The following is a 72,089-nucleotide window of genomic DNA, read 5'->3' as shown; positions in this document are numbered from 1 at the left end:
CCAGTCCCCAGGGCCCATTGTGGCACCATGGACACCCCCTTTGTCCCCAGGGCCCATTGTGACATCCCAGGACCCCACCTTCTCCCCAGGGTCCCTTCTGACAGGGTGGGGACCCCCCCTTTCTCCCCAGGGCTCATTGTGACGTCCCAGGACCCCTCGTTGTCCCCAGTGCCCATTGTGACATCCTGGGGACCCCCCTTGTCCCCAGGGCCCATTGTGAAATCCGGGGAACCCCCTGGTCTCCAGGGCCCATAGTGGTACCGTGGGGACTCGTCCTGTCACTTGGGTCCATTGTGACACCATGGGGACCCCGCCTTTGTCCCCAGTACCCATTGTGACATCCTGGGGACCCCTTTGTCCCCGGGGCCCATTGTGACATCCTGGGGACCCCCCTTTGTCCCCAAGGCCCATTGTGACACCGTGGGGACCCCACTTCTTTCCAGGACCCATTGTGGCATTCTGGGGACTTCCTTTGTCCCCAGGGCCCATTGTGACATCCTGGAGACCCCCTTTATCCCCAGAGCTCGTTGTCGCACCATGGGGACCCCCTTTGTCACTGGGGCCCATTGTGACATCCCAGGACCCCGCATTGTCCCCAGGGCCCATTGTGACACCGTGGGGACCCCGCCTTTTCCCCAGGGCCCATTGTGACGTCTCAGGACCCCCTTTGTCCCCAGGGCCCACTGTGGCACCATGGGGACCCCCTTTGTCCTCTGGGCCCATTGTGACATTCCAGGACCCCACTTTGTCCCCAGGGCCCATTGTGACAATTAAGGTACCCCCTTTGTCCCCAGGGCCCATTTTGACATCCCAGGACCCCACTTTGTCCCCAGTGCTCATTGTGAAATTCTGGGGACCCCCCTTGTCCTCAGGGCTCATTGTGACAGCCGAGGACCTTACTTTGTCCCCAGGGCCCATTGTGACATCCCAGGACCCCCCACTGTCTCCAGTGCCCATTGTGACATCATGGGGACCACCCTTTTTCCCCAGGGCTCATTGTGACGTCCCAGGACCCCTCGTTGTCCCCAGGCCCCATCGTGACATCCTGGGGACCCCCCTTGTCTCCAGGGCCCATAGTGGCACTGTGGGGACTCATCACTTGGGCCCATTGTGACATCCTGGAGACCCCCCTTTATCCCCAGGGCCCATTGTGACACCGTGGAGACCCCATTTGTCACTGGGGCCCATTGTGACATCCCAGGACACCCCATTGTCCCCAGGGCCCACTGAGACATCCCGGCGACCACCCTTTGTCCCCAGGGCCCATTATGCACATTCAGGGGACACCCCTTTGTCCCCAAGGCCCATTGTGACATCCTGGGGAGACCCCATTGTCCCCAAGGCCCATTGTGGCACCATGGGGACCCCCTTTGTCCCCAGTGCCCATTGTGACATCTTAGGACCCCACATTGTCCCCAGGGCCCATTGTGACATCCTGGGGACCACCTGTGTCCCCAGGGCCCATTGTGACATCCTGGGGACCCCCTTGTCCCCAGGGCCCATTGTGGCACCATGTGGACCCCATTTTTCCCGAGGGCCCATTATAACGTCCCAGGACCCCCCATTGTCCCCTGGGCCCATTGTGACATCCTGGGGTCCCCCTTTTGTCCCCTGGGCCCATTGTGACACTGTGGGGATCTCCTTTGTCCCCAGGGACCATTGTGACACTGTGGGGACCCCCTTTGTCCCCAGGGCCCATTGTGACATCCTGGGGAATCCCTTTGTCTCCAGGGCCCATTGTGACGTCCCAGGACCCTGCTTTGTCCCCGGGGCCCATTGTGACATCCTGGGGAACCGCTTTGTCCCCAGGACCCATTGAACATCCCAGGACCCCCCCTTGTCCCCAGGGCTCATTGTGATTTCCCAGGATCCCCATTGTCCCCAGAGCCCATTGTGATGTCCTGGGAACCCCCTTTGACCCCAGGGTCCATTGTGACACCATGGGGACCCCCTCTTGTCCCCAGGGACCATCGTGGCACCGTGGGGACCCCCTTGTCACTGGGGTCCCATTGTGACACTATGGGGACCCCCCTTTGTTCCCAGGGCCCATTGTAACATCCTGGGGACCCCCTTGCCTCCAGGGCCCCTTGTGACATCAAAGGATCACCCTTTGTCCCCAGGACCCATTGTGACATCCCAGGACCCCACTTACTCCCCAGGGCCCATTGTGGCACCATGAGGACCCCCTTTGTCACTGGTGCCCATTGTGACATCCCAGGACCCCCCATTGTCTGCAGAGCCCATTGTGACACTATAGGGACCCCCCTTGTCACTGAGGACCCATTGTGACACCATGGGCACCTCCCCTTGTCGTCAGAGCCCATCGTGACATCCCAAAACCCCCAATTGTCTCCAGGGCCCATTGTGACATCCTGGGGACCTCCCTTTCTCCCCAGGGCCCATTGTGACGTTCCAGGAACCCCCATTGTCCTCAGGGCCCATTGTGACATTCAGGGGACCCCCTTTGTCTTCAGGGCCCATTGTGACACCATGGAGACCCCATTTGTCACTCGGGCCCATTGTGACATCCTAGGACCCCCCATTGTCCCCAAGGCCCATTGCGACATCCTGGGGACCCCCCTTTGTCCTCAGGGCCCATTGTGACATTCAGGGCACCCCTCTTTGTCCCCAGGGCCCATTCTGATACCATGGGGACCACTTTGTCCCCAGGGCCCACTGTGACATCCTGGGGACGCCCTTTGTCCCCAGGGCCCATTTTGACACCATGTGCACCCCCCTTTGTGCCCAGGGCCGATTGTGACATCCTGGGGACCCTCTTTGTCCCCAGGGCCCATTGTGACATCCTGGGGACACCCCATTGTCTCCAGGGCCCATTGTGAACATCCTGGGGACCCCCTTGTCCCCAGGGCCCATCGTGGCACCGTGGGGACCCCCCGTTGTCCCCAGGGCCTATAGTGACACCGTGGGTACCCCCTTTATCCCATGAGCCCATTGTGACATCCTGGGGACCCCCCTTGTCCCCAGGGCTTATTGTGACATCCTGGGGACCGCCTTTGACCCCAGGGCCCATTGTGACATCCCAGGACCCCAAGTTGTCCCCAGGGCCCATTGTGACATCCCAGGACCCCAAGTTGTCCCCAGGGACCATTGTGACACCGTGGGGACCCCCTTTGTCCTCAGGGCCCGTTGTGAACATCCTGGGGACCCCCTTGTCCACACGACCCATCGTGGCACCGTGGGGACCCCCCGTTGTCCCCAGGGCCTATAGTGACACCGTGGGTACCCCCTTTATCCCATGAGCCCATTGTGACATCCTGGGGACCCCCTTGTCCCCAGGGCCCATTGTGACACCATGGGGATCGCCTTTGTCCCTGTGGCCCATTGTGACATCCCAGGACCCCGCGTTGTCCCCAGGGCCCATTCTGACATCCTGGGGACCTCCCTTGTCTCCAGGGCTTATTGTGACATCCTGGGGACCCCTTTGTCCCAGGGGCACATTGTGGCACCATGGGGACCCCCTTTATCCCCAGGGCCACTTGTGACATCCTGGGGACCCCCCTTGTCCCCAGTGCCCATTATGACATTCTGGGGACCCCCTTTGTCCCAGGGGCACATTGTGGCACCACGGGGACCCCCTTTGTCACCGGGGCCCATTGTGACATCCCAGGACCCCAAGTTGTCCCCAGGGCCCATTGTGACACCATGGGTACCCCCTTTGTCCCATGGGCCCATTGTGACATCCTGGGGACCCCCTTGTCGCCAGGGCCCATCATGGCACCGTGGGGACCCCCCTTTGTCCCCAGTTCCCATTGTGACATCCTGGGGACCCCCCTTGTCCCCATGGCTTATTGTGACACCCTGGGACCGCCTTTGTCCCCAGGGCCCATTGTGATGTCCCAGGACCCCCCATTGTCCCCAGGGACCATTGTGACATCCTGGGGACCCCCTTTGTCCCAAGACCCCATTGTGACATCCTGGGGACCCCGCCTTGTCCCCAAAGCCCATTGTGACATCCTGGGGACCCTCTTTGTCCCCAGGGCCCATTGTGGCACCATGGGGACACCCTTTGTCACTGGGGCCAGTTGTGACATCCCAGGACCCCACTTTGTCCCCAGGGCTTATTGTGATACCATGGGGAACCCCCTTGTCCCCAGGGCCCATTGTGACATTCAGGGGGACTCCTCTTTGTCCCCAGGGCCTATTGTGTCATCCTGGGGATCTCCCCTTGTCTCTAGGGCCCATTGTGAGACTGTGGAAGACCCCCTTTGTCCCCAAGTCCCATTGTGACGTCCCAGGACGCCTCGTTGTCCCCAGGACCCATTGTGACTCCATGGGAACCCCCCCTTGTCCCCAGGGCCCATTGTGATATCCTGGGACCCCCCTTTGTCCCCAGTGCTCATTGTGAAATCCTGGGGACCCACTTTGTCCCCAGGGCCCATTGTGGCACCATGGGGAGCGCCTTTGTCACTGGGGACCATTGTGACATTCCAGGATTTTACTTTGTCCCCGGGGCCCATTGTGACATCCTGGGGATCCCCCTTTGTCGCCAGGGCCCACTGTGACACCGTGGGCACCCTCTTTGTCCCATGGGCCCATTGTGACCTTCAAGGGACACCCCATTGTCCCCAGGGCCCATTGTGACATCCTGGGTACCTCCTTTGTCCCCAAGACCCATTGTGACATCCTAGTACCCCCCGCAGTCCCCAGGGCCCATTGTGACATCCTGGGGATCCCTTTGGCCCCAGGGCCCATTGTGACAGGGCGGGGATCCCCCTTGTCCCCAGGGCCCATTGTGAAACCGTGGGGACCCTCTTGTCCCCAGGGCCCATTGTGGCACCGTGGAGACCCCCCCTTTGTCTCCAGTGCCCATTGTGACATCCTGGGGACCCCCTTTGTCCCCAGTGCTCATTGTGACAGGGTGGGACCCCCCTTGTACCCAGGGCCCGTTGTGACATCCTGGGGACCCCCTTTATCCCCAGGGCCCATTGTGACATCCTGGGGACCCCCTTTGTCCCTAGGGTTCATTGTGACATCCCAGGACCCCCATTGTCCCCAGGGCCCATTGTGAACAACCTGGGGACCCCCCTTTTTCCCCGGGCCCATTGTGGCGTCCCAGGATGCTTCGTTGTCCCCTGGGCCCATTGTGACATCCCGGGGACCCCTTTTGTCCCCAGGGTCCATTGTGACATCATGGGGCCTCCCTTTGTCCCCAGGGCCCATTGTGACATCGCAGGAGCCCCCATTGTCCCAAGGGCACATTGTTACATCCTGGGGACCCCCTTGTCCCCAGGGCCCATCGTGGCACCGTGGGGACCCCCCCTTTGTCTCCAGTGCCCATTGTGACATCCTTGGGACCCCCCTTGTCCCCAGGACTCGTTGTGACATCTTGGGGACCCCTATGTCACCAGAGCCCATTGTGATATCCTGGGGAGCCCCCTTTGTCCCCAGGGCCCATTGTGCACATCCTGTGGACCCCTCTTTGTCCCCAGGGCCCATTGTGATATCCTGGGGAGCCCTCTTTTTCCCCAGGGCCTACTGTGACATCCTGGGGACCCCCTTTGTCCCCCGGGCCCATTGTGACATCCTGAAGACCCCCTTTGTCCCCAGGGCCTATTGTGACATGCCAGGACCCCCCCTTTTCTCCAGGGCCCATTGTGACGTCCCAGGACCCCCTATTGTCCCCAGAGCCCATTGTGACATCCCAGGACCCCCCATTGTCCCCAGGCCCCATTATACACATCCTGGGGTCCCCCTTTGTCCCCAGGGCCCATTGTGACACCATGGGGACCCCCTTTATCCCCAGGGCCATTGTGACACCATGGGGACCCCCTTTGTCCCCAGGGCCCATTGTGACACCATGGGGTCCCCCTTTATCCCCAGGGCCATTGTGACACCATGGGGACCCCCTTTATCCCCAGGGCCATTGTGATACCATGGGGACCCCCTTTGTCCCCAGGACCCATTGTGACGTCCCAGGATGCCCCATTGTCCCCTGGGCCCATTGTGAAATCATGGGGACCCCCTTTGTCCCCAGGGCCTATTGTGACATCCCAGGACCCCCCATTGTCCCCAGGGCCCATTGTGACACCGTGGAGACCCTCCTTGTCCTCAGGGCCCATTATGACATTCAGGGGGCTCCTCTTTGTCCCCAGGGCCTATTGTGACATCCTGGGGACCCCCCTTTACTCCAGGGCCCATTGTGACGTCCCAGGACCCCCTATTGTTCCCAGGGCCCATTGTGACATTCTGGGGACCCCAAATGTCCCCAGGGCCCATTGTGACATTCTGGGGACCCCTCTTTGTCCCCAGGGCCCATTGTGGCACCATGGGGACCCCCTTTGTCCCCAGGGCCCATTGTGACATCCCAGAACCCCAATTTGTCCTCAGGGCCCATTGTGACATCCTGGGGACCCCCTTGTCCCCAGGGCCCATCGTGGCACCGAGGGGACCCCCCCCACCTAGTCCCCAGGGCCCATTGTGGCACCATGGACACCCCCTTTGTCCCCAGGGCCCATTGTGACATCCCAGGACCCCACCTTCTCCCCAGGGTCCCTTCTGACAGGGTGGGGACCCCCCTTTCTCCCCAGGGCTCATTGTGACGTCCCAGGACCCCTCGTTGTCCCCAGTGCCCATTGTGACATCCTGGGGACCCCACTTCTTTCCAGGACCCATTGTGGCATTCTGGGGACTTCCTTTGTCCCCAGGGCCCATTGTGACATCCTGGAGACCCCCTTTATCCCCAGAGCTCGTTGTCGCACCATGGGGACCCCCTTTGTCACTGGGGCCCATTGTGACATCCCAGGACCCCCCATTGTCCCCAGGGCCCACTGAGACATCCCGGCGACCACCCTTTGTCCCCAGGGCCCATTATGCACATTCAGGGGACACCCCTTTGTCCCCAAGGCCCATTGTGACATCCTGGGGAGACCCCATTGTCCCCAAGGCCCATTGTGGCACCATGGGGACCCCCTTTGTCCCCAGTGCCCATTGTGACATCTTAGGACCCCACTTTGTCCCCAGGGCCCATTGTGACATCCTGGGGACCACCTGTGTCCCCAGGGCCCATTGTGACATCCTGGGGACCCCCTTGTCCCCAGTGTCCATTGTGGCATCCTGGGACCCCCGTTGTCCCCAGGGCCCATTGTGGCACCATGTGGACCCCCTTTTTCCCGAGGGCCCATTATAACGTCCCAGGACCCCCCATTGTCCCCTGGGCCCATAGTGACATCCTGGGGTCCCCCTTTTGTCCCCTGGGTCCATTGTGACACTGTGGGGATCTCCTTTGTCCCCAGGGACCATTGTGACACTGTGGGGACCCCCTTTGTCTCCAGGGCCCATTGTGACATCCTGGGGAATCCCTTTGTCTCCAGGGCCCATTGTGACGTCCCAGGACCCTGCTTTGTCCCCGGGGCCCATTGTGACATCCTGGGGAACCGCTTTGTCCCCAGGACCCATTGTGACGTCCCAGGACCCCCCCTTGTCCCCAGGGCTCATTGTGATGTCCCAGGATCCCCATTGTCCCCAGAGCCCATTGTGATGTCCTGGGAACCCCCTTTGACCCCAGGGTCCATTGTGACACCATGGGGACCCCCTCTTGTCCCCAGGGACCATCGTGGCACCGTGGGGACCCCCTTGTCACTGGGGACCCATTGTGACACTATGGGGACCCCCCTTTGTGCCCAGGGCCCATTGTAACATCCTGGGGACCCCCTTGCCTCCAGGGCCCCTTGTGACATCAAAGGATCACCCTTTGTCCCCAGGACCCATTGTGACATCCCAGGACCCCACTTACTCCCCAGGGCCCATTGTGGCACCATGAGGACCCCCTTTGTCACTGGTGCCCATTGTGACATCCCAGGACCCCCCATTGTCTGCAGAGCCCATTGTGACACTATAGGGACCCCCCTTGTCACTGAGGACCCATTGTGACACCATGGGCACCTCCCCTTGTCGTCAGAGCCCATCGTGACATCCCAAAACCCCCAATTGTCTCCAGGGCCCATTGTGACATCCTGGGGACCTCCCTTTCTCCCCAGGGCCCATTGTGACGTTCCAGGAACCCCCATTGTCCTCAGGGCCCATTGTGACATTCAGGGGACCCCCTTTGTCTTCAGGGCCCATTGTGACACCATAGAGACCCCATTTGTCACTCGGGCCCATTGTGACATCCTAGGACCCCCCATTGTCCCCAAGGCCCATTGCGACATCCTGGGGACCCCCCTTTGTCCTCAGGGCCCATTGTGACATTCAGGGCACCCCTCTTTGTCCCCAGGGCCCATTCTGATACCATGGGGACCACTTTGTCCCCAGGGCCCACTGTGACATCCTGGGGACGCCCTTTGTCCCCAGGGCCCATTTTGACACCATGTGCACCCCCCTTTGTGCCCAGGGCCGATTGTGACATCCTGGGGACCCTCTTTGTCCCCAGGGCCCATTGTGACATCCTGGGGACACCCCATTGTCTCCAGGGCCCATTGTGAACATCCTGGGGACCCCCTTGTCCCCAGGGCCCATCGTGGCACCGTGGGGACCCCCCGTTGTCCCCAGGGCCTATAGTGACACCGTGGGTACCCCCTTTGTCCCCAGTGCCCATTGTGACATCCTGGGGACCCCCCTTGTCCCCAGGGCTTATTGTGACATCCTGGGGACCGCCTTTGTCCCCAGGGCCCATTGTGACATCCCAGGACCCCAAGTTGTCCCCAGGGACCATTGTGACACCGTGGGGACCCCCTTTGTCCTCAGGGCCCGTTGTGAACATCCTGGGGACCCCCTTGTCCACACGACCCATCGTGGCACTGTGGGGACCCCCCGTTGTCCCCAGGGCCTATAGTGACACCGTGGGTCCCCCCTTTATCCCATGAGCCCATTGTGACATCCTGGGGACCCCCTTGTCCCCAGGGCCCATTGTGACACCATGGGGATCGCCTTTGTCCCCGTGGCCCATTGTGACATCCCAGGACCCCGCGTTGTCCCCAGTGCCCATTCTGACATCCTGGGGACCCCCCTTGTCCCCAGGGCTTATTGTGACATCCTGGGGACCCCTTTGTCCCAGGGGCACATTGTGGCACCATGGGGACCCCCTTTATCCCCAGGGCCACTTGTGACATCCGGGGGACCCCCCTTGTCCCCAGGGCCGATTGTGAAATCCGGGGAACCCCCTGGTCTCCAGGGCCCATAGTGGTACCGTGGGGACTCGTCCTGTCACTTGGGTCCATTGTGACACCATGGGGACCCCGCCTTTGTCCCCAGTACCCATTGTGACATCCTGGGGACCCCTTTGTCCCCGGGGCCCATTGTGACATCCTGGGGACCCCCCTTTGTCCCCAAGGCCCATTGTGACACCGTGGGGACCCCACTTCTTTCCAGGACCCATTGTGGCATTCTGGGGACTTCCTTTGTCCCCAGGGCCCATTGTGACATCCTGGAGACCCCCTTTATCCCCAGAGCTCGTTGTTGCACCATGGGGACCCCCTTTGTCACTGGGGCCCATTGTGACATCCCAGGACCCCCCATTGTCCCCAGGGCCCATTGTGACACCGTGGGGACCCCGCCTTTTCCCCAGGGCCCATTGTGACGTCTCAGGACCCCCTTTATCCCCAGGGCCCACTGTGGCACCATGGGGACCCCCTTTGTCCTCTGGGCCCATTGTGACTTTCCAGGACCCCACTTTGTCCCCAGGGCCCATTGTGACAATTAAGGGACCCCCTTTGTCCCCAGGGCCCATTTTGACATCCCAGGACCCCACTTTGTCCCCAGTGCTCATTGTGAAATTCTGGGGACCCCCCTTGTCCTCAGGGCTCATTGTGACAGCCGAGGACCTTACTTTGTCCCCAGGGCCCATTGTGACATCCCAGGACCCCCCACTGTCTCCAGTGCCCAGTGTTCAGTGTTCATTGGTTACTGGCCTTTTGCATTTGTTAGTATTTGGTTTATTATTTGTGAACGTTTTCTTGCAATAGTTGAGCCTTGCAGTAGCCAGCAGGCTCTGATTTAGGAGAAACATGGATGATCATTTTTTGCCCTGGTGCTCCATGCTCCCACGTTAGTGTGGGTTTCCTTTTGTGTGTGTGAGAGGTCTCCTGGTCAGAAGGCCCTGAGAGGCCCCGTGTTGGTCCATCTGGTCCTTGAGGGGTGTTGCATGTGGCCTGGACACAGTAGTTTGGAAGCTGCCAGGTCCCAGACAAGGGGTCTGCAGCCCCTCTGCAGCTTTGGCAATTTCAGCATGCGTCTGGGTCCCGTGTTGTTGCCTGACCCCCGTCCAGGCACTGCAGGTCATTTCACAACGTGAAATGGAAACGCTTTTCCTTTCTGCTCGATTCCAGCCGTCCCTGTAGGCAGCGGCTCCTTGACTGCTTCACCTGAGTGTGTCCGTGAGCCTCGGGGCGATCCCACAGGTACGACCTGGGAACAAATGAGCGTTTCCATGTTAATTTTCCGTTCCTGTGAAATTTAGCTTGCTGCTTTCTTGGCTGACGCTCGGTCACGCAGAGGGGAAGTGGGTCCAGCTCAGTGCTGTGCCCCAGAGGGCTCTGCCTTGCAAAGCTCTTTGCCAACTGCTCCGTCTCTGCGCCGCTCGCAGTGCCGGCTGCCGAGGCAGCAGCAGGTTGGGGCTGAGTTTAGAGCTGGGTGAGCTCCAGGGAGTCCTTTCTCCTGACAGCTCCAGGCCTGCTTAGTGGCCACTGAGTTTGGGTTTGGGTTAGGGTTAGGCTTAGGTTTTGGAGTTTGGGTTAGGGTTAGGCTTAGGAGTTTGGGTTAGGCTTAGTCTTAAGCTTAGGAGTTTGGTTTAGGCTTAGACTTAGGGTTAGGAGTTTGAGTTAGGATTTAGGGTTAGTCTTAAGGCTAGGAGTTTGGGTTAGGGTTAGGAGTTTCCGTTAGGGTTAGGCTTAGTGTTAGGAGTTTGGCTTAGGCGTCTGGGTTGGGCTTAGGCGTCTGGGTTGGGCTTAGGCTTAGAGTTAGGAGTTTGGGTTAGGGTTAAGGGATTGGGATAAGGGTTAAGAGATTGGGTTAGGGTTAAGGGATTGGGTTAGGATTGGGTTTAGGGTTAGGAATTAGGCTTAGGTTTAGGATTAGGATTAGCGTTATGGTCTGGGTTAGGAGTTGGGGTTAGGAGTTGGGGTTAGGAATCTTAACCCTCGACAGGGACAAAGGGGGTCCCCAGGATGTCACAATGGGCCCTGGGGACAACATGGGGCCCTGGGAATTCACAATGGGCCCTGGGGACAAAGTAAGGTCCTGGAATGTCACATTGGGACCCAGTAACAAAGGGGGTCCCCATGGTGCGAAAATGGGCCCTGGGGACAAAGGGGGTCCCTAGGATGTCACAATGGGCTCTGGGGACAATGGAGGGTCCTGGGATGTCACAATGGGCCCTGGGGACAAGGGGGTCCCCCGAATATCACAATGGGCCCTGGGGACAAAGGGGGTCCCCACGGTGTCCCAATGATCCCTGGGGACAATGGGGGGTCCTAGGAAGTCACAATGCGCCCAGGGGAGAAAGCGGGGTCCTCTGGATGTCACAATGGGCCCTGGGGACAAGGGGGAGTCATGGGACGTCCAATGGGCCCTGGGGACAAAGGGGGTCCCCAGGATGTCACAATGGGCTCTGGGGACAAGGCGGGGTCCCCATGGTGTCACAAAACACCGTCCTCAGGGATACGGGTCAGTGCCAGGGGTGGGTTATGCTTGGCCTCCATGACCTCGAGGGTCTTTTCCAACCAAAATGAGTTTTTAGGGTTTATCCCAAATGATGGGAACCCCCGCTTCCAGCTCTGCTCTTCACCAAACACCTTTTAGAGGATGAAGAGGAAGGAGACGCAACACCTCAGCATACGGAGGGTCTTCCCCAAAGGGGTGGTCTGGGGTATCCAAAACACAAGGGGTGCTGTGGGCATCCGAAGCACAAGGGGTGGTCTGGGGTATCCAAAACACAAGGGGTGGTGTGGGCATCTGAAGCACAAGGGGTGGTCTGGGGTATCCAAAGCTCTCCTGGAGCGACTGCTGCTTCTTCTTGCTTTCCATCAGCTTCTTGATGTCTTCCCGCGTGGGGACACGCTCGTCATCTTCATCATCTTCATCATCTTCGTCATCTTCGTCATCTTCGTCATCTTCGTCATCTTCGCCATCAGATTCAGAGGATTCTGGAGGAGCGAACAGAGAGAAATGGGCTGGGGAGGGTCCAGCACCGGCCCTGGCTCTTCCTGCCCAGCATCCCAGGCCCATCCCCAGCTGCTCCAGCTTCATCCAAAAGAGGTGGCGAGCTCCAAAAACTCAGTGGCTCCTCCAAGAGCGTCCAATGGGAAGAGGCCCCAGGCAGAGAAGTCGTGGGCTCAAAGGAAAGCACCACGTTGCGAGGATCTCCAGAGGATCCCTGGCCTGCTCCAGAAGATCCCCATCATCAACAAGATGAGGTCGTCCATGTTGTTTTCAAAGGCGAGGAGGAGCTCAAGGGCCCTCAGCATCGGGGCTCACGTGCGGTTATGAGAGGGCAAGGAGGGAAGGAAGGAGGGAAGGAAGTAAGGAAGGAAGGAAGGAAGGAAGGAAGGAGGGAAGGAAGGAAGGAAGGAAGGAAGGAAGGAAGGAAGGAAGGAAGGAAGGAAGGAAGGAAGGAAGGAACCGGGGGTTCCCATCATTTGGGATAAACCCTAAAAACTCATTAATCACTTTGGTTGGAAAAAAGCACCCACCTCCATAGGACCCCATAGGGACCCATAGAGACCATAGAGGCCCATAGGGAGCCACAGAGCCCCATGGAACCCCATAGAGACCCATAGGGACCGTAAAGCCTGTAGAGACCCATAGGGACCCATAGAGACCCATAGAGCTCCATAGGACCCCATAGGGACCCATAGAGACCATAGAGGCCCATAGGGAGCCGCAGAGCCCCATGGAACCCCATAGGGACCCATAGAGACCCAAAGGGACCCATAGGGACCCATAGAGACCATAGAGACCCATAGGGACCCATAGGGACCGTAGAGCCTGTAGAGACCCATAGGGACCCATAGAGCTCCATAGGACCCCATAGGGACCCATAGAGACCATAGAGGCCCATAGGGAGCCACAGAGCCCCATGGAACCCCATAGGGACCCATAGAGACCCAAAGGGACCCATAGAGACCATAGAGACCCATAGGGACCCATAGGGACCGTAGAGCCTGTAGAGACCCATAGGGACCCATAGAGCTCCATAGGACCCCAGAGGGACCCATAGAGACCATAGAGGCCCATAGGGAGCCACAGAGCCCCATGGAACCCCATAGAGACCCATAGGGACCGTAGAGCCTGTAGAGACCCATAGGGACCCATAGAGCTCCGTAGGACCCCATAGGGACCCATAGAGACCATAGAGGCCCATAGGGAGCCACAGAGCCCCATGGAACCCCATAGAGACCCATAGGGACCGTAGAGCCTGTAGAGACCCATAGGGACCCATAGAGCTCCGTAGGACCCCATAGGGACCCATAGAGACCATAGAGGCCCATAGGGAGCCACAGAGCCCCATGGAACCCCATAGAGACCCATAGGGACCCATAGAGACCCAAAGGGACCCATAGAGAGGGAGGGTTTTAGGACCCTGGGGGTTCCATAGAGACCCATAGAGCATCAAGGAGCCCCATAGGGACCCATAGAGCCTGTAGAGACCCATAGAGACCCATAGGGACCCGTAGAGACCCATAGAGACCCATAGGGACCCATAGAGACCCAAGGAGCCCCATAGAGACCCATTAAGACCCATAGGGACCCATAGGGACCCATAGGGACCCATAGAGCCCCATAGAGGCCCATAGGAAACCACAGAGCCCCATGGAACCCCATAGGGACCTAGAGAGCTCCATAGGGACCCATAGGGACCCATAGAGCTCCATAGGGACCCATAGAGCCCCATAGGGACCCATAGAGAGGGAGGGTTTTAGGACCCCGGGGGTTCCTGCTGGGCTCAACTATGGCAAGAAAACCTTAACGAATAATTAACCGAATATTAATGAATGCAAAAGGCCAGGAACCAATGAGGAGTGAGCACTGAGCCCTGGGACAGCGGGGACAGGGACAGCGGGAATGCGACCCTGGGACCCATTGACCCCATTGACTCCCATTGACCCCATTGACCCCATTGACTGACCCCATTGACCCCCATTGATCCCCATTGACCGATTGACCCCCATTGACCCATTGACCCCATTGACCCCATTGACCCATTGATCCCCATTGCCCCCCATTGATCCCTATTGACCCATTGACCCCATTGACCCATTGATCCCCATTGACCCCATTGACCCATTGACCCCATTGACTCCCATTGACCCATTGATCCCCATTGACCCCATTGACCCCCATTGACCCCATTGACTCCCATTGACCCCACTGACCCCATTGACCCATTGATCCCCATTGACCCCCATTGAGTCATTGACTTCATTGACCCCCCATTGACCCCCATTGCCCCCCATTGATCACCATTGATCCCCATTGCCCCCCATTGCCCCCCATTGATCCCCATTGCCCCCATTGCCCCCATTGACCCATTGACCCCCATTGACCCCCATTGACCCCGTTGACCCATTGATCCCCATTGCCCCCCATTGACTCCCATTGCCCCCATTGACCGCATTGACTCCCATTGCCCCCATTGACCCCATTGCCCCCCATTGTCCCATTGCCCCCCACTGCCCCCATTGCCCCCCATTGCCCCCCATTGCCCCCCATTGCCCCCCATTGCCCCCATTGCCCCCCATTGCCCCCATTGTACCCACTGCCCCCATTGTCCCCCATTGTCCCCCATTGCCCCCCACTGACCCCATTGCCCCCCACTGACCCCATTGCCCCCCATTGACCCCATTGCCCCCCATTGCCCCCATTGTCCCATTTCAGGTAAAAGAGGACATAAACAAGAGAGAAAAAACAAAACACAACACATTTGGGTACTCCTGGGTCCTTTGGGGCACTCCTGGGTCCCTCCTGAACTCCTGGGTCCTTTGGGGCACTCCTGGGTCCCTCCTGAACTCCTGGGTCCTTTGGGGCACTCCTGGGTCCCTTGGGGTACTCCTGGGTCCCTCCTGAACTCCCCATAGACCCCCATAATTTCCCCCTTAGGGACCCAGGAGTGCCCCATAGTGACCCATAAGTGACTCATGGAGCCCCCTAAGTGTGTTCGGGTCCCTTCGGGTCCCTTCGGGTGAGTGCGGGCCCCACTCGGGTCCCTTCGGGTCCCTTCGGGTGTGTTCGGGTCCCACTCGGGTCCCTTCGGGTGCGTTCGGGTCCCTTCGGGTGCGTTCGGGTCCCTTTGGGTGCCTTCGGGTGCCTTCGGGTCCCCTCGGGTACGTTCGGGCCCCACTCGGGTCCCTTCGGGTGCGTTCGGGTCCCTTCGGGTGCGTTCGGGTCCCTTCGGGTGCGTTCGGGTCCCTTCGGGTCCCCTCGGGTCCCTTCGGCTCCCTTCGTGTATCTTCGGCTCCCTTCGTGTATCTTCGGCTCCTCTCGGAGCCGCCTCCGCGCACGCCACGCACAGTGGGCGTGGCCACGCACCCCCCCCGCTTCCCATTGGCCGCCGCCTGAGGAAGGGGGCGTGGCCTCGCTCGCAGCCACCGCCGCGGCGGGAAACGATCGTGAGGCGGGAAAAGGGGAAGAAAGGGGGCGGGGGGAGGAAGAGGAGGGGCCGGGGGGGGAGCGGAACACGGGTTTTGGGGTAAAAAGGGGGGGATTTGGGAGTTTGGCGCCTTTTGGGGCACTTTCGGGTGGGTTCGGGTCCCTTCGGGGAGACTTCGGGTCCCTTCGGGGAGACTTCGGGTCCCTTCGGGGAGACTTCGGGCCCCTTCGGGTGGGTTCGGGCCCCTTCGGGGAGACTTCGGGTCCCTTCGGGTGCGTTCGGGTCCCTTCGGGTGCGTTCGGCTCCACTCGGACCCCTTCGGGTGCGTTCGGGTCCCTTCGGGTGCGTTCGGCTCCCTTCGGGTGCGTTCGGCTCCCTTCGGGTGCGTTCGGGTCCCTTCGGGTGGGTTCGGGTCCCTTCGGGTGGGTTCGGGTCCCTTCGGGTTTGTTCGGCTCCACTCGGGCCCCTTCGGGTGGGTTCGGGTCCCTTCGGGTGCGTTCGGCTCCACTCGGACCCCTTCGGGAAGACTTCGGGTCCCTTCGGGTGCGTTCGGCCCCTTCGGGTGCGTTCGGGTGCGTTCGGCTCCACTCGGACCCCTTCGGGAAGACTTCGGGTCCCTTCGGGTGCGTTCGGCCCCGGCCGGGACTCGGGCGCCGCTCGGCTCCGCTCGGGCGCCGCTCGGCTCCGCTCGGGCGCCGTTCGGCTCCGCTCGGGCGCCGTTCGGTTCCGCTCGGGCCCATTCGGCTCCGCTCGGGCCCATTCGGCTGCGCTCGGCTCTTTCCGTCTCCGCTCGTTTTCCCGCGCTTTCCCTCAGAGCGCGAAGCGAAGCGCGGGGACCCCCGGGGCCGCTTTTTTCGCGCTTTTCCCGAGGTGACAACAGCGGGGGCTTTGGGGACACAGCTCGGGGAGCCTCAGCGGGAGGGTTTTGGGTTGAAAAAGCGCTATTTTGGGTCAATTTTGAGGTGGTTTGTGGCCCTCCCGGCGGGGCAAGATGGCGGCTGCGGACATCGAGGGGCTGCTGGGTGAGTAATGAGGGGGAATTAGGGGTGATTAGCGCGAATTAGGGGGTAATTAGGGGGCAGCGGGGATACGGGGGGGTGGGGGGGGTGTTAATTAGCGCTGCTGAGGGTGTTAATTGTTAATGAATGCAGAGGAGGAGCCGTTGCAGCAGCTGCACCCCGGGCTGGCCCCGCTGAGGGGGATTGGGGGGGTGGGAGCGGAGCTGGAGAGGGAGGTGAGACAGGTAAGGGGGCATTGGGGACAATGGGGACAGAGAGAGAGAGTGTGTGCGGATCAGCAGTGATCACCCCAAACCTGCCCCGCAGACACGGCACCCAAAATCCTGCACCCCAAAATACTCTTCCCAAACCTGCACCCCAGATCCTGACCCCAAGCCCTGCACCAAAACCCTGCCCCTCAATCCTGCATCCCCAAATCCTCCACCCCCGATCCTGTCTTCCCAAACCCTGCACCCCAGATCCTGCACCCCCAAATTCGGCCCTACCAAACTCTGCACCCCTAAACCCTACAACTGAAACCTTGCACCCCCTAATCCTGCCCTCCCTACCTTCCTGAACCCCGAAACCTGCACCCCAAACCCTGCATTCCCAAATCTTTCCGTCCTATATCCTCCACCCCTAAACCTGCCCCCAAACCCTGTACCCCAAAGAATTCCCTCCCAAACCCTGCACCTCCAAATCCTGCACCTCAAAGGCCTGGCAACCCAAGCCCTTCAACCCCATCCCTGCAACACCAAATCCTGTACCCCAAACCCAGCACCCCAGAATCCTGCACCCCAAATCCTGCCTACCAAACCTTTCACTGCAAACCCCTGCACCCCAAGATTGTGCTGCCCTAAACACTGAACCCCCAAATCCTGCAGCCCCGGATCCTTGCCTCCCAAGACTCTGCACCCCCAAATCCTGCACCCAAATCTCTCACCCCCACCACCCTGCACTCCCAACCCCTGCACCCCAAAACTCCACACCTCCAAATCCTGAACCCTGAAACCCCGCACCCCCAAATCCTGTGCCCCAGTCCTGTGCACCCCACACTCTGCAACCTTAAATTTCCCCCCAAGCCCCTGCACCCCAAACGCTGCACTCTTAGACCTGACTTCTAAACCCCAAGGGCCCATTGTGACATCCCAGAACCTCCTATTGTCCCCAGGGCCCATTGTGACATCCTGGGGACCCCCATTGTCCCCAGGGCCCATTGTGACATTCAGGGGACTCCTCTTTGTCCCCAGGGCCCATTGTGACATCCTGGGGACCGCCCCTTGTCACTGGGGCCCATTGTGACGTCCCAGGACCCCCCGTTGTCCCCAGGGTTCATTGTGACGTCTTAGGACCCCCCATTGTCCCCAGGGCCCATTGTGACATCCACTGCACCCCCCTGTCCCCAGGGCCCATTGTGACATTCAGGGGACCCCTCTTTGTCCCCAGGGCCCATTGTGACATCCTGGGGACCCCCCCTTGTCCCCAGGGCCCATTGTGACGTCCCAGGACCCCCCATTGTCCCCAGGACCCATTGTGACATTCAGGGGACCCCCTTTGTCACTGGGGCCCATTGTGAAATCCCAGGACCCCACATTGTCCCCAGGGCCCATTGTGACATCCTGGGGACCCCCCCTTTGTCCCCAGTGCCCATTGTGACATCCTGCGGACCCCCCTTTGTCCCCAGGGCCCATTTTGACATTCAGGGGACCCACCATTGTCCTCAGGGCCCATTGTGCGGTCCCAGGACCCCCCATTGTCCCCAGGGCCCATTGTGACATCCTCGGCACCCCCTTGTCCCCAGGGTCCATTGTGACACTATGGGGACCCCCCCTTGTGCCCAGGGCCCATTGTGACACTGTGGGTACCACCCTTGTCTGCAGGGCTCATTGTGACATCCCAGGACCCCCCATTGTCCCCAGGGCCCATTGTGACATTCAGGGGACCCCCCTTGTCCCCAGGGCCCATTCTGATACCGTGGGGACCCCCTTTGTCCCCAGGGCCCATTGTGACATCCTGGGGACCCCCCTTGTCCTCAGGGTCCATTGTGACAGCCCAGGACCCCCCATTGTCCCCAGAGCCCATTGTGACATCCTCGGCACCCCCTTGTCCCCAGGGCCCATTGTGACATCCTGGGGACCCCCCCTTCTTCCCAGGGCCCATTGTGACGTCCCAGGACCCCCCATTGTCCCCAGGGCCCATTCTGACATCCTGGGGATCCCTCCTTGTCCCCAGGGCCCATTGTGACGTCCCAGGACCCCCCATTGTCCCCAGGACCTATTGTGACATTCAGGGGACCCCCTTTGTCACTGGGGCCCATTGTGACACCATGGAGACCCCCGCTTGTCCTCAGGGTCCATTGTGACATCCTGGGCACCCCCCATTTTCCCCAGGACCCATTGTGACATCCTGGCCACCCCCTTGCTCCCAGGGCCCGTTGTGGCACCATGGGGACACCCCCTTTGTCCCCAGGGCCCATTGTGACATCCCAGGACCCCCCTTTGACCCCAGGGCCCATTGTGGCACCATGGCAACCCCTTTTGTCCCCAGGGCCCATTGTGACATTCTTGGACCCCACTTTGTCCCCAGGGCCTATTGTGACACCATGGGGACCCCTCCTTGTCACTGGGGACCCATTGTGACACCATGGGGACCCCCCCTTGTCCTCAGGACTCATTCTCACATCCTGGACACCCCCAATTGTCCCCAGGGCCCATTGTAACATCCACTGCACCCCCTTGTCCCCAGGGCCCATTGTGACATTCAGGGGACCCCTCTTTGTCCCCAGGGCCCATTGTGACATCCTGGGGACCCCCCCTTGTCACTGGGGCCCATTGTGACGTCCCAGGATCCCTCCTTGTCCCCAGGGCCCATTGTGACGTCTTAGGACTCCCCATTGTCCCCAGGGCCCATTGCAACATTCAGGGCACCCCCTTGTCCCCAGGGCCCATTGTGACATTCCGGGGACGCCTCTTTGTCCCCAGGGCACATTGTGACATCCTGGGGACCCCCCCTTGTCACTGGGGCCCATTGTGACGTCCCAGGATCCCCCATTGTCCCCAGGGTCCATTGTGACATTCAGGGGACTCCTCTTTGTCCCCAGGGCCCATTGTGACATTCCGGGGACGCCTCTTTGTCCCCAGGGCCCATTGTGACATCCTGGGGATCCCTCCTTGTCCCCAGGGCCCATTGTGACGTCCCAGGACCCCCCATTTTCCCCAGGACCCATTGTGACATTCAGAGGGCCCCTTTGTCACTGGGGCCCATTGTGACATCCCAGGACCCCACATTGTCCCCAGGACCCATTGTGACACTATGGGGTCCCCCCCTTGTTCCCAGGGCCCATTGTGACACCGTGGGTACCACCCTTGTCCGCAGGGCTCATTGAGACATCCCAGGACCCCCCTTTGTCCCCAGGGCCCATTGTGACATCCAGGGGACCCCCTTTGTCCCCAGGGCCCATTGTGACATCGAAGGACCCCCCTGGTCCCCAGGGCCCATTATGACATCCTGGGGATACCCCCTTATTACTGGGGCCCATTGTGACGTCCCAGGACCCCCCATTGTCCCCAGGGCCCATTGTGACATCCTGGGGATCCCTGTTTGGCCCCAGGGCCCATTGTGACATCCCAGGACCCCCCCTTGTCCCCAGGGCCCATTGCGACATTCAGGGGACGCCTCTTTGTACCCAGGGCACATTGTGACATCCTGGGGACCCCCCCTTGTCCCCAGGGCCCATTGTGACATCCTGGGGATCCCTCCTTGTCCCCAGGGCCCATTGTGACGTCCCAGGACCCCCCATTGTCTTCAGGACCCATTGTGACATTCAGGGCACCCCCTTTGTCACTGGGGCCCATTGTGACATCCCAGGACCCCACATTGTCCTCAGGGCCCATTGTGACATCCTGGGGACCCCACTTGTCCCCAGGACCCATTGTGACACTATGGGCACCCCGCCTTGTTCCCAGGGCCCATTGTGACACCGTGGGTGCCACCCTTGTCCCCAGAGCCCATTGTGACATCCAGGGGACCCCCTTTGTCCCCAGGGCCCATTGTGACATCGCAGGACCCCCCCTGGTCCCCAGGGCCCATTGTGACATCCTGGGGACCCCTTTTGTCCCCACGGCCCATTGTGGCACCATGGGGACCCCCTTTGTCACTGGGGCCCATTGTGACATCCCAGGACCCCACTTTGTCCCCAGGGCTTATTGTGACACCATGGGGACCTCCCTTGTCCCCAGGGCCCATTGTGACATCCCATGACCCCCCTTTGTCCCCAGTGCTATTGTGAAATCCTGGGGACCCCCTTTGTGCCCAGGGCCCATTGTGGCACCATGGGGAACCCCTTTGTCACTGGGGGCCATTGTGACATCCCAGGATTCCACTTTGTCCCCAGGGCTCGTTCTGACACCTTGGGGACTCCCATTGTCCCCAGGGCCCATTGTGACATCCTGGGGATCCCCCTTTGTCCCCAGGGCCCATTGTGACACCATGGGGACGCCCCCTTTGTCCCCAGTACCCATTGTGACATCCTGCTACCCCCCTTTGTCCCCAGGGCCCATTTTGACATTCAGGGGACCCACCATTGTCCCCAGGGCCCATTGTGACATCCTGGGCAACCCCAATGTCCCCAGGGCCCAATGTGACATCTGGGGGACCACCTTGTCCCCAGGACCCATCGTGGCACCGTGGGTGCCCTCCTTGTCACTTGGGCCCATTGTGACACCATGGGGACTCCCCCTTTGTCCCCAGTGCCCATTGTGACATCCTGCGGACCCCCCCTTTGTCCCCAGGGCCCATTTTGACATTCAGGACACCCACCATTGTCCCCAGGGCCCATTGTGACCTTCAAGGGACCCCCATTGTTCCTAGGGCCCATTGTGACGTCCTGGGGACCCCCTCTGTTCCCAGGGCTCATTGTGACTTTCAGGGGACCTCCCCCTTGTCCCCAGGGCTGATTGTGACGTCCTAGGGCCCCTCTGTGTCCCCAGGGCCCATTGTGACACTTTAGAGACCCCTCTTTGTACCCAGGGCCCATTGTGACATCCTGGGGACCCCCCCTTGTCCCCAGGGCCCATTGTGACATCCTCGGCACCCCCTTGTCCCCAGGGCCCATTGTGACATTCAGGGGACCCCTCTTTGTCGCCAGGGCCCATTGTGACATCCTGGGGACCCCCTCTTGTCCCCAGGGCCCATTGTGACGTCCCAGGACCCCCCATTGTCCCCAGGGCCCATTGTGACATCCTGGGGATCCCTCCTTGTCCCCAGGGCCCATTGTGACGTCCCAGGACCCCAGATTGTCCCCAGGGCCCATTGTGACATCCTGGGGACCCCCTTTGTCACTGGGGCCCATTGTGACGTCCCAGGACCCCACATTGTCCCCAGGGCCCATTGTGACAATCTGGGGACCCCCTTTGTCTCCAGGGCCCATTGTGACGTCCTAGTACCCCCCATTGTCCCCAGGGTTCATTCTTACATCCTGGGGACCCCCTTGTCCCCAGGACCCATCGTGACACCATGGGGACCCTCCTTGTCACTGGGGACCCATTCCGACACCCTGGGGAACCCCCTTGTCCTCAGGGCCCATTGTGACATCCTGGGCATCCCCCTTTTTCCCCCTGGACCATTGTAACACCGTGGGGACCCGCTTTGTCCCCAGGGCCCATTGTGACACTGTGGGACCCCCCCTTTGTTCCCAGGGCCTATTATTCCGTCCCGGGACCCCCATTGTCCCCAGGGCCCATTGTGACACTTGGGGACCCCCCTTGTCACTGGGGACCCATTGTGACACCATGGGGACCACCCCTTGTCCTCAGGGCCTATTGTGAGCATCCTGGGGAACCTCCATTGTCCCCAGAGCCCACTGTGAGTCCTGGGGACCCCCTTGTCCCCAGGTCCCATTGTGACATCCTGGGGATCCCTCCTTGTCCCCAGGGCCCATTGTGACGTCCCAGGACCCCAGATTGTCCCCAGGGCCCATTGTGACATCCTGGGGACCCCCTTTGTCACTGGGGCCCATTGTGACGTCCCAGGACCCCCCATTGTCCCCAGGGCCCATTGTGGCATCCTGGGGACCTCCTTGTCCCCAGGACCCATCGTGGCACCGTGGGGACCTCCCTTGTCACTGGGGACCCTTTGTGACACCATGGGGACCTCCCATTGTTCTCAGGGCCCATTGAGACATCCTGGGGACCCCCTTTGTCACTGGGGACCCATTGTGACATCCCAGGAACCCCATTGTCCCAAGGGCCCATTGTGACATCCTGGGGACCCCTCTTTGTCTCCAGGACATATTGTGACACCGTGGGGACCACATTAGTCCCCAGGGCCCATTGTGACATCCTAGGAATCCCCTCTTGTCCCCAGGGCCCATTGTGACATCCCAGGACCCCCCTTTGTCCCCAGGGCTCATTGTGACATTCTAGGACCCCACTTTGTCCCCAGGGCCTATTGTGACACCATGGGGAACCCTCCTTGTCACTGGGGACCCATTGTGACACCATGGGGACCCCCCCTTTGTCCCCAGTGCCCATTGTGACATCCTGCCCACCCCCCTTTGTCCCCAGGGTCCATTGTGACATCCTGGGCAACCCCATTGTCCCCAGGGCCCATTGTGACATCTAGGGGGACGCCCTTGTCCCCAGGACCCATCGTGGCACCGTGGGGACCCCCATTGTCCCCAGGGCCCATTGTGACATCCCAGGAACCCCATTGTGCCAAGAGCAGATTGTAACATCCTGGGGACCCCCCTTTTTCTCCAGGACGCATTGTGACATAGTGGGGACCTCATTAGTCCCCAGGGCCCATTGTGGCACCATGGGGACCCCCCCATGTCCTCAGGGTCCATTGTGACATCCTGGGCACCCCCCATTGTCCCCAGGACCCATTGTGACATCCTGGCCACCCCCTTGCTCCCAGGGCCCATTTTAGCACCATGGGGACCGCCTTTGACCCCAGGGCCCCTTGTGGCACCATGGCAACCACTTTTGTTCCCAGGGCCCATTGTGACATTCAGGGGACCCCATTGTCCCAAGGGCCTATTGTGACACCATGGGGACCCCTCCTTGTCACTGGGGACCCATTGTGACACCATGGGGACCCCCCCATGTCCTCAGGACTCATTTTCACATCCTGGGCACCCCCCATTGTCCCCAGGGCCCATTGTGACATCCCAGAACCTCCTATTGTCCCCAAGGCCCATTGTGACATCCTGGGGACCCCCATAGTCCCCAGTGCCCATTGTGACATTCCAGGACCCCCCATTGTCCCCAGGGCCCATTGTGACATCCTCGGCACGCCCTTGTCCCCAGGGCCCATTGTGACATTCAGGGGACCCCTCTTTGTCCTCAGGGCCCATTGTGACATCCTGGGGACCCCCCCTTGTCACTGGGGCCCATTGTGACATCCTGGGGATCCCTCCTTGTCCCCAGGGCCCATTGTGACATCCTGGGGACACTCCTTGTCCCCAGAGCCCATTGTGACATCCAGGGGACCCCCTTTCTCCCCAGGGCCCATTGTGACATCGCAGGACCCCCCTGGTCCCCAGGGCCCATTGTGACATCCTGGGGATCCCCCTTTGTCCCCAGGGTCCATTGTGACATCCTGGGCAACCCCATTGTCCCCAGGGCCCATTGTGACATCTGGGGGACCCCCTTGTCCCCAGGACCCATCGTGGCACCGTGGGGACCCTCCTTGTCACTTGGGCCCATTGTGACACCATGGGGACCTCCCCTTTGTCCCCAGTGCCCATTGTGACATCCTGCGGACCCCCCCTTGTCCCCAGGGCCCATTGTGACATCCTCGGCACCCCCTTGTCCCCAGGGCCCATTGTGACATTCAGGGGACCCCTCTTTGTCGCCAGGGCCCATTGTGACATCCTGGGGACCCCCTCTTGTCCCCAGGGCCCATTGTGACGTCCCAGGACCCCCCATTGTCCCCAGGGCCCATTGTGACATCCTGGGGATCCCTCCTTGTCCCCAGGGCCCATTGTGACGTCCCAGGACCCCAGATTGTCCCCAGGGCCCATTGTGACATCCTGGGGACCCCCTTTGTCACTGGGGCCCATTGTGACGTCCCAGGACCCCACATTGTCCCCAGGGCCCATTGTGACAATCTGGGGACCCCCTTTGTCTCCAGGGCCCATTGTGACGTCCCAGGACCCCCCATTGTCCCCAGGGTTCATTCTTACATCCTGGGGACCCCCTTGTCCCCAGGACCCATCGTGACACCATGGGGACCCTCCTTGTCACTGGGGACCCATTCCGACACCCTGGGGAGCCCCCCTTGTCCTCAGGGCCCATTGTGACATCCTGGGCATCCCCCTTTTTCCCCCTGGACCATTGTAACACCGTGGGGACCCGCTTTGTCCCCAGGGCCCATTGTGACACTGTGGGACCCCCCCTTTGTTCCCAGGGCCTATTATTCCGTCCCGGGACCCCCATTGTCCCCAGGGCCCATTGTGACACTTGGGGACCCCCCTTGTCACTGGGGACCCATTGTGACACCATGGGGACCACCCCTTGTCCTCAGGGCCTATTGTGAGCATCCTGGGGAACCTCCATTGTCCCCAGAGCCCACTGTGAGTCCTGGGGACCCCCTTGTCCCCAGGTCCCATTGTGACATCCTGGGGATCCCTCCTTGTCCCCAGGGCCCATTGTGACGTCCCAGGACCCCAGATTGTCCCCAGGGCCCATTGTGACATCCTGGGGACCCCCTTTGTCACTGGGGCCCATTGTGACGTCCCAGGACCCCCCATTGTCCCCAGGGCCCATTGTGGCATCCTGGGGACCTCCTTGTCCCCAGGACCCATCGTGGCACCGTGGGGACCTCCCTTGTCACTGGGGACCCTTTGTGACACCATGGGGACCTCCCATTGTTCTCAGGGCCCATTGAGACATCCTGGGGACCCCCTTTGTCACTGGGGACCCATTGTGACATCCCAGGAACCCCATTGTCCCAAGGGCCCATTGTGACATCCTGGGGACCCCTCTTTGTCTCCAGGACATATTGTGACACCGTGGGGACCACATTAGTCCCCAGGGCCCATTGTGACATCCTAGGAATCCCCTCTTGTCCCCAGGGCCCATTGTGACATCCCAGGACCCCCCTTTGTCCCCAGGGCTCATTGTGACATTCTAGGACCCCACTTTGTCCCCAGGGCCTATTGTGACACCATGGGGAACCCTCCTTGTCACTGGGGACCCATTGTGACACCATGGGGACCCCCCCTTTGTCCCCAGTGCCCATTGTGACATCCTGCCCACCCCCCTTTGTCCCCAGGGTCCATTGTGACATCCTGGGCAACCCCATTGTCCCCAGGGCCCATTGTGACATCTAGGGGGACGCCCTTGTCCCCAGGACCCATCGTGGCACCGTGGGGACCCCCATTGTCCCCAGGGCCCATTGTGACATCCCAGGAACCCCATTGTGCCAAGAGCAGATTGTAACATCCTGGGGACCCATCTTTTTCTCCAGGACGCATTGTGACATAGTGGGGACCTCATTAGTCCCCAGGGCCCATTGTGGCACCATGGGGACCCCCCCATGTCCTCAGGGTCCATTGTGACATCCTGGGCACCCCCCATTGTCCCCAGGACCCATTGTGACATCCTGGCCACCCCCTTGCTCCCAGGGCCCATTTTAGCACCATGGGGACCGCCTTTGACCCCAGGGCCCCTTGTGGCACCATGGCAACCACTTTTGTTCCCAGGGCCCATTGTGACATTCAGGGGACCCCATTGTCCCAAGGGCCTATTGTGACACCATGGGGACCCCTCCTTGTCACTGGGGACCCATTGTGACACCATGGGGACCCCCCCATGTCCTCAGGACTCATTTTCACATCCTGGGCACCCCCCATTGTCCCCAGGGCCCATTGTGACATCCCAGAACCTCCTATTGTCCCCAAGGCCCATTGTGACATCCTGGGGACCCCCATAGTCCCCAGTGCCCATTGTGACATTCCAGGACCCCCCATTGTCCCCAGGGCCCATTGTGACATCCTCGGCACGCCCTTGTCCCCAGGGCCCATTGTGACATTCAGGGGACCCCTCTTTGTCCTCAGGGCCCATTGTGACATCCTGGGGACCCCCCCTTGTCACTGGGGCCCATTGTGACGTCCCAGGACCCCCCATTGTCCCCAGGGCCCATTGTGACATCCTGGGGATCCCTCCTTGTCCCCAGAGCCCATTGTGACATCCAGGGGACCCCCTTTCTCCCCAGGGCCCATTGTGACATCGCAGGACCCCCCTGGTCCCCAGGGCCCATTGTGACATCCTGGGGATCCCCCTTTGTCCCCAGGGTCCATTGTGACATCCTGGGCAACCCCATTGTCCCCAGGGCCCATTGTGACATCTGGGGGACCCCCTTGTCCCCAGGACCCATCGTGGCACCGTGGGGACCCTCCTTGTCACTTGGGCCCATTGTGACACCATGGGGACCTCCCCTTTGTCCCCAGTGCCCATTGTGACATCCTGCGGACCCCCCTTTGTCCCCAGGGCCCATTTTGACATTCAGGGGACCCACCATTGTTCCCAGGGCCCATTGTGACCTTCAAGGGACCCCCATTGTTCCCAGGGCCCATTGTGACGTCCTGGGGAGCCCCCTCTACTCCCAAGGCTCATTGTGACTTTCAGGGGATCCCCCCATGTACCCAGGGCTGATTGTGATGTTGTAGGGCCCCTCTGTGTCCCCAGGGCCCATTGTGACATCCTGGGGAACCCTCCTTGTCCCCAGGGCCCATTGTGACGTCCCAGGACCCCCCATTGTCCCCAGGGCCTATTGTGACATCCTCTGCACCCCCTTGTCCCCAGGGCCCATTGTGACATTCAGGGGACACCTCTTTGTCCCCAGGGCCCATTGTGACATCCTGGGGACCCCCTCTTGTCCCCAGGGCCCATTGTGACGTCCCAGGACCCCCCATTGTCCCCAGGGCCCATTGTGACATCCTGGGGATCCCTCCTTGTCCCCAGGGCCCATTGTGACGTCCCAAGACCCCCCCATTGTCCCCAGGGCCCATTGTGACATTCAGGGCACCCCCTTTGTCACTGGGGCCCATTGTGACATCCCAGGACCCCACATTGTCCCCAGGGCCCATTGTGACATCCTGGGGACCCCTCTTTGTCCTAAGGACCCATTGTGACGTCCCAGGACCCTGCATTGTCCCCAGAGCCCATTGTGACATCCTGGAGACCCCCTTTGTCCCCAGGACCCATTGTGACGTCCCAGGACCCCCCATTGTCCCCAGGGTTCATTCTTACATCCTGGGGACCCCCTTGTCCCCAGGACGCATCGTGACACCATGGGGACCCTCCTTGTCACTGGGGACCCATTGTGACACCATGGAGACCCCTCCTTGCCTCAGGGCCCATTGTGACATCCTGGGCATCCCCCTTTGTCACCCGGGACCATTGTAACACCGTGGGGACCCCCTTTGTCCCTAGGGCCTATTGTTACGTCCCAGGACCCCCCCTTGTTCCCAGGGCCCATTGTGACACCTTGGGGACCCCCTTGTCACTGGGGACCCATTGTGACACCATGGGGACCACCCCTTGTCCTCAGGGCCTATTGTGAACATCCTGGGGAACCTCCATTGTCCCCAGAGCCCATTGTGAGTTCCTGGGGACCCCCTTGTCCCCAGGTCCCATTGTGACGTCCCAGGACCCCCCATTGTCCCCAGGACCCATTGTGACATTCAGGGGACCCCCTTTGTCACTGGGGCCCATTGTGACATCCCAGGACCCCACATTGTCCCCAGGACACATTGTGACATGCTGGGGACGCTCTTTGTCCCCAGGGCCCATTGTGACATCCTGGGGACCCTCCTTGTCCCCAGAGCCCACTCTGACTTCCAGGGGACCCCCTTTGTCCCCATGGCCCATTGTGGCAACATAGGGACCCCCTTTGTCACTGGGGCCCATTGTGACATCCCAGGACACCCCCTTGTCCCCAGGCCCCATTGTGACATCCTGGGGACCCCCTTTGTCCCAGGACTCCATTGTGACATCCTGGGGACCCCCCCTTGTCCCCAGGGCCCATTGTGACGTCCCAGGACCCCCCATTGTCCCCCGGGGCCATTGTGACATCCTAGGGATCCCTCCTTGTCCCCAGGGCCCATTGTGACATTCAGGGGACCCCTCTTTGTCCCTAGGGCCCATTGTGACATCCTGGGGATCCCTCCTTGTCCCCAGGACCCATTTTGACGTCCCAGGATCCCCATTGTCCCCAGGACCTATTGTGACATTCAGGGGACCCCCTTTGTCACTGGGGCCCATTGTGACACCATGGAGACCCCCGCTTGTCCCCAGGGCCCATTGTGACATCCCAGGACCCCCCTTTGTCCCCAGGGCCCATTGTAGCACCATGGGGACCCCCTTTGACCCCAGGACCCATTGTGGCACCATGGCAACCCCTTTTGTCCCCAGGGCCCATTGTGACATTCTTGGACCCCACTTTGTCCCCAGGACCTATTGTGACACCATGGGGACCCCTCCTTGTCACTGGGGACCCATTGTGACACCATGGGGACCCCCCCTTGTCCTCAGGACTCATTCTCACATCCTGGACACCCCCCATTGTCCCCAGGGCCCATTGTGACATCCACTGCACCCCATTGTCCCCAGGGCCCATTGTGACATTCAGGGGACCCCTCTTTGTCCCCAGGGCCCATTGTGACATGCTGGGGACGCTCTTTGTCCCCAGGGCCCATTGTGACATCCTGGGGACCCTCCTTGTCCCCAGAGCCCATTGTGACATCCAGGGGACCCCCTTTGTCCCCAGGGCCCATTGTGGCACCATGAGGACCCTCTTTGTCACTGGGCCCCATTGTGACATCCCAGGACCCCCCTTTGTCCCCAGGGCCCATTGTGACATCCCAGGACCCCACTTTGTCCCCAGGGCTTATTGTGACACCATGGGGATCTCCCTTGTCCCCAGGGCCCATTGTGACATCCCATGACCCCCCTTTGTCCCCAGTGCTATTGTGAAATCCTGGGGACCCCTTATGTCCCCAGGGCCCATTATGACACCATGGGGAACCCCTTTGTCACTGGGGGCCATTGTGACATTCCAGGACTCCACTTTGTCCCCAGGGCTCGTTCTGACACCTTGGGGACTCCCATTGTCCCCAGGGCCCATTGTGACATTCCAGGACCCCCCATCGGCCCAAGGCCCATTGTGACATCCACTGCACCCCCTTGTCCCCTGGGCCCATTGTGACATTCCGGGGACGCCTCTTTGTCCCCAGGGCCCATTGTGACATCCTGGGGACCCCCACTTGTCACTGGGGCCCATTGTGACATCCCAGGACCCCCCATTGTCCCCAGGGCCCATTGTGACATTCAGGGCACCCCCTTGTCCCCAGGGCCCATTGTGACATTCCGGGGACGCCTCTTTGTACCCAGGGTACACTGTGACATCCTGGGGACCCCCCCTTGTCACTGGGGCCCATTGTGACGTCCCAGGACCCCCCATTGTCGCCAGGGCCCATTGTGACATCCTGGGGATCCCTTCTTGTCCCCAGGGCCCATTGTGACGTCCCAGGACCCCCCATTGTCCCCAGGACCCATTGTGACATTCAGGTGGCCCCTTTGTCACTGGGGCCCATTGTGACATCCCAGGACCCCACATTGTCCCCAGGACACATTGTCACATCCTGGGGACCCCACTTGTCCCCAGGACCCATTGTGACACTATGGGGACCCCCCCTTGTTCCCAGGGCCCATTGTGACGTCCCAGGACTCCCCACTGTCCTCAGGTCCTATTGTAACATTCAGGGGACCCCCTTTGTCACTGGGGCCCATTGTGACATCCCAGGACCCCACATTGTCCCCAGGGCCCATTGTGACATCCTGGGGACCCCATTTTCCCCAGGACCCATTGTGACACTATGGGTACCCCCCCTTGTCCCCAGGGCCAATTGTGACGTCCCAGGACCCCCCATTGTTCCCAGGGCCCATTGTGATGTCCTTGGGAGCCCCCTCTCTTCCCAGGGCTCATTGTGACTCTCAGGGGACCCCACCTTGTCCCCAGGACTGATTGTGACGTCCTAGGGCCCCTCTGTGTCCCCAGGGCCCATTGTGACGTCCCAGGACCCCCATTGTCCCCAGGGCCCATTGTGACATCCTCGGCACGCCCTTGTCCCCAGGGCCCATTGTGACATTCAGGGGACCCCTCTTTGTCCCCAGGGCCCATTGTGACATCCTGGGGACCCCCTCTTGTCCCCAGGGCCCATTGTGACGTCCCAGGACCCCCCATTGTCCCCAGGGCCCATTGTGACATCCTGGGGATCCCTCCTTGTCCCCAGGGCCCATTGTGACGTCCCAGGAACCCCCATTGTCCCCAGGACCCATTGTGACATTCAGGGGACCGCCTTTGTCACTGGGGCCCATTGTGACATCCCAGGACCCCACATTGTCCCCAGGGCCCATTGTGACATCCTGGGGACCCCCATGTCACTGGGGCCCATTGTGACGTCCCACGACCCCGCATTGTCCCCAGGGCCCATTGTGACACCTTGGGGACCCCCTTGTCACTGGAGACCCGTTGTGACATCATGGGGACCACCCCTTGTCCTCAGGGCCTATTGTTACGTCCCAGGACCCCCCCTTGTCCCCAGGGCCCATTGTGACATTCAGGGGACCCCTCTTAGTCCCCAGGGCCCATTGTGACATCCTGGGGACCCCACTTGTCCCCAGGACCCATTGTGACACTATGGGGACCCCCCCTTGTGCCCAGTGCCCATTGTGACACCGTGGGTACCACCCTTGTCTACAGGGCTCATTGTTTCATCCCAGGACCCCCCATTGTCCCCAGGGCCCATTGTGACATTCAGGGGACCCCCCTTTGTCCCCAGGGCCCATTCTGATACCGTGGGGACCCCCTTTGTCCCCAGGGCCCATTGTGACATCCAGGGGACCCCCTTTGTCCCCAGGGCCCATTGTGGCACCATAGGGACCCCCTTTGTCACTGGGGCCCATTGTGACATCCCAGGACCCCCCCTGGTCCCCAGGCCCCATTGTGACATCCTGGGGACCCCTTTGTCCCAAGACTTCATTGTGACATCCTGGCCACCCCCTTGCTCCCAGGGCCCGTTGTGGCACCATGGGGACACCCCCTTTGTCCCCAGGACCCATTGTGACATCCCAGGTACCCCTTTGTCCCCAGGGCCATTGTAGCACCATGGGGACCCCCTTTGACCCCAGGGCCCATTGTGGCACCATGGCAACCCCTTTTGTCCCCAGGGCCCATTGTGACATTCTTGGACCCCACTTTGTCCCCAGGGCCTATTGTGACACCATGGGGACCCCTCCTTGTCCCCAGGGCCCATTGTGACGTCCCAGGACCCCCACTGTCCCCAGGGCCCATTGTGACATTCAGGGGACCCCCCTTTGTCCCCAGGGCCCATTGTGACGTCCCAGGACCCCCACTGTCCCCAGGGCCCATTGTGACATTCAGGGGACCCCCCTTTGTCCCCAGGGCCCATTGTGACATCCTGGGGACCCCCCCTTGTCCCCAGGGCCCATTGTGACGTCCCAGGACCCCCCACTGTCCCCAGGGCCCATTGTGACATTCAGGGGACCCCCCTTTGTCCCCAGGGCCCATTCTGATACCGTGGGGACCCCCTTTGTCCACAGGGCCCATTGTGACATCCTGGGGACCCTCCTTGTCCCCAGAGCCATTTGTGACATCCTGGGGACCCCCTTTGTTCCCAGGGCCCATTGTGGCACCATGAGGACCCTCTTTGTCACTGGGGCCCATTGTGACATCCCATGACCCCCCTTTGTCCCCAGTGCTATTGTGAAATCCTGGGGACCGCTTTTGTCCCCAGGGCCCATTGTGACACCGTGGGGAACCCCTTTGTCACTGGGGGCCATTGTGACATTCCAGGATTCCACTTTGTCCCCAGGGCTCGTTCTGACACCTTGGGGACTCCCATTGTCCCCAGGGCCCATTGTGACATCCTGGGCAACCCCATTGTCCCCAGGGCCCATTGTGACATCCTGGGGACCCCCATTGTCCCCAGGGCCCATTGTGACATTCCAGGACCCCCCATTGTCCCCAGGGCCCATTGTGACATCCACTGCACCCCCTTGTCCCCAGGGCCCATTGTGACATTCAGGGGACCTCTCTTTGTCCCCAGGGCCCATTGTGACATTCAGGGGACCCCCCCTTGTCACTGGGGCCCATTGTGACGTCCCAGGACCCCCCATTGTCCCCAGGGCCCATTGTGACATCCACTGCACCCCCTTGTCCCCAGGGCCCATTGTGACATTCAGGGGACCCCTCTTTGTCCCCAGGACCCATTGTGACATTCAGGGGGCCCCTTTGTCACTGGGGCCCATTGTGACATCCCAGGACCCCACATTGTCCCCAGGACACATTGTCACATCCTGGGGACCCCACTTGTCCCCAGGACCCATTGTGACACTATGGGGACCCCACCTTGTGCCCAGGGCCCATTGTGACACCGTGGGTACCACCCTTGTCCGCAGGGCTCATTGTGACATCCCAGGACCCCCCTTTGTCCCCAGGGCCCATTCTGATACCGTGGAGATCCCCTTTGTCCCCAGAGTCCATTGTGACATCCAGGGGACTCCCTTTGTCCCCAGGGCCCATTGTGACATCGCAGGACCCCCCTGGGCCCCAGGGCGCATTTTGACATCCTGGGGATGCCCCCTTGTCAACGGGGCCCATTGTGACGTCCCAGGACCCCCCATTGTGTCCAGGGCCCATTGTGACATCCTGGGGATCCCTGCTTGGCCCCAGGGCCCATTGTGACGTCTTAGGACCCCCCGTTGTCCCCAGGGCCCATTGTGACATCCTGGGGATCCCTCCTTGTCCCCAGGGCCCATTGTGACGTCCCAGGACCCCCCACTGTCCTCAGGACCTATTGTAACATTCAGGGGACCCCCTTTGTCACTGGGGCCCATTGTGACATCCCAGGACCCCACATTGTCCCCAGGGCCCATTGTGACATCCTGGGGACCCCCTCTTGTCCCCAGGGCCCATTGTGACGTCCCAGGACCCCCCATTGTCCCCAGGGCCCATTGTGACATCCTGGGGATCCCTCCTTGTCCCCAGGTCCCATTGTGACGTCCCAGGACCCCCCATTGTCCCCAGGGCCCATTGTGACATTCAGGGGACCCCCTTTGTCACTGGGGCCCATTGAGACATCCCAGGACCCCCCTTTGTCCCCAGGGCCCATTGTGACATCCTGGGGATCCCCATGTCACTGGGGCCCATTGTGACGTCCCAGGACCCCGCATTGTCCCCAGGGCCCATTTTGACACCGTCGACACCCCCCTTTGTCCCCAGGGCCCATTGTGACATCCTGGGGACACTCCTTGTCCCCAGAGGCCATTGTGACATCCAGGGGACCCCCTTTGTCCCCAGGGCCCATTGTGACATCCTGGGGTCCCCCCTTTGTCCCCAGGGCCCATTGTGATATCCTGGGGATCCCTCCTTGTCCCCAGGGCCCATTGTGACGTCCCAGGACCCCCCATTGTCCCCAGGGCCCATTGTGACATTCAGGGGACCCCCTTTGTCACTGGGGCCCATTGTGACATCCCAGGACCCCCCTTTGCCCCAGGGCCCATTGTGACATCCTGGGGATCCCCATGTCACTGGGGCCCATTGTGACGTCCCAGGACCCCGCATTGTCCCCAGTTTCCATTGTTACATCCTGGGGACCCCCTTGTCACTGGGACCCATCATGACACCATGGGGACCCTCCTTGTCACTGGGGACCCATTGTGACACCATGGGGACCCCCCCTTGTCCTCAGGGCCCATTGTGACATCCTGGGCATCCCCCCTGTCCCCCGGGACCATTGTAACACCGTGCGGATCCCCTTTGTCCCCAGGGCCCATTGTGACACTGTGGGGAACCCCCTTGTCCCCAGGACCTATTGTTACGTCCCAGGACCCCCCATTGTCCCCAGGGCCCATTGTGACACCTTGGGGACCCCCTTGTCACTGGAGACCCATTGTGACAGCATGGGGACCACCCCTTGTCCTCAGGGCCTATTGTGAACATCCTGGGGAACCTCCATTGTCCCCAGAGCCCATTGTGATTTCCTGGAGACCCCCTTTGTCCCCAGGGCCCATTGTGACATCCTGGGGTCCCCCCTTTGTCCCCAGGGCCCATTGAAATGTCCCAGGATCACCGTTTGTCCCCAGGGTTCATTGTGACATCCTGGGGACCCCATTTGTCCCCACGGCCCATTGTGGCACCATGGGGAACCCCTTTGTCACTGGGGCCCATTGTGACATCCGAGGACCCCACTTTGTCCCCAGGGCTTATTGTGACACCATGGGGATCTCCCTTGTCCCCAGGGCCCATTGTGACATCCCATGACCCCCCTTTATCCCCAGTGCTATTGTGAAATCCTGGGGACCCCTTTTGTCCCCACGGCCCATTGTGACACCATGGGGAACCCCTTTGTCACTGGGGGCCATTGTGACATTCCAGGATTCCACTTTGTCCCCCGGGCTCGTTCTGACACCTTGGGGACTCCCATTGTCCCCAGGGCCCATTGTGACATCCTGGGCAACCCCATTGTCCCCAGGGCCCATTGTGACATCTGGGGAACGCCCTTGTCCCCAGGAGCCATCGTGGCACTGTGGGGACCCTCCTTGTCACTTGGGCCCATTGTGACACCATGGGGACCCCCCCTTTGTCCCCAGTGCCCATTGTGACATCCTGTGCGCCCCCCTTTGTCCCCAGGGTCCATTGTGACATCCTGGGCAACCCCATTGTCCCCAGGGCCCATTGTGAAATCTGGGGGACGCCCTTGTCCCCAGGACCCATCGTGGCACCGTGGGGACCCTCCTTGTCACTTGGGCCCATTGTGACACCATGGGGACCCCCCCTTTGTCTCCAGTACCCATTGTGACATCCTGGGGATCCCTCCTTGTCCCCAGGGCCCATTGTGACGTCCCAGGACCCCTCATTGTCCCCAGGACCCATTGTGACATTCAGGGGACCCCCTTTGTCACTGGGGCCCATTGTGACATCCCAGGACCCCACATTGTCCCCAGGGCCCATTGTGACATCCTGGGGACCCCACTTGTCCCCAGGACCCATTGTTACACTATGGGAACCCCCCCTTGTGCCCAGAGCCCATTGTGACACTGTGGGTACCACCCTTGTCCGCAGGGCTCATTGTGACATCCCAGGACCCCCCTTTGTCCCCAGGGCTCATTGTGACATTCTAGGACCCCACTTTGTCCCCAGGGCCTATTGTGACACCATGGGGAACCCTCCTTGTCACTGGGAACCCATTGTGACACCATGGGGACCCCCCCTTTGTCCCCAGTGCCCATTGTGACATCCTGCGCACCCCCCTTTGTCCCCAGGGTCCATTGTGACATCGTGGGCAACCCCATTGTCCCCAGGGCCCATTGTGACATCTAGGGGGACGCCCTTGTCCCCAGGACCCATCGTGGCACCGTGGGGACCCCCATTGTCCCCAGGGCCCATTGTGACGTCCCAGGACCCCCATTGTCCCCAGGGCCCATTGTGACATCCCAGGACCCCACTTTGTCCCCAGGGCTTATTGTGACACCATGGGGATCTCCCTTGTCCCCAGGGCCCATTGTGACATTCAGGGGCCCCCGTTTGTCACTGGGGCCCATTGTGACATCCCAGGACCCCACATTGTCCCCAGGGCCCATTGTGACTTTCAGGGGACCCCACTTGTCCCCAGGACCCATTGTGACACTATAGGGACCCCCCCTTGTGCCCAGTGCCCATTGTGACACCGTGGGTACCACCCTTGTCCGCAGGGCCCATTGTGACATCCTGGGGACACCCCCTTGTCCCCAGGGCCCATTGTGACATCCTGGGGATCCCTCCTTGTCCCCAGGGCCCATTTTGACATTCAGGGGACCCACCATTGTCCTCAGGGCCCATTGTGAGGTCCCAGGACCCCCCATTGTCCCCAGGGCCCATTGTGACATCTGGGGAACGCCCTTGTCCCCAGGAGCCATCGTGGCACTGTGGGGACCCTCCTTGTCACTTGGGCCCATTGTGACACCATGGGGACCCCCCCTTTGTCCCCAGTGCCCATTGTGACATCCTGTGCGCCCCCCTTTGTCCCCAGGGTCCATTGTGACATCCTGGGCAACCCCATTGTCCCCAGGGCCCATTGTGAAATCTGGGGGACGCCCTTGTCCCCAGGACCCATCGTGGCACCGTGGGGACCCTCCTTGTCACTTGGGCCCATTGTGACACCATGGGGACCCCCCCTTTGTCTCCAGTACCCATTGTGACATCCTGGGGATCCCTCCTTGTCCCCAGGGCCCATTGTGACGTCCCAGGACCCCTCATTGTCCCCAGGACCCATTGTGACATTCAGGGGACCCCCTTTGTCACTGGGGCCCATTGTGACATCCCAGGACCCCACATTGTCCCCAGGGCCCATTGTGACATCCTGGGGACCCCACTTGTCCCCAGGACCCATTGTTACACTATGGGAACCCCCCCTTGTGCCCAGAGCCCATTGTGACACTGTGGGTACCACCCTTGTCCGCAGGGCTCATTGTGACATCCCAGGACCCCCCTTTGTCCCCAGGGCTCATTGTGACATTCTAGGACCCCACTTTGTCCCCAGGGCCTATTGTGACACCATGGGGAACCCTCCTTGTCACTGGGAACCCATTGTGACACCATGGGGACCCCCCCTTTGTCCCCAGTGCCCATTGTGACATCCTGCGCACCCCCCTTTGTCCCCAGGGTCCATTGTGACATCGTGGGCAACCCCATTGTCCCCAGGGCCCATTGTGACATCTAGGGGGACGCCCTTGTCCCCAGGACCCATCGTGGCACCGTGGGGACCCCCATTGTCCCCAGGGCCCATTGTGACGTCCCAGGACCCCCATTGTCCCCAGGGCCCATTGTGACATCCCAGGACCCCACTTTGTCCCCAGGGCTTATTGTGACACCATGGGGATCTCCCTTGTCCCCAGGGCCCATTGTGACATTCAGGGGCCCCCGTTTGTCACTGGGGCCCATTGTGACATCCCAGGACCCCACATTGTCCCCAGGGCCCATTGTGACTTTCAGGGGACCCCACTTGTCCCCAGGACCCATTGTGACACTATAGGGACCCCCCCTTGTGCCCAGTGCCCATTGTGACACCGTGGGTACCACCCTTGTCCGCAGGGCCCATTGTGACATCCTGGGGACACCCCCTTGTCCCCAGGGCCCATTGTGACATCCTGGGGATCCCTCCTTGTCCCCAGGGCCCATTTTGACATTCAGGGGACCCACCATTGTCCTCAGGGCCCATTGTGAGGTCCCAGGACCCCCCATTGTCCCCAGGGCCCATTGTGACATCCTAGGCACCCCCTTGTCCCCAGGGCCCATTGTGACATCCCAGGACCCCCCATTGTCCCCAGGGCCCATTGTGACATCCTGGGGACCCCACTTGTCCCCAGGACCCATTGTGACACTATGGGGACCCCCCCTTGTGCCCAGGGCCCATTGTGAAACCGTGGGTACCACCCTTGTCTGCAGGGCTCATTGTGACATCCCAGGACCCCCCATTGTCCCCAGGGCCCATTGTGACATTCAGGGGACCCCCCTTTGTCCCCAGGGCCCATTCTGATACCGTGGGGACCCGCTTTGTCCCCAGGGCCCATTGTGACATGCTGGGGACGCTCTTTGTCCCCAGGGCCCATTGTGACATCCTGGGGACCCTCCTTGTCCCCAGAGCCCATTGTGACATCCAGGGGACCCCCTTTGTCCCCAGGGCCCATTGTGACATCCTGGGACCCTCCTTGTCCCCAGAGCACATTGTGACATCCAGGGGACCCCCTTTGTCCCCAGGGCCCATTGTGGCACCATAGGGACCCCCTTTGTCACTGGGGCCCATTGTGACATCCAAGGACCCCCCATTGTCTCCAGGGCCCATTGTGATATCTGGGGACCCCCCCTTGTCCCCAGGGCCCATTGTGACATACCAGGACCCCCCATTGTCCCCAGGGCCCATTGTGACATCCTCGGCACCCCCTTGGTACCAGGGCCCATTGTGACATCCTGGGGAACCCCCTTGTCCCCAGGGCCCATTGTGACGTCCCAGGTCCCCCCATTGTCCCCAGGGCCCATTGTGACATCCTGGGCACCCCCCATTTTCCCCAGGACCCATTGTGACATCCTGGCCATCCCCTTGCTCACAGGGCCCGTTGTGGCACCATGGGGACACCCCCTTTGTCCCCAGGGCCCATTTTGACATCCCAAGACCCCCCTTTGTCCCCAGGGCCCATTGTGACATCCTGTGGACCCCCCCTTGTCCCCAGGGCCCATTGTGACGTCCCAGGACTCGACATTGTCCCCAGGGCCCATTGTGACATCCTCTGCGCCCCCTTGTCACTGGGGCCCATTGTGACGTCCCAGGACCCACCATTGTCCCCACGGCCCATTGTGACATTCAGGGGACCCCACTTAGTCCCCAGGGCCCATTGTGACATCCTGGGGACCCCCTTTGTCGCCAGGGCCCATTGTGGCACCATGAGGACCCTCTTTGTCACTGGAGCCCATTGTGACATCCCATGACCCCCCTTTGTCCCCAGTGCTATTGTGAAATCCTGGGGACCCCTTTTGTCCCCAGGGCCCATTGTGGCACCATGGGGAACCCCTTTGTCACTGGGGGCCATTGTGACATTCCAGGATTCCACTTTGTCCCCAGGGCTCGTTCTGAACGCCTTGGGGCCTCCCATTGTCCCCAGGGCCCATTGTGACATCCTGGGCAACCCCATTGTCCCCAGGGCCCATTGTGACATCTGGGGGACGCCCTTGTCCCCAGGACCCATCGTGGCACCGTGGGGAGCCTCCTTGTCACTTGGGCCCATTGTGACACCATGGGGACCCCCCCTTTATCCCCAGTGCCCATTGTGACATCCTGCGGACCCCCCTTTGTCCCCGGGGCCCATTTTGACATTCAGGGGACCCACCATTGTCCTCAGGGCCCATTGTGAGGTCCCAGGACCCCCCATTGTCCCCAGGGCCCATTGTGACATCCTCGGCACCCCCTTGTCCCCAGGGTCCATTGTGACATCCCAGGACCCCCCATTGTCCCCAGGGCCCATTGTGACATTCAGGGGACCCCCCTTTGTCCCCAGGGCCCATTGTGACATCGTGGGGACCCCCTTTGTCCCAAGACTTCATTGTGACATCCTGGGGCCACCCTTGTCCTCAGGGTCCATTGTGACAGCCCAGGACCTTACATTGTCCCCAGGGCCCATTGTGACATCTCAGGACCCCCCCTTGTCCCCAGGGCCCATTGTGACATCCTGGGGACCCCCCCTTGTCCCCAGGGCCCATTGTGACGTCCCAGGACCCCCCATTGTCCCCAGGGCCCATTGTGACATCCTGGGGATCCCTCCTTGTCCCCAGGGCCCATTGTGATGTCCCAGGACCCCCCATTGTCCCCAGGGCCCATTGTGACATCCTGGGAACCCCCCCTTGTCCCCAGGGCCCATTGTGACGTCCCAGGACCCCCCATTGTCCCCAGGGCCCATTGTGACATCCTGTGGATCCCTCCTTGTCCCCAGGGCCCATTGTGACGTCCCAGGACCCCCCATTGTCCCCAGGGCCCATTGTGACATTCAGGGGACCCCCTTTGTCACTGGGGCCCATTGTGACATCCCAGGACCCCCCTTTGCCCCAGGGCCCATTGTGACATCCTGGGGATCCCCATGTCACTGGGGCCCATTGTGACGTCCCAGGACCCCGCATTGTCCCCAGTTTCCATTGTTACATCCTGGGGACCCCCTTGTCACTGGGACCCATCATGACACCATGGGGACCCTCCTTGTCACTGGGGACCCATTGTGACACCATGGGGACCCCCCCTTGTCCTCAGGGCCCATTGTGACATCCTGGGCATCCCCCCTGTCCCCCGGGACCATTGTAACACCGTGCGGATCCCCTTTGTCCCCAGGGCCCATTGTGACACTGTGGGGAACCCCCTTGTCCCCAGGACCTATTGTTACGTCCCAGGACCCCCCATTGTCCCCAGGGCCCATTGTGACACCTTGGGGACCCCCTTGTCACTGGAGACCCATTGTGACAGCATGGGGACCACCCCTTGTCCTCAGGGCCTATTGTGAACATCCTGGGGAACCTCCATTGTCCCCAGAGCCCATTGTGATTTCCTGGAGACCCCCTTTGTCCCCAGGGCCCATTGTGACATCCTGGGGTCCCCCCTTTGTCCCCAGGGCCCATTGAAATGTCCCAGGATCACCGTTTGTCCCCAGGGTTCATTGTGACATCCTGGGGACCCCATTTGTCCCCACGGCCCATTGTGGCACCATGGGGAACCCCTTTGTCACTGGGGCCCATTGTGACATCCGAGGACCCCACTTTGTCCCCAGGGCTTATTGTGACACCATGGGGATCTCCCTTGTCCCCAGGGCCCATTGTGACATCCCATGACCCCCCTTTATCCCCAGTGCTATTGTGAAATCCTGGGGACCCCTTTTGTCCCCACGGCCCATTGTGACACCATGGGGAACCCCTTTGTCACTGGGGGCCATTGTGACATTCCAGGATTCCACTTTGTCCCCCGGGCTCGTTCTGACACCTTGGGGACTCCCATTGTCCCCAGGGCCCATTGTGACATCCTGGGCAACCCCATTGTCCCCAGGGCCCATTGTGACATCTGGGGAACGCCCTTGTCCCCAGGAGCCATCGTGGCACTGTGGGGACCCTCCTTGTCACTTGGGCCCATTGTGACACCATGGGGACCCCCCCTTTGTCCCCAGTGCCCATTGTGACATCCTGTGCGCCCCCCTTTGTCCCCAGGGTCCATTGTGACATCCTGGGCAACCCCATTGTCCCCAGGGCCCATTGTGAAATCTGGGGGACGCCCTTGTCCCCAGGACCCATCGTGGCACCGTGGGGACCCTCCTTGTCACTTGGGCCCATTGTGACACCATGGGGACCCCCCCTTTGTCTCCAGTACCCATTGTGACATCCTGGGGATCCCTCCTTGTCCCCAGGGCCCATTGTGACGTCCCAGGACCCCTCATTGTCCCCAGGACCCATTGTGACATTCAGGGGACCCCCTTTGTCACTGGGGCCCATTGTGACATCCCAGGACCCCACATTGTCCCCAGGGCCCATTGTGACATCCTGGGGACCCCACTTGTCCCCAGGACCCATTGTTACACTATGGGAACCCCCCCCTTGTGCCCAGAGCCCATTGTGACACTGTGGGTACCACCCTTGTCCGCAGGGCTCATTGTGACATCCCAGGACCCCCCTTTGTCCCCAGGGCTCATTGTGACATTCTAGGACCCCACTTTGTCCCCAGGGCCTATTGTGACACCATGGGGAACCCTCCTTGTCACTGGGAACCCATTGTGACACCATGGGGACCCCCCCTTTGTCCCCAGTGCCCATTGTGACATCCTGCGCACCCCCCTTTGTCCCCAGGGTCCATTGTGACATCGTGGGCAACCCCATTGTCCCCAGGGCCCATTGTGACATCTAGGGGGACGCCCTTGTCCCCAGGACCCATCGTGGCACCGTGGGGACCCCCATTGTCCCCAGGGCCCATTGTGACGTCCCAGGACCCCCATTGTCCCCAGGGCCCATTGTGACATCCCAGGACCCCACTTTGTCCCCAGGGCTTATTGTGACACCATGGGGATCTCCCTTGTCCCCAGGGCCCATTGTGACATTCAGGGGCCCCCGTTTGTCACTGGGGCCCATTGTGAGATCCCAGGACCTTACATTGTCCCCAGGGCCCATTGTGACTTTCAGGGGACCCCACTTGTCCCCAGGACCCATTGTGACACTATAGGGACCCCCCCTTGTGCCCAGTGCCCATTGTGACACCGTGGGTACCACCCTTGTCCGCAGGGCCCATTGTGACATCCTGGGGACCCTCCTTGTCCCCAGAGCCCATTGTGACATCCAGGGGACCCCCTTTGTCCCCAGGGCCCATTGTGACATCCTGGGACCCTCCTTGTCCCCAGAGCACATTGTGACATCCAGGGGACCCCCTTTGTCCCCAGGGCCCATTGTGGCACCATAGGGACCCCCTTTGTCACTGGGGCCCATTGTGACATCCAAGGACCCCCCATTGTCCCCAGGGCCCATTGTGATATCTGGGGACCCCCCCTTGTCCCCAGGGCCCATTGTGACATACCAGGACCCCCCATTGTCCCCAGGGCCCATTGTGACATCCTCGGCACCCCCTTGGTACCAGGGCCCATTGTGACATCCTGGGGAACCCCCTTGTCCCCAGGGCCCATTGTGACGTCCCAGGTCCCCCCATTGTCCCCAGGGCCCATTGTGACATCCTGGGCACCCCCCATTTTCCCAAGGACCCATTGTGACATCCTGGCCATCCCCTTGCTCACAGGGCCCGTTGTGGCACCATGGGGACACCCCCTTTGTCCCCAGGGCCCATTTTGACATCCCAAGACCCCCCTTTGTCCCCAGGGCCCATTGTGACATCCTGTGGACCCCCCCTTGTCCCCAGGGCCCATTGTGACGTCCCAGGACTCGACATTGTCCCCAGGGCCCATTGTGACATCCTCTGCGCCCCCTTGTCACTGGGGCCCATTGTGACGTCCCAGGACCCACCATTGTCCCCACGGCCCATTGTGACATTCAGGGGACCCCTCTTTGTCCCCAGGGCCCATTGTGACATCCTGGGGATCCCTCCTTGTCCCCAGGGCTTATTGTGACATCCTGGAGATCCCTCCTTGTCCCCAGGGCCCATTGTGACGTCCCAGGACCCCCCATTGTCCCCAGGACCTATTGTGACATTCAGGGGACCCCCTTTGTCACTGGGGCCCATTGTGACACCATGGGGACCCCCCTTGTCCTCAGGACTCATTCTCACATCCTGGACACCCCACATTGTCCCCAGGGCCCATTGTGACATCCACTGCACCCCCTTGTCCCCAGGGCCCATTGTAACATTCAGGGGACCCCTCTTTGTCCCCAGGGCCCATTGTGACATCCTGGGGACCCCCCCTTGTCCCCAGGGCCCATTGTGACGTCCCAGGACCCCCCATTGTCCCCAGGGCCCATTGTGACATTCAGGGGACGCCCTTTGTCCCCAGGGCCCATTGTGACATGCTGGGGATGCTCTTTGTTCCCAGGGCCCATTGTGACATCCTGGGGACCCTCCTTGTCCCCAGAGCCCATTGTGACATCCAGGGGTCCCCCTTTGTCCCCAGGGCCCATTGTGGCACCATAGGGACCCCCTTTGTCACTGGGGCCCATTGTGACATCCCAGGACCCCCCCTGGTCCCCAGGGCCCATTGTGACATCCTGGGGACCCTTTTGTCCCAAGACTTCATTGTGACACCCTGGGGACCCCCCTTGTCCTCAGGGTCCATTGTGACAGCCCAGGACCTTACATTGTCCCCAGGGCCCATTGTGATATCTGGGGGACCCCCTTGTTCCCAAGGCCCATTGTGACATCCTGGGGACCCACCCTTGTCCCCAGGGCCCATTGTGACATCCCAGGACCCCCCATTGTCCCCAGGGCCCATTGTGACATTTTGGGAATCCCTCCTTGTCCCCCGGGCCCATTGTGACGTCCCAGGACCCCCCATTGTCCCCAGGGCCCATTGTGACATCCTCTGCACCCCCTTGTCCCCAGAGCTCATTGTGACATTCAGGGAACCCCTCTTTGTCCCCAGGGCCCATTGTGACATCCTGGGGACCCCCCCTTGTCCCCAGGGCCCATTGTGACGTCCCAGGAACCCCCATTGTCCCCAGGGCCCATTGTGACATCCTGGGGATCCCTCCTTGTCCCCAGAGCCCATTGTGACGTCCCAGGACCCCCCATTGTCCCCAGGACCTATTGTGACATTCAGGGGACCCCCTTTGTCACTGGGGCCCATTGTGACACCATGGAGACCCCCGCTTGTCCTCAGGGTCCATTGTGACATCCTGGGCACCCCCCATTTTCCCCAGGACCCATTGTGACATCCCATGACCCCCTTTGTCCCCAGTGCTATTGTGAAATCCTGGGGACCCCTTTTGTCCCCAGGGCCCATTGTGGCACCATGGGGAACCCCTTTGTCACTGGGGGCCATTGTGACATTCCAGGATTCCACTTTGACCCCAGGGCTCGTTCTGACACCTTGGAGACTCCCATTGTCCCCAGGGCCCATTGTGACATCCTGGGCAACCCCATTGTCCCCAGGGCCCGTTGTGACATCTGGGGGACGCCCTTGTCCCCAGGACCCATCGTGGCACCGTGGGGACCCTCCTTGTCACTTGGGTCCATTGTGACACCATGGGGACCCCCCCTTTGTCCCCAGTGCCCATTGTGACATTCAGGGGACCTACCATTGTCCCCAGGGCCCATTGTGACATCCTCGGCACCCCCTTGTCCCCAGGGCCCATTGTGACATCCTGGGGATCCCTCCTTGTCCCCAGGGCCCATTGTGACGTCCCAGGACCCCCCTTTGTCCCCAGGGCCCATTGTAGCACCATGGGGACCCCCTTTGACCCCAGGGCCCATTGTGGCACCATGGCAACCCCATTTGTCCCCAGGGCCCATTGTGACATTCTTGGACCCCACTTTGTCCCCAGGGCCTATTGTGACACCATGGGGACCCCTCCTTGTCACTGGGGACCCATTGTGACACCATGGGGACCCCCCCTTGTCCTCAGGACTCATTCTGACATCCTGGACACCCCCCATTGTCCCCAGGGCCCATTGTGACATCCAATGCACCCCCTTGTCCCCAGGGCCCATTGTGACATTCAGGGGACCGCTCTTTGTCCCCAGGGCCCATTGTGACATCCTGGGGACCCCCCCTTGTCCCCAGGGCCCATTGTGACGTCCCAGGACCTGACATTGTCCCCAGGGCCCATTGTGACATCCTCTGCACCCCCTTGTCCCCAGGGCCCATTGTGACGTCCCAGGACCCCCCATTGTCCCCAGGGCCCATTGTGACATTCAGGGGACCCCCCTTTGTCCCCAGGGCCCATTCTGACACCGTGGGGACGCCCCTTGTCCCCAGGGCCCATTGTGACATGCTGGGGACGCTCTTTGTCCCCAGGGCCCATTGTGACATCCTGGGGACCCTCCTTGTCCCCAGAGCCCATTGTGACATCCAGGGGACCCCCTTTGTCCCCAGGGCCCATTGTGGCACCATGAGGCCCCTCTTTGTCACCGGAGGCCATTGTGACATCCCATGACCCCCCTTTGTCCCCAGTGCTATTGTGAAATCCTGGGGACCCCTTTCGTCCCCAGGGCCCATTATGACACCATGGGGAACCCCTTTGTCACTGGGGGCCATTGTGACATTCCAGGACCCCCCATTGTCCCCAGGGCCCATTGTGACATCCTGGGGATCCCTCCTTGTCTTCAGGGCCCATGGTGATGTCCGAGGACCCCCATTGTCCCCAGGGCCCATTGTGACATCCTCTGCACCCCCTTGTCCCCAGGGCCCATTGTGACATTCAGGGGACCCCTCTTTGTCCCCAGGGCCCATTGTGACATCCTGGGGATCCCTCCTTGTCCCCAGGGCTTATTGTGACATCCTGGAGATCCCTCCTTGTCCCCAGGGCCCATTGTGACGTCCCAGGACCCCCCATTGTCCCCAGGACCTATTGTGACATTCATGGGACCCCCTTTGTCACTGGGGCCCATTGTGACACCATGGGGAACCCTCCTTGTCACTGGGGACGCATTATGACACCATGGGGACCCCCCTTGTCCTCAGGACTCATTCTCACATCCTGGACACCCCACATTGTCCCCAGGGCCCATTGTGACATCCACTGCACCCCCTTGTCCCCAGGGCCCATTGTAACATTCAGGGGACCCCTCTTTGTCCCCAGGGCCCATTGTGACATCCTGGGGACCCCCCCTTGTCCCCAGGGCCCATTGTGACGTCCCAGGACCCCCCATTGTGCCCAGGACCCATTGTGACATCCTGGGGACCCCCCCTTGTCCCCAGGGCCCATTGTGACGTCCCAGGACCTGACATTGTCCCCAGGGCCCATTGTGACATCCTCTGCACCCCCTTGTCCCCAGGGCCCATTGTGACGTCCCAGGACCCCCCATTGTCCCCAGGGCCCATTGTGACATTCAGGGGACCCCCCTTTGTCCCCAGGGCCCATTCTGACACCGTGGGGACGCCCCTTGTCCCCAGGGCCCATTGTGACATGCTGGGGACGCTCTTTGTCCCCAGGGCCCATTGTGACATCCTGGGGACCCTCCTTGTCCCCAGAGCCCATTGTGACATCCAGGGGACCCCCTTTGTCCCCAGGGCCCATTGTGGCACCATGAGGCCCCTCTTTGTCACCGGAGGCCATTGTGACATCCCATGACCCCCCTTTGTCCCCAGTGCTATTGTGAAATCCTGGGGACCCCTTTCGTCCCCAGGGCCCATTATGACACCATGGGGAACCCCTTTGTCACTGGGGGCCATTGTGACATTCCAGGACCCCCCATTGTCCCCAGGGCCCATTGTGACATCCTGGGGATCCCTCCTTGTCTTCAGGGCCCATGGTGATGTCCGAGGACCCCCATTGTCCCCAGGGCCCATTGTGACATCCTCTGCACCCCCTTGTCCCCAGGGCCCATTGTGACATTCAGGGGACCCCTCTTTGTCCCCAGGGCCCATTGTGACATCCTGGGGATCCCTCCTTGTCCCCAGGGCTTATTGTGACATCCTGGAGATCCCTCCTTGTCCCCAGGGCCCATTGTGACGTCCCAGGACCCCCCATTGTCCCCAGGACCTATTGTGACATTCATGGGACCCCCTTTGTCACTGGGGCCCATTGTGACACCATGGGGACCCCTCCTTGTCACTGGGGACCCATTATGACACCATGGGGACCCCCCTTGTCCTCAGGACTCATTCTCACATCCTGGACACCCCACATTGTCCCCAGGGCCCATTGTGACATCCACTGCACCCCCTTGTCCCCAGGGCCCATTGTAACATTCAGGGGACCCCTCTTTGTCCCCAGGGCCCATTGTGACATCCTGGGGACCCCCCCTTGTCCCCAGGGCCCATTGTGACGTCCCAGGACCCCCCATTGTGCCCAGGACCCATTGTGACACTATGGGGACCCCCCCTTGTGCCCAGGGCCCATTGTGACACTGTGGGTACCACTCTTGTCTGCAGGGCTCATTGAGACATCCCAGGAGCCCCCATTGTCCCCAGGGCCCATTGTGACATCCTGGGGACCCCCCCTTGTCCCCAGGGCCCATTGTGACGTCCCAGGACCCCCCATTGTCCCCAGGACCCATTGTGACACTATGGGGACCCCCCCTTGTGCCCAGGGCCCATTGTGACACCGTGGGTACCACCCTTGTCTGCAGGGCTCATTGAGACATCCCAGGAGCCCCCATTGTCCCCAGGGCCCATTGTGACATTCAGGGGACCCCTCTTTGTCCCCAGGGCCCATTGTGACATCCTGGGGACGCCCCCTTGTCCCCAGGGCTCATTGTGACGTCCCAGGACCCCCCATTGTCTCCAGGACCTATTGTGACATCCTCTGCACCCCCTTGTCCCCAGAGCTCATTGTGACATTCAGGGAACCCCTCTTTGTCCCCAGGGCCCATTGTGACATCCTGGGGACCCCCCCTTGTCCCCAGGGCCCATTGTGACGTCCCAGGAACCCCCATTGTCCCCAGGGCCCATTGTGACATCCTGGGGATCCCTCCTTGTCCCCAGAGCCCATTGTGACGTCCCAGGACCCCCCATTGTCCCCAGGACCTATTGTGACATTCAGGGGACCCGCTTTGTCACTGGGGCCCATTGTGACACCATGGAGACCCCCGCTTGTCCTCAGGGTCCATTGTGACATCCTGGGCACCCCCCATTTTCCCCAGGACCCATTGTGACATCCCATGACCCCCTTTGTCCCCAGTGCTATTGTGAAATCCTGGGGACCCCTTTTGTCCCCAGGGCCCATTGTGGCACCATGGGGAACCCCTTTGTCACTGGGGGCCATTGCGACATTCCAGGATTCCACTTTGACCCCAGGGCTCGTTCTGACACCTTGGAGACTCCCATTGTCCCCAGGGCCCATTGTGACATCCTGGGCAACCCCATTGTCCCCAGGGCCCGTTGTGACATCTGGGGGACGCCCATGTCCCCAGGACCCATCGTGGCACCGTGGGGACCCTCCTTGTCACTTGGGCCCATTGTGACACCATGGGGACCCCCCCTTTGTCCCCAGTGCCCATTGTGACATTCAGGGGACCTACCATTGTCCCCAGGGCCCATTGTGACATCCTCGGCACCCCCTTGTCCCCAGGGCCCATTGTGACATCCTGGGGATCCCTCCTTGTCCCCAGGGCCCATTGTGACGTCCCAGGACCCCCCTTTGTCCCCAGGGCCCATTGTAGCACCATGGGGACCCCCTTTGACCCCAGGGCCCATTGTGGCACCATGGCAACCCCTTTTGTCCCCAGGGCCCATTGTGACATTCTTGGACCCCACTTTGTCCCCAGGGCCTATTGTGACACCATGGGGACCCCTCCTTGTCACTGGGGACCCATTGTGACACCATGGGGACCCCCCCTTGTCCTCAGGACTCATTCTGACATCCTGGACACCCCCCATTGTCCCCAGGGCCCATTGTGACATCCAATGCACCCCCTTGTCCCCAGGGCCCATTGTGACATTCAGGGGACCCCTCTTTGTCCCCAGGGCCCATTGTGACATCCTGGGGACCCCCCCTTGTCCCCAGGGCCCATTGTGACGTCCCAGGACCTGACATTGTCCCCAGGGCCCATTGTGACATCCTCTGCACCCCCTTGTCCCCAGGGCCCATTGTGACGTCCCAGGACCCCCCATTGTCCCCAGGGCCCATTGTGACATTCAGGGGACCCCCCTTTGTCCCCAGGGCCCATTCTGATACCGTGGGGACGCCCCTTGTCCCCAGGGCCCATTGTGACATGCTGGGGACGCTCTTTGTCCCCAGGGCCCATTGTGACATCCTGGGGACCCTCCTTGTCCCCAGAGCCCATTGTGACATCCAGGGGACCCCCTTTGTCCCCAGGGCCCATTGTGGCACTATGAGGCCCCTCTTTGTCACCGGAGGCCATTGTGACATCCCATGACCCCCCTTTGTCCCCAGTGCTATTGTGAAATCCTGGGGACCCCTTTCGTCCCCAGGGCCCATTATGACACCATGGGGAACCCCTTTGTCACTGGGGGCCATTGTGACATTCCAGGACCCCCCATTGTCCCCAGGGCCCATTGTGACATCCTGGGGATCCCTCCTTGTCTTCAGGGCCCATGGTGATGTCTGAGGAACCCCATTGTCTCCAGGGCCCATTGTGACATCCTCTGCACCCCCTTGTCCCCAGGGCCCATTGTGACATTCAGGGGACCCCTCTTTGTCCCCAGGGCCCATTGTGACATCCTGGGGATCCCTCCTTGTCCCCAGGGCTTATTGTGACATCCTGGAGATCCCTCCTTGTCCCCAGGGCCCATTGTGACGTCCCAGGACCCCCCATTTTCCCCAGGACCTATTGTGACATTCAGGGGACCCCCTTTGTCACTGGGGCCCATTGTGACAACATGGGGACCCCTCCTTGTCACTGGGGACCCATTATGACACCATGGGGACCCCCCTTGTCCTCAGGACTCATTCTCACATCCTGGACACCCCACATTGTCCCCAGGGCCCATTGTGACATCCACTGCACCCCCTTGTCCCCAGGGCCCATTGTAACATTCAGGGGACCCCTCTTTGTCCCCAGGGCCCATTGTGACATCCTGGGGACCCCCCCTTGTCCCCAGGGCCCATTGTGACGTCCCAGGACCCCCCATTGTCCCCAGGGCCCATTGTAACATCCTGGGGACCCTTTTGTCCCAAGACTTCATTGTGACATCCTGGGGACCCCCCTTGTCCTCAGGGTCCCTTGTGACAGCCCAGGACCTTACATTGTCCCCAGGGCCCATTGTGATATCTGGGGGACCCCCTTGTTCCCAAGGCCCATTGTGACATCCTGGGGACCCACCCTTGTCCCCAGGGCCCATTGTGACATCCCAGGACCCCCCATTGTCCCCAGGGGCCATTGTGACATTTTGGGAATCCCTCCTTGTCCCCCGGGCCCATTGTGACGTCCCAGGACCCCCCATTGTCCCCAGGGCCCATTGTGACATCCTCTGCACCCCCTTGTCCCCAGAGCTCATTGTGACATTCAGGGAACCCCTCTTTGTCCCCAGGGCCCATTGTGACATCCTGGGGACCCCCCCTTGTCCCCAGGGCCCATTGTGACGTCCCAGGAACCCCCATTGTCCCCAGGGCCCATTGTGACATCCTGGGGATCCCTCCTTGTCCCCAGAGCCCATTGTGACGTCCCAGGACCCCCCATTGTCCCCAGGACCTATTGTGACATTCAGGGGACCCCCTTTGTCACTGGGGCCCATTGTGACACCATGGAGACCCCCGCTTGTCCTCAGGGTCCATTGTGACATCCTGGGCACCCCCCATTTTCCCCAGGACCCATTGTGACATCCCATGACCCCCTTTGTCCCCAGTGCTATTGTGAAATCCTGGGGACCCCTTTTGTCCCCAGGGCCCATTGTGGCACCATGGGGAACCCCTTTGTCACTGGGGGCCATTGTGACATTCCAGGATTCCACTTTGACCCCAGGGCTCGTTCTGACACCTTGGAGACTCCCATTGTCCCCAGGGCCCATTGTGACATCCTGGGCAACCCCATTGTCCCCAGGGCCCGTTGTGACATCTGGGGGACGCCCTTGTCCCCAGGACCCATCGTGGCACCGTGGGGACCCTCCTTGTCACTTGGGCCCATTGTGACACCATGGGGACCCCCCCTTTGTCCCCAGTGCCCATTGTGACATTCAGGGGACCTACCATTGTCCCCAGGGCCCATTGTGACATCCTCGGCACCCCCTTGTCCCCAGGGCCCATTGTGACATCCTGGGGATCCCTCCTTGTCCCCAGGGCCCATTGTGACGTCCCAGGACCCCCCTTTGTCCCCAGGGCCCATTGTAGCACCATGGGGACCCCCTTTGACCCCAGGGCCCATTGTGGCACCATGGCAACCCCTTTTGTCCCCAGGGCCCATTGTGACATTCTTGGACCCCACTTTGTCCCCAGGGCCTATTGTGACACCATGGGGACCCCTCCTTGTCACTGGGGACCCATTGTGACACCATGGGGACCCCCCCTTGTCCTCAGGACTCATTCTGACATCCTGGACACCCCCCATTGTCCCCAGGGCCCATTGTGACATCCAATGCACCCCCTTGTCCCCAGGGCCCATTGTGACATTCAGGGGACCCCTCTTTGTCCCCAGGGCCCATTGTGACATCCTGGGGACCCCCCCTTGTCCCCAGGGCCCATTGTGACGTCCCAGGACCTGACATTGTCCCCAGGGCCCATTGTGACATCCTCTGCACCCCCTTGTCCCCAGGGCCCATTGTGACGTCCCAGGACCCCCCATTGTCCCCAGGGCCCATTGTGACATTCAGGGGACCCCCCTTTGTCCCCAGGGCCCATTCTGACACCGTGGGGACGCCCCTTGTCCCCAGGGCCCATTGTGACATGCTGGGGACGCTCTTTGTCCCCAGGGCCCATTGTGACATCCTGGGGACCCTCCTTGTCCCCAGAGCCCATTGTGACATCCAGGGGACCCCCTTTGTCCCCAGGGCCCATTGTGGCACCATGAGGCCCCTCTTTGTCACCGGAGGCCATTGTGACATCCCATGACCCCCCTTTGTCCCCAGTGCTATTGTGAAATCCTGGGGACCCCTTTCGTCCCCAGGGCCCATGATGACACCATGGGGAACCCCTTTGTCACTGGGGGCCATTGTGACATTCCAGGACCCCCCATTGTCCCCAGGGCCCATTGTGACATCCTGGGGATCCCTCCTTGTCTTCAGGGCCCATGGTGATGTCTGAGGACCCCCATTGTCCCCAGGGCCCATTGTGACATCCTCTGCACCCCCTTGTCCCCAGGGCCCATTGTGACATTCAGGGGACCCCTCTTTGTCCCCAGGGCCCATTGTGACATCCTGGGGATCCCTCCTTGTCCCCAGGGCTTATTGTGACATCCTGGAGATCCCTCCTTGTCCCCAGGGCCCATTGTGACGTCCCAGGACCCCCCATTGTCCCCAGGACCTATTGTGACATTCAGGGGACCCCCTTTGTCACTGGGGCTCATTGTGACAACATGGGGACCCCTCCTTGTCACTGGGGACCCATTATGACACCATGGGGACCCCCCTTGTCCTCAGGACTCATTCTCACATCCTGGACACCCCACATTGTCCCCAGGGCCCATTGTGACATCCACTGCACCCCCTTGTCCCCAGGGCCCATTGTAACATTCAGGGGACCCCTCTTTGTCCCCAGGGCCCATTGTGACATCCTGGGGACCCCCCCTTGTCCCCAGGGCCCATTGTGACGTCCCAGGACCCCCCATTGTGCCCAGGACCCATTGTGACACTATGGGGACCCCCCCTTGTGCCCAGGGCCCATTGTGACACTGTGGGTACCACCCTTGTCTGCAGGGCTCATTGAGACATCCCAGGAGCCCCCATTGTCCCCAGGGCCCATTGTGACATCCTGGGGACCCCCCCTTGTCCCCAGGGCCCATTGTGACGTCCCAGGACCCCCCATTGTCCCCAGGACCCATTGTGACACTATGGGGACCCCCCCTTGTGCCCAGGGCCCATTGTGACATTCAGGGGACCCCTCTTTGTCCCCAGGGCCCAGTGTGACATCCTGGGGACGCCCCCTTGTCCCCAGGGCTCATTGTGACGTCCCAAGACCCCCCATTGTCCCCAGGACCTATTGTGACATCCTCTGCACCCCCTTGTCCCCAGAGCTCATTGTGACATTCAGGGAACCCCTCTTTGTCCCCAGGGCCCATTGTGACATCCTGGGGACCCCCCCTTGTCCCCAGGGCCCATTGTGACGTCCCAGGAACCCCCATTGTCCCCAGGGCCCATTGTGACATCCTGGGGATCCCTCCTTGTCCCCAGAGCCCATTGTGACGTCCCAGGACCCCCCATTGTCCCCAGGACCTATTGTGACATTCAGGGGACCCCCTTTGTCACTGGGGCCCATTGTGACACCATGGAGACCCCCGCTTGTCCTCAGGGTCCATTGTGACATCCTGGGCACCCCCCATTTTCCCCAGGACCCATTGTGACATCCCATGACCCCCTTTGTCCCCAGTGCTATTGTGAAATCCTGGGGACCCCTTTTGTCCCCAGGGCCCATTGTGGCACCATGGGGAACCCCTTTGTCACTGGGGGCCATTGCGACATTCCAGGATTCCACTTTGACCCCAGGGCTCGTTCTGACACCTTGGAGACTCCCATTGTCCCCAGGGCCCATTGTGACATCCTGGGCAACCCCATTGTCCCCAGGGCCCGTTGTGACATCTGGGGGACGCCCTTGTCCCCAGGACCCATCGTGGCACCGTGGGGACCCTCCTTGTCACTTGGGCCCATTGTGACACCATGGGGACCCCCCCTTTGTCCCCAGTGCCCATTGTGACATTCAGGGGACCTACCATTGTCCCCAGGGCCCATTGTGACATCCTCGGCACCCCCTTGTCCCCAGGGCCCATTGTGACATCCTGGGGATCCCTCCTTGTCCCCAGGGCCCATTGTGACGTCCCAGGACCCCCCTTTGTCCCCAGGGCCCATTGTAGCACCATGGGGACCCCCTTTGACCCCAGGGCCCATTGTGGCACCATGGCAACCCCTTTTGTCCCCAGGGCCCATTGTGACATTCTTGGACCCCACTTTGTCCCCAGGGCCTATTGTGACACCATGGGGACCCCTCCTTGTCACTGGGGACCCATTGTGACACCATGGGGACCCCCCCTTGTCCTCAGGACTCATTCTGACATCCTGGACACCCCCCATTGTCCCCAGGGCCCATTGTGACATCCAATGCACCCCCTTGTCCCCAGGGCCCATTGTGACATTCAGGGGACCCCTCTTTGTCCCCAGGGCCCATTGTGACATCCTGGGGACCCCCCCTTGTCCCCAGGGCCCATTGTGACGTCCCAGGACCTGACATTGTCCCCAGGGCCCATTGTGACATCCTCTGCACCCCCTTGTCCCCAGGGCCCATTGTGACGTCCCAGGACCCCCCATTGTCCCCAGGGCCCATTGTGACATTCAGGGGACCCCCCTTTGTCCCCAGGGCCCATTCTGATACCGTGGGGACGCCCCTTGTCCCCAGGGCCCATTGTGACATGCTGGGGACGCTCTTTGTCCCCAGGGCCCATTGTGACATCCTGGGGACCCTCCTTGTCCCCAGAGCCCATTGTGACATCCAGGGGACCCCCTTTGTCCCCAGGGCCCATTGTGGCACTATGAGGCCCCTCTTTGTCACCGGAGGCCATTGTGACATCCCATGACCCCCCTTTGTCCCCAGTGCTATTGTGAAATCCTGGGGACCCCTTTCGTCCCCAGGGCCCATTATGACACCATGGGGAACCCCTTTGTCACTGGGGGCCATTGTGACATTCCAGGACCCCCCATTGTCCCCAGGGCCCATTGTGACATCCTGGGGATCCCTCCTTGTCTTCAGGGCCCATGGTGATGTCTGAGGACCCCCATTGTCCCCAGGGCCCATTGTGACATCCTCTGCACCCCCTTGTCCCCAGGGCCCATTGTGACATTCAGGGGACCCCTCTTTGTCCCCAGGGCCCATTGTGACATCCTGGGGATCCCTCCTTGTCCCCAGGGCTTATTGTGACATCCTGGAGATCCCTCCTTGTCCCCAGGGCCCATTGTGACGTCCCAGGACCCCCCATTGTCCCCAGGACCTATTGTGACATTCAGGGGACCCCCTTTGTCACTGGGGCCCATTGTGACAACATGGGGACCCCTCCTTGTCACTGGGGACCCATTATGACACCATGGGGACCCCCCTTGTCCTCAGGACTCATTCTCACATCCTGGACACCCCACATTGTCCCCAGGGCCCATTGTGACATCCACTGCACCCCCTTGTCCCCAGGGCCCATTGTAACATGAAGGGGACCCCTCTTTGTCCCCAGGGCCCATTGTGACATCCTGGGGACCCCCCCTTGTCCCCAGGGCCCATTGTGACGTCCCAGGACCCCCCATTGTCCCCAGGGCCCATTGTAACATCCTGGGGACCCTTTTGTCCCAAGACTTCATTGTGACATCCTGGGGACCCCCCTTGTCCTCAGGGTCCCTTGTGACAGCCCAGGACCTTACATTGTCCCCAGGGCCCATTGTGATATCTGGGGGACCCCCTTGTTCCCAAGGCCCATTGTGACATCCTGGGGACCCACCCTTGTCCCCAGGGCCCATTGTGACATCCCAGGACCCCCCATTGTCCCCAGGGCCCATTGTGACATTTTGGGAATCCCTCCTTGTCCCCCGGGCCCATTGTGACGTCCCAGGACCCCCCATTGTCCCCAGGGCCCATTGTGACATCCTCTGCACCCCCTTGTCCCCAGAGCTCATTGTGACATTCAGGGAACCCCTCTTTGTCCCCAGGGCCCATTGTGACATCCTGGGGACCCCCCCTTGTCCCCAGGGCCCATTGTGACGTCCCAGGAACCCCCATTGTCCCCAGGGCCCATTGTGACATCCTGGGGATCCCTCCTTGTCCCCAGAGCCCATTGTGACGTCCCAGGACCCCCCATTGTCCCCAGGACCTATTGTGACATTCAGGGGACCCCCTTTGTCACTGGGGCCCATTGTGACACCATGGAGTCCCCCGCTTGTCCTCAGGGTCCATTGTGACATCCTGGGCACCCCCCATTTTCCCCAGGACCCATTGTGACATCCCATGACCCCCTTTGTCCCCAGTGCTATTGTGAAATCCTGGGGACCCCTTTTGTCCCCAGGGCCCATTGTGGCACCATGGGGAACCCCTTTGTCACTGGGGGCCATTGTGACATTCCAGGATTCCACTTTGACCCCAGGGCTCGTTCTGACACCTTGGAGACTCCCATTGTCCCCAGGGCCCATTGTGACATCCTGGGCAACCCCATTGTCCCCAGGGCCCGTTGTGACATCTGGGGGACGCCCTTGTCCCCAGGACCCATCGTGGCACCGTGGGGACCCTCCTTGTCACTTGGGCCCATTGTGACACCATGGGGACCCCCCCTTTGTCCCCAGTGCCCATTGTGACATTCAGGGGACCTACCATTGTCCCCAGGGCCCATTGTGACATCCTGGGGATCCCTCCTTGTCCCCAGGGCCCATTGTGACGTCCCAGGACCCCCCTTTGTCCCCAGGGCCCATTGTAGCACCATGGGGACCCCCTTTGACCCCAGGGCCCATTGTGGCACCATGGCAACCCCTTTTGTCCCCAGGGCCCATTGTGACATTCTTGGACCCCACTTTGTCCCCAGGGCCTATTGTGACACCATGGGGACCCCTCCTTGTCACTGGGGACCCATTGTGACACCATGGGGACCCCCCCTTGTCCTCAGGACTCATTCTGACATCCTGGACACCCCCCATTGTCCCCAGGGCCCATTGTGACATCCAATGCACCCCCTTGTCCCCAGGGCCCATTGTGACATTCAGGGGACCCCTCTTTGTCCCCAGGGCCCATTGTGACATCCTGGGGACCCCCCCTTGTCCCCAGGGCCCATTGTGACGTCCCAGGACCTGACATTGTCCCCAGGGCCCATTGTGACATCCTCTGCACCCCCTTGTCCCCAGGGCCCATTGTGACGTCCCAGGACCCCCCATTGTCCCCAGGGCCCATTGTGACATTCAGGGGACCCCCCTTTGTCCCCAGGGCCCATTCTGATACCGTGGGGACGCCCCTTGTCCCCAGGGCCCATTGTGACATGCTGGGGACGCTCTTTGTCCCCAGGGCCCATTGTGACATCCTGGGGACCCTCCTTGTCCCCAGAGCCCATTGTGACATCCAGGGGACCCCCTTTGTCCCCAGGGCCCATTGTGGCACCATGAGGCCCCTCTTTGTCAGCGGAGGCCATTGTGACATCCCATGACCCCCTTTGTCCCCAGTGCTATTGTGAAATCCTGGGGACCCCTTTCGTCCCCAGGGCCCATTATGACACCATGGGGAACCCCTTTGTCACTGGGGGCCATTGTGACATTCCAGGACCCCCCATTGTCCCCAGGGCCCATTGTGACATCCTGGGGATCCCTCCTTGTCTTCAGGGCCCATGGTGATGTCCGAGGACCCCCATTGTCCCCAGGGCCCATTGTGACATCCTCTGCACCCCCTTGTCCCCAGGGCCCATTGTGACATTCAGGGGACCCCTCTTTGTCCCCAGGGCCCATTGTGACATCCTGGGGATCCCTCCTTGTCCCCAGGGCTTATTGTGACATCCTGGAGATCCCTCCTTGTCCCCAGGGCCCATTGTGACGTCCCAGGACCCCCCATTGTCCCCAGGACCTATTGTGACATTCAGGGGACCCCCTTTGTCACTGGGGCCCATTGTGACACCATGGGGACCCCTCCTTGTCACTGGGGACCCATTATGACACCATGGGGACCCCCCTTGTCCTCAGGACTCATTCTCACATCCTGGACACCCCACATTGTCCCCAGGGCCCATTGTGACATCCACTGCACGCCCTTGTCCCCAGGGCCCATTGTAACATTCAGGGGACGGCTCTTTGTCCCCAGGGGCCATTGTGACATCCTGGGGACCCCCCCTTGTCCCCAGGGCCCATTGTGACGTCCCAGGACCCCCCATTGTCCCCAGGACCTATTGTGACATTCAGGGGACCCCCTTTGTCACTGGGGCCCATTGTGACACCATGGAGACCCCCGCTTGTCCTCAGGGTCCATTGTGAAATCCTGGCCACCCCCTTGCTCCCAGGGCCCGTTGTGGCACCATGGGGACACCCCCTTTGTCCCCAGGGCCCATTGTAGCACCATGGGGACCCCCTTTGACCCCAGGGCCCATTGTGGCACTATGGCAACCCCTTTTGTCCCCAGGGCCCATTGTGACATTCTTTGACCCCACTTTGTCCCCAGGGCCTATTGTGACACCATGGGGACCCCTCCTTGTCACTGGGGACCCATTGTGACACCATGGGGACCCCGCCTTGTCCTCAGGACTCATTCTCACATCCTGGACGCCCCCCATTGTCCCCAGGGCCCATTATGACATCCACTGCTCCCCCTTGTCCCCAGGGCCCATTGTGACATCCTGGGGACCCCCCCTTGTCCCCAGGGCCCATTGTGACGTCCCAGGAACCCCCCTTGTCCCCAGGGCCCATTGTGACGTCCCAGGACCCCCCATTGTCCCCAGGGCCCATTGTGACATCCTGTGGATCCCTCCTTGTCCCCAGGGCCCATTGTGACGTCCCAGGACCCCCCATTGTCTCCAGGGCCCATTGTGATATGCTGGGGAGCCCTCTTTGTCCCCAGGGCCCATTGTGAAATTCAGGGGACCCCAACTTGTCCTCAGGGCCCATTCTGATATCCTGGGGACACTCTTTGTCCCCAGGGCCCATTGTGACATCCCAGGACCGCCTGTTGTCCCCAGGGCCCATTGTGACATCCTGGGGACCCCATTGTCACCAGAGCCCATTGTGATATCCTGGTGACCACCCTTTGTCCCCAGGGCCCATTGTGATATCCTGAGGACCGCCCTTTGTCCCCAGGGCCCATTGTGACGTCCCAGGACCCCCCATTGTCCCCAGGGCCCATTGTGACATTCAGGGGCCCCCGTTTGTCATTGGGGCCCATTGTGAGATCCCAGGACCCCACATTGTCCCAAGGGCCCATTGTGACTTTCAGGGGACTCCACTTTTCCCCAGGACCCATTGTGACACTATAGGGACCCCTCCTTGTGCCCAGTGCCCATTGTGACACCGTGGGTACCACCCTTGTCCCCAGGGCCCATTGTGACATCCTGGGGACACCCCCTTGTCCCCAGGGCCCATTGTGACATTTTGGGAATCCCTCCTTGTCCCCAGGGCCCATTGTGACGTCCCAGGACCCCCCATTGTCCCCAGGACCCATTGTGACATTCAGGGGACCCCCTTTGTCACTGGGGCCCATTGTGAAATCCCAGGACCCCACATTGTCCCCAGGGCCCATTGTGACATCCTGCGGACCCCCCTTTGTCCCCAGGGCCCATTTTGACATTCAGGGGACCCACCATTGTCCTCAGGGCCCATTGTGAGGTCCCAGGACCCCCCATTGTCCCCAGGGCCCATTGTGACATCCTCGGCACCCCCTTGTCCCCAGGGTCAATTGTGACACTATGGGGACCCCCCCTTGTGCCCAGGGCCTATTGTGACACTGTGGGTACCACCCTTGTCTGCAGGGCTCATTGTGACATCCCAGGACCCCCCATTGTCCCCAGGGCCCATTGTGACATTCAGGGGACCCAACTTGTCCCCAGGGCCCATTCTGACACCGTGGGGACGCCCTTTGTCCCCAGGGCCCATTGTGACATGCTGGGGATGCTCTTTGTTCCCAGGGCCCATTGTGACATCCTGGGGACCCTCCTTGTCCCCAGAGCCCATTGTGACATCCAGGGGTCCCCCTTTGTCCCCAGGGCCCATTGTGGCACCATAGGGACCCCTTTGTCCCAAGACTTCATTGTGACATCCTGGGGACCCCCCTTGTCCTCAGGGTCCATTGTGACAGCCCAGGACCTTACATTGTCCCCAGGGCCCATTGTGATATCTGGGGGACCCCCTTGTTCCCAAGGCCCATTGTGACATCCTGGGGACCCACCCTTGTCCCCAGGGCCCATTGTGACATCCCAGGACCCCCCATTGTCCCCAGGGCCCATTGTGACATTTTGGGAATCCCTCCTTGTCCCCCGGGCCCATTGTGACGTCCCAGGACCCCCCATTGTCCCCAGGGCCCATTGTGACATCCTCTGCACCCCCTTGTCCCCAGAGCTCATTGTGACATTCAGGGAACCCCTCTTTGTCCCCAGGGCCCATTGTGACATCCTGGGGACCCCCCCTTGTCCCCAGGGCCCATTGTGACGTCCCAGGAACCCCCATTGTCCCCAGGGCCCATTGTGACATCCTGGGGATCCCTCCTTGTCCCCAGAGCCCATTGTGACGTCCCAGGACCCCCCATTGTCCCCAGGACCTATTGTGACATTCAGGGGACCCCCTTTGTCACTGGGGCCCATTGTGACACCATGGAGACCCCCGCTTGTCCTCAGAGTCCATTGTGACATCCTGGGCACCCCCCATTTTCCCCAGGACCCATTGTGACATCCCATGACCCCCTTTGTCCCCAGTGCTATTGTGAAATCCTGGGGACCCCTTTTGTCCCCAGGGCCCATTGTGGCACCATGGGGAACCCCTTTGTCACTGGGGGCCATTGCGACATTCCAGGATTCCACTTTGACCCCAGGGCTCGTTCTGACACCTTGGAGACTCCCATTGTCCCCAGGGCCCATTGTGACATCCTGGGCAACCCCATTGTCCCCAGGGCCCGTTGTGACATCTGGGGGACGCCCTTGTCCCCAGGACCCATCGTGGCACCGTGGGGACCCTCCTTGTCACTTGGGCCCATTGTGACACCATGGGGACCCCCCCTTTGTCCCCAGGGCCCATTGTGACATCCTCGGCACCCCCTTGTCCCCAGGGCCCATTGTGACATCCTGGGGATCCCTCCTTGTCCCCAGGGCCCATTGTGACGTCCCAGGACCCCCCTTTGTCCCCAGGGCCCATTGTAGCACCATGGGGACCCCCTTTGACCCCAGGGCCCATTGTGGCACCATGGCAACCCCTTTTGTCCCCAGGGCCCATTGTGACATTCTTGGACCCCACTTTGTCCCCAGGGCCTATTGTGACACCATGGGGACCCCTCCTTGTCACTGGGGACCCATTGTGACACCATGGGGACCCCCCCTTGTCCTCAGGACTCATTCTGACATCCTGGACACCCCCCATTGTCCCCAGGGCCCATTGTGACATCCACTGCACCCCCTTGTCCCCAGGGCCCATTGTGACATTCAGGGGACCCCTCTTTGTCCCCAGGGCCCATTGTGACATCCTGGGGACCCCCCCTTGTCCCCAGAGCCCATTGTGACGTCCCAGGACCTGACATTGTCCCCAGGGCCCATTGTGACATCCTCTGCACCCCCTTGTCCCCAGGGCCCATTGTGACGTCCCAGGACCCCCCATTGTCCCCAGGGCCCATTGTGACATTCAGGGGACCCCCCTTTGTCCCCAGGGCCCATTGTGACATCCTGGGGACCCTCCTTGTCCCCAGAGCCCATTGTGACATCCAGGGGACCCCCTTTGTCCCCAGGGCCCATTGTGGCACCATGAGGCCCCTCTTTGTCACTGGAGGCCATTGTGACATCCCATGACCCCCCTTTGTCCCCAGTGCTATTGTGAAATCCTGGGGACCCCTTTCGTCCCCAGGGCCCATTATGACACCATGGGGAACCCCTTTGTCACTGGGGGCCATTGTGACATTCCAGGACCCCCCATTGTCCCCAGGGCCTATTGTGACATCCTGGGGATCCCTCCTTGTCTTCAGGGCCCATAGTGATGTCCGAGGACCCCCATTGTCCCCAGGGCCCATTGTGACATCTTCTGCACCCCCTTGTCCCCAGGGCCCATTGTGACATTCAGGGGACCCCTCTTTGTCCCCAGGGCCCATTGTGACATCCTGGGGATCCCTCCTTGTCCCCAGGGCCCATTGTGACATCCTGGAGATCCCTCCTTGTCCCCAGGGCCCATTGTGACGTCCCAGGACCCCCCATTGTCCCCAGGACCTATTGTGACATTCAGGGGACCCCCATTTGTCACTGGGCCACATTGTGACACCATGGGGACCCGTCCTTCTCACTGGGGACCCATTATGACACTATGGGGACCCCCCTTGTCCTCAGGACTCATTCTCACATCCTGGACACCCCACATTGTCCCCAGGGCCCATTGTGACATCCACTGCACCCCCTTGTCCCCAGGGCCCATTGTGACATTCAGGGGACCCCTCTTTGTCCCCAGGGCCCATTGTGACATCCTGGGGACCCCCCCTTGTCCCCAGGGCCCATTGTGATGTCCCAGGACCCCCCATTGTCCACAGGGCCCATTGTGACACTATGGGGACCCCCCCTTGTGCCCAGGGCCCATTGTGACACCGTGGGTACCACCCTTGTCTGCAGGGCTCATTGAGACATCCCAGGACCCCCCACTGTCCCCAGGGCCCATTGTGACATTCAGGGGACCCCCCTTTGTCCCCAGGGCCCATTCTGATAAGGTGGGGACCCCCTTTGTCCCCAGGGCCCATTGTGACATGCTGGGGACGCTCTTTGTCCCCAGGGCCCATTGTGACATCCTGGGGACCCTCCTTGTCCCCAGAGCCCATTGTGACATCCAGGGGAGCCCATTTGTCCCCAGGGCCCATTGTGGCACCATAGGGACCCCCTTTGTCACTGGGGCCCATTGTGACATCCCAGGACCCGCCCTGGTCCCACGGGCGCATTTTGAAATCCTGGGGACCCCCTTTGTCCCAAGAATTCATTGTGACATCCTGGGGACCCCCCTTGTCCTCAGGGTCCAATGTGACAGCCCAGGACCCTCCATTGTCCCCAGGGCCCATTGTGACATCCTCGGCACCCCCTTGTCCCCAGGGCCCATTGTGACATTCAGGGGACCCCTCTTTGTCCCCAGGGCCCATTGTGACATCCTGGGGACGCCCCCTTGTCCCCAGGGCTCATTGTGACGTCCCAGGACCCCCCATTGTCCCCAGGGCCCATTGTGACATCCTGGGGATCCCTCCTTGTCCCCAGGGCCCATTGTGACGTCCCAGGACCCCCCATTGTCCCCAGGACCTATTGTGACATTCAGGGGACCCCCTTTGTCACTGGGGCCCATTGTGACACCATGGAGACCCCTGCTTGTCCTCAGGGTCCATTGTGACATCCTGGCCACCCCCTTGCTCCCAGGGCCCATTGTGGCACCATGGGGACACCCTCTTTGTCCCCAGGGCCCATTGTGACATCCCAGGACCCCCCTTTGTCCCCAGGGCCCATTGTAGCACCATGGGGACCCCCTTTGACCCCAGGGCCCATTGTGGCACCATGGCAACCCCTTTTGTCCCCAGGGCCCATTGTGACATTCTTGGACCCCACTTTGTCCCCAGGGCCTATTGTGACACCATGGGGATCCCTCCTTGTCACTGGGGAACCATTGTGACACCATGGGGACCTCGCCTTGTCCTCAGGACTCATTCTGACATCCTGGACACCCCCCATTGTCCCCAGGGCCCATTGTGACATTCACTGCACCCCCTTGTCCCCAGGGCCCATTGTGACATTCAGGGGACCCCTCTTTGTCCCCAGGGCCCATTGTGACATCCTGGGGACCCCCCCTTGTCCCCAGGGCCCATTGTGAAATTCAGGGGACCCCAACTTGTCCTCAGGGCTCATTCTGATATCCTGGGGACACTCTTTGTCCCCAGGGCCCATTGTGACGTCCCACGACCCCCCATTGTCCCCAGGGCCCATTGTGACGTCCCAGGACCCCCCTTTGTCCCCAGGGCCCATTGTGAAATTCAGGGGACCCCAACTTGTCCTCAGGGCTCATTCTGATATCCTGGGGACACTCTTTGTCCCCAGGGCCCATTGTGACATGCCAGGACCGCCTGTTGTCCCCAGGGCCCATTGTGACATCCTGGGGACCCCATTGTCACCAGAGCCCATTGTGATATCCTGGCGACCACCCTTTGTCCCCAGGGCCCATTGTGATATCCTGAGGACCGCCCTTTGTCCCCAGGGCCCATTGTGACGTCCTAGGACCCCCCATTGTCCCCAGGGCCCATTGTGACATTCAGGGGCCCCCGTTTGTCATTGGGGCCCATTGTGAGATCCCAGGACCCCACATTGTCCCAAGGGCCCATTGTGACTTTCAGGGGACCCCACTTGTCCCCAGGACCCATTGTGACACTATAGGGACCCCTCCTTGTGCCCAGTGCCCATTGTGACACCGTGGGTACCACCCTTGTCCGCAGGGCCCATTGTGACATCCTGGGGACACCCCCTTGTCCCCAGGGCCCATTGTGACATTTTGGGAATCCCTCCTTGTCCCCAGGGCCCATTGTGACGTCGCAGGACCCCCCATTGTCCCCAGGACCCATTGTGACATTCAGGGGACCCCCTTTGTCACTGGGGCCCATTGTGAAATCCCAGGACCCCACATTGTCCCTAGGGCCCATTGTAACATCCTGGGGACCCCCCCTTTGTCCCCAGTGCCCATTGTGACATCCTGCGGACCCCCCTTTGTCCCCAGGGCCCATTTTGACATTCAGGGGACCCACCATTGTCCTCAGGGCCCATTGTGAGGTCCCAGGACCCCCCATTGTCCCCAGGGCCCATTGTGACATTCAGAGGACCCCCCTTGTCCCTAGGGCCCATTCTGATACCGTGGGGACCCCCTTTGTCCCCAGGGCCCATTGTGACATGCTGGGGATGCTCTTTGTTCCCAGGGCCCATTGTGACATCCTGGGGACCCTCCTTGTCCCCAGAGCCCATTGTGACATCCAGGGGACCCCCTTTGTCCCCAGGGCCCATTGTGGCACCATAGGGACCCCCTTTGTCACTGGGGCTCATTGTGACATCCCAGGACCCCACCTGGTCTCCAGGGCCCATTGTGACATCCTGGGGACCCCTTTGTCCCAAGACTTCATTGTGACATCCTGGGGACCCCCCTTGTCCTCAGGGTCCATTGTGACAGCCCAGGACCTTACATTGTCCCCAGGGCCCATTGTGATATCTGGGGGACCCCCTTGTTCCCAAGGCCCATTGTGACATCCTGGGGACCCCCCCTTGTCCCCAGGGCCCATTGTGACATCCCAGGACCTTACTTTGTCCCCAGGGCCCATTGTGACATTTTGGGAATCCCTCCTTGTCCCCCGGGCCCATTGTGACGTCCCAGGACCCCCCATTGTCCCCAGGGCCCATTGTGACATCCTGGGGATCCCTCCTTGTCCCCAGGGCCCATTGTGACATCCCAGGACCCCCCATTGTCCCCAGGGCCCATTGTGACATCCTCTGCACCCCCTTGTCCCCAGAGCTCATTGTGACATTCAGGGAACCCCTCTTTGTCCCCAGGGCCCATTGTGACATCCTGGGGACCCCCCCTTATCCCCAGGGCCCATTGTGACGTCCCAGGACCCCCCATTGTCCCCAGGGCCCATTGTGACATCCTGGGGATCCCTCCTTGTCCCCAGGGCCCATTGTGACGTCCCAGGACCCCCCATTGTCCCCAGGACCTATTGTGAAATTCAAGGGACCCCCTTTGTCACTGGGGCCCATTGTGACACCATGGAGACCCCCGCTTGTCCTCAGGGTCCATTGTGACATCCTGGGCACCCCCCATTTTCCCCAGGACCCATTGTGACATCCTGGCCACCCCCTTGCTCGCAGGGCCCGTTGTGGCACCATGGGGACACCCCCTTTGTCCCCAGGGCCCATTGTGACATCACAGGACCCCCCTTTGTCCCCAGGGCCCATTGTAGCACCATGGGGACCCCCTTTGACCCCAGGGCCCATTGTGGCACCATGGCAACCCCTTTTGTCCCCAGGGCCCATTGTGACATTCTTGGACCCCACTTTGTCCCCAGGGCCTATTGTGACACCATGGGGACCCCTCCTTGTCACTGGGGACCCATTGTGACACCATGGGGAACCCCCTTGTCCTCAGGACTCATTCTGACATCCTGGACACCCCCCATTGTCCCCAGGGCCCATTGTGACATCCACTGCACCCCCTTGTCCCCAGGGCCCATTGTGACATTCAGGGGACCCCTCTTTGTCCCCAGGGCCCATTGTGACATCCTGGGGACCCCCCCTTGTCCCCAGGGCCCATTGTGACGTCCCAGGACCCCCCATTGTCCCCAGGGCCCATTGTGACACTATGGGGACCCCCCTTGTGCCCAGGGCCCATTGTGACACCGTGGGTACCACCCTTGTCCGCAGGGCTCATTGAGACATCCCAGGACCCCCCATTGTCCCCAGGGCCCATTGTGACATTCAGGGGACCCCCCTTTGTCCCCAGGGCCCATTCTGATACCGTGGGGACCCCCTTTGTCCCCAGGGCCCATTGTGACATGCTGGGGACTCTCTTTGTCCCCAGCGCCCATTGTGACATCCTGGGGACCCTCCTTGTCCCCAGAGCCCATTGTGACATCCTGGGGACCCCCCCTTGTCCCCAGGGCCCATTGTCACGTCCCAGGACCCCCCATTGTCCCCAGGGCCCATTGTGATATGCTGGGGAGCCCTCTTTGTCCCCAGGGCCCATTGTGAAATTCAGGGGACCCCAACTTGTCCCCAGGGCCCATTGTGACATCCTGGGGACCCCATTGTCACCAGAGCCCATTGTGATATCCTGGCGACCACCCTTTGTCCCCAGGGCCCATTGTGATATCCTGAGGACCGCCCTTTGTCCCCAGGGCCCATTGTGACATCCCAGGACCCTCTTTGTCCCTGTCGAGGGTTAGGATTGCGGGGTGACAATCAAACCCTGCCAGATGTGTTGTCAACGTCCTCTCCCCCCCCAATTCCCCCTTTTTCCTGTCCCTCTCCCCCTTCCCACTCAGCACAGGCGATTGGGAGGGGAAGAAGCACAGAGGGAAGAGAGTTGGAAAAGTTAAAGATGTTTTACTGATGCTACTGATAAGAACAGGGAAAATAATACAAAATATACAAAACCAATCTTGTAAGTCTCAGCAACTGCAGAGCCAGCACCCAAAGTCCTGGATTAGACTCTGTAGCCAACCGGAGCTGGATTCAGTCTCTCACTAGGCCTCCGTTCGCAGGGACGACCAGCAAGGTCCTCTCCTAATGTCATCCATGAGGAGAAAAGGGCCGAGATCCTCGTGATCTCCCACTTTTATATGAAGCATTCACGTGAACGGAATGTTATACACAGTTGGTCACCGGTTTCTCGTTGCCCCTCTCGCGAGATGTGCATCCGTGCTTATCAATAAGTTTTCATTCCATTGCTGGGTTTGCCAAAACATGTGTTCGGTTCTCCAGGAAAATGCAGCTGACATGAAGCTTGAGCTGACAGGCAAATTCACTAAAAGAGAAACTTGTTTTTTAACAAAACCAGGACATTCCACCCCTTATAATATGACATTCACTGAATACTTAAACCTTATCAATACAATCTATCAATACAATCTAATTAATCACTACTACTATATATATATATATACATATGTACATATATACACAGGAGTAATTAATCAGTGGACCATCCTTTGAAAAGTTCATTAAGTTCATTTTGTCACCACAGTCTCCGAGGGAGGGAAAATGGTCCAAGTGCATCTCATGGCCCCTGTTTGTGGGTTAAGGACACCAACTTCCAAGAAGGTGTCGGGCGCCACTCGAAGAAGCCAGCGCTGGTTTCATCGCCATTGTCTTGATCTGAAAGACACTTATTAAACATTGTTAGTGCGGCAATTCACATCGTACAGTTCAGCATTGCACATTTTCACCTAAAATCAAATCCCCTTGAGGTGCACACCGAACTTCTCCATCCTTGAGCATCACCCACCAGGTGCTGCCAGGTCCCTGGGCAAAAACAATCCCACGAATAGGTTTGCCTGTGCCTGAGGCAGGAGGAACCCAGACTGCCTTTCCTAACATATTTTTCATGTGTACTACAGGGACTTTATCTCCTTCTACAGTCCATAGAATTTCTGATTGGGCAGGCCCGGCTCGATTGGTTGATCCCCTGGTGTTGCCCAACCAAGTGGCTTTTGCTAAATGTGAATCCCAGTTTTTAAAGGCTCCACCACCAAGTGCCTTTAGTGTAGTTTTTAACAAACCATTGCACCTTTCAGTTTTCCCAGAGGCTGGTGCATGATATGCAATATGATATACCCACTCAATACCATGTTCTTTGGCCCAATTGTCTATAATACTGTTTTTGAAATGAGTACCATAGTCTGATTCAATTCTTTCTGGCGTACCCGGCCACCAAAGGACTTGCTTCTCAAGGCCCAAGATGGTATTTCGGGCTGTAGCATGAGGTACGGCAGATGTTTCCAACCATCCAGTGGTTGCTTCCACCATTGTAAGTACATAACGCTTACCTTGACGTGTTTGTGGAAGTGTAATATAATCAATCTGCCAAGCTTCTCCATACTTACACTTTAACCATCACCCCCCACATAAGGACCCCCCATCTAAGGACCCCCCAGTTGTGCCCAGGGCCCATTGTGCCGTCCCAGAACCCCTCATTGTCCCCAGGGCCCATTGTGACATCCTGGCAACCTCCCTTTGTCCCCAGGGCCCATAGTGACATCCCAGGACCCCCAATTGTCCCCAAGGCCCATTGTGACACCATGGGGAACCCCCTTGTCACTGGGGATGCATTGTGACACAATGGGGACCCCCTCTTTGTCTCAGGTGCCCATTGTGACATCCTGGAGACCCCCCTTGTCCCCAGGGTCTATTGTGACATCCTGGGGACCTCCTTTATCCCCAGGACCCATTGTGACGTCCCAGGACCCCTCATAGTCCCCAGAGGCCATTGTGACATCCTGGGGACCCCTCTTTCCCCTAGGGCCTAATGTCACATCCTGGGGACTCCTCTTTGTCCCCTGGGCCCATTATGACATCCTGGGCACCCCGTTTGTCCCCAGGGCCCATTGTGATATCCCAGGACCCCAGTTTGTCCCCAGGGCCCATTACTACAGGGTAGGACCCCCCTTGTCCCCAGGGACCATTGTGACATTCAGGGGACCCCTCTTTGTTCCCAGGGCCCATTGTGGCACCATGGGGACCCTCTTTGTCACTGGGGCCCATTGTGACATCCCAGGACCCCACTTTGTCTTAGAAGGTCACTATTCGGACCCCCGGAGCCCCCCGGCCCCACACCCGCCCCGCAGCCCCACAGCGCGCGGTCTCGGGCCCCGGTGCCGGCGAAGCCACGTCCTGGCCGCGGCCGGAGGAGCCGCCGCTTGTCCGCCCCCCACGTCCCCCCGATCGCTGCTGCTGTCGCTGCCTGAGGAGCCGCAGGAGCCGCCGCTTGTCCGCCCCCCACGTCCCCCCGATCGCTGCTGCTGTCGCTGCCTGAGGAGCCGCAGGAGCCGCCGCTTGTCCGCCCCCCCACGTCCCCCCGATCGCTGCTGCTGTCGCTGCCTGAGGAGCCGCAGGAGCCGCCGCTTGTCCGCCCCCCCACGTCCCCCCGATCGCTGCTGCTGTCGCTGCCTGAGGAGCCGCAGGAGCCGCCGCTTGTCCGCCCCCCCACGTCCCCCCGATCGCTGCTGCTGTCGCTGCCTGAGGAGCCGCAGCAGCCGCCGCTTGTCCGCCCCCCCACGTCCCCCCGATCGCTGCTGCTGTCGCTGCCTGAGGAGCCGCAGCAGCCGCCGCTTGTCCGCCCCCCACGTCCCCCCGATCGCTGCTGCTGTCGCTGCCTGAGGAGCCGCAGCAGCCGCCGCTTGTCCGCCCCCCCACGTCCCCCCGATCGCTGCTGCTGTCGCTGCCTGAGGAGCCGCAGCAGCCGCCGCTTGTCCGCCCCCCCACGTCCCCCCGATCGCTGCTGCTGTCGCTGCCTGAGGAGCCGCAGCAGCCGCCGCTTGTCCGCCCCCCACGTCCCCCCGATCGCTGCTGCTGTCGCTGCCTGAGGAGCCGCAGCAGCCGCCGCTTGTCCACCCAGCCCCGACTGCCCCCCCCCAATCGCCGCCGCTGCCGCCCCCGCCACCCCCCTTCTCCCGCCATCCCGGTGTCACAACGGGGACTTCGAGCGCGGCTGTGGAGGCAGCAGCTGTTCTGATAGCGAAGCCAAACCGGACCGGGAAACAGGACCGGGAACCAGGAACCGTGGGAGGGAAGTTTTCCCTTGGAGCAAACAAACCCCAGGTGTTCTTCAATGTTTATTGAGAAAGCAGAGTCAGGATGTACCAGTAGTCCGATCAGTGACCTTCTAAGGCAAAGTGGGGTCCTGGGATGTCACAATGGGCCCTGGGGACAAAGGGGGTCCCCATGGTGCCACAATGGGCCCTGGGGACAAAGGGAGTCACCAGGATGTCACAATGGGCCCTGGGGACAAGGGGGGTCCCACCCTGTAACAATGGGCCCTGGGGACAAAGTGGGGCCCTGGGATGTCACAATGGGCCCTGGGGACAAATGGGGTCCTGGGACGTCACAAGGGGTCCTGGGGATAAAGGGGGTCCCCAGGATGTCACAATGGGCACTTGAGACAAACGTGGGGTCCCCATTGTGTCACAATGCATCCCCAGTGACAAGAGGGTTCCCCATGGTGTCACAATGGGCCCTGGGGACAATTGGGGGTCCTGGGATGTCACAATGGGCCCTGAGGACAACAGGGGGTCCCCACGGTGTCAAAATGGGCCCTGGTGACATACGGGGCAGCCCAGGATGTCACAATGGGCCCTGGGGACAAAGAGGGGTCCCCAGGATGTTCACAATGGGCCCTGGAGACAGTGGGGGGTCCAGAAATGTCACAATGGGCCCTGGGGACAAAGGGGGCTCCCCAGGATGTCACAATGGGCTCTGGGGAAAGAGGGGGTCCCCACGGTGTCACAATGCACCCTGGGGACAATGGGGGGTCCTGGGACGTCACAATGGGCCCTGGGGACACAGGGGTCCCAAGGATGTGATAATGGGCTCTGGGGACAAGTGGGGTCCCCAGGATGTCACAATGGGCACTGGGGAGAAAAGGGTGGTCCCCATGGTGTCACAATGGGCCCTAGTGACAAGGAGGGTCCCCACGGTTCCACGATGGGCCCTGGGGACAAGGGGGTCCACCAGATGTCACAATGGGCCCTGGGGACAAAGGGAGGTCCTAGGACGTCACAGTGGGCCCAGGGGACAAAGTGGGGTCCCCTGAATGTCACAATGGGACCTGCAGACAAAGGGGGGTCCTGGGATGTCACAATGGGCCCCAGTGACAAAGGGGGTCCCCAGGATGTCACAACAGGCCCTGGGGACAAAGAGGGCTCTCCTGAATGTCAAAATGGGCCCTGGGGACAAGGGGGGACCCCAGGATGCAACAACGGGCCCTGGGGACAAAGAGGGGTCCCCTGAATGTCACAAAGGGCCCTGGGGACAAGGGGGTGCCCTGGGATGTCACAATGGACCCTGGGGACAAATAGCAGTTCCCTGAATATCACAATGGGCCCTGGAGACAAGGGGTGTCCTGGGATGTCACAATGGGCCCCAGTGACAAAGGGCGTCCCTGTGGTGCCAAAATGGGCCCTGGGGACAAAGGGGGTCCCCAGGATGTCACAATGGGTCCCGGGGACAAAGGGCATCCTCATGGTGCCACAATGGACCCTAGTGACAAACGAGGTCCCCAGGATGTCACAACGGGCCCTGGGGAGAAAGGGGGGTCCTGGGATGTCACAATGGGACCTGGGACAACGGGGGGTCCCCAGGATGTCACAATGAGCCCTGGGGACAAGCAGGGTACCCACGGTGTCACAATGGGCCCTGGGGACAAAGGGGGGTCCCGAGGATGTCACAATGGGCCCTGGGGACAATTGGGGGATCCTGGGATGTCACAATGGGCCCTGGGGACAAAGATGAGTCCCCTAAATGTCACAATGGGCCCTGGAGACAGAGGGGCTCCCCATGGTTCCACAATGGGCCCTGAGGAAAAAGCAGGGTCGCC

The 72,089-nt window shown here is 60.8% G+C and overlaps 1 long non-coding RNA gene across 1 annotated transcript; it reads left to right on the top strand.

Moving 5' to 3' along the window:
- The first annotated feature begins 15,508 nt into the window (after nucleotides 1-15,508).
- On the top strand, nucleotides 15,509-68,033 carry LOC139826887 (uncharacterized). Its single transcript, XR_011736994.1, has 3 exons — nucleotides 15,509-15,560; nucleotides 16,504-16,563; nucleotides 67,743-68,033. It is a non-coding gene; the product is annotated as an uncharacterized lncRNA (long non-coding RNA).
- Nucleotides 68,034-72,089: the final 4,056 nt, after the last annotated feature.

Source organism: Patagioenas fasciata, unplaced genomic scaffold (genome assembly GCF_037038585.1).
Source record: "Patagioenas fasciata isolate bPatFas1 unplaced genomic scaffold, bPatFas1.hap1 Unplaced_58, whole genome shotgun sequence".
NCBI lineage: Eukaryota > Metazoa > Chordata > Aves > Columbiformes > Columbidae > Patagioenas > Patagioenas fasciata.
This window is presented reverse-complemented; position numbering and strand designations above follow the sequence as displayed.